This window comes from Melozone crissalis, unplaced genomic scaffold (assembly GCF_028551555.1).
Source record: "Melozone crissalis strain CALT ecotype California unplaced genomic scaffold, PUWL_Pcris_2 ptg000002l_1, whole genome shotgun sequence".
NCBI classification, from domain to species: Eukaryota; Metazoa; Chordata; class Aves; order Passeriformes; family Passerellidae; genus Melozone; species Melozone crissalis.
Genome location: NW_026535780.1, coordinates 54,835 through 111,762, shown reverse-complemented (window position 1 = coordinate 111,762; position 56,928 = coordinate 54,835). Strand labels below are relative to the sequence as shown.

The window sequence follows — 56,928 nt, the reverse complement described above, 5'->3', positions numbered from 1 at the left end:
TACATCTATCTTAAAACAATTAATAACAACTTAGTTATAACTAATAGGCAAAGGAAGCACAGGAAGGGACATCTTACAGAAGATGCCACATGTGCTGCAGCTTCTACACCAGTCTTTGACACACCAATTCTCTCCTTGGCACAAGAATGGAAAAGTTTCTACCTGCCCATGCACACTTGACAAATTCTTCTTGGGCACAACCATGAAGCCTACCAGCCAAGAGAGAAAAAACATCAACTCCTTGGGCAGGAGCTCTGGAGTGCAAGTGGTACAACTGCCCTGCTCAAGCAAGACCAACGGGAGAACATTTCCACAACCATGGACAGGTCTGATTCGGATCTCCCAAGACCGCAAGTCCACTGCCTCTTCCAATCTCTGATCATTCTCATAATGAAAGATTCTTGACATCTTTGCTCATGGAATTCCATTTTTTTTCACCTGTGCCCTTGCTCTCTTGCCCTGCATGTGTGCACTGCTGAGAACAGCCAGGCTCCCCTATATCTTCATCCCCCACCATCAGGGATTTGCACACACTGATGGCACATCCTGTCAATTCTTGTCCCCTGGAAGTCTCAGCTCTCTCAGCCTCTGCTCCAGGAAATTTCCCCCTGCCCCTTTAGAGATTGCTGGCCCTGAAATGATTTAGGTTCATTAAATGTATTTCATTTTCCCACTTTAGAACATTGCTGACCCTGAAATTGTTTAGGTTCATTAAATATATTTCATTTTCACACTGGAGAGCCCAGGACTGCTCATAACATCTCACATGGGATGCCACCAGCTTTCAGGAGACAGCAAGAGCCACCTCCCCCTGCCTCATTACAACACCTTTTCCACTTCTTCCCTTGAATCTTGGGGTCCCTTTTCCCACCCAGGGACACCCCGTGATCCATTTCTTCTCAACCACAACCACAAGAGAAGAAAACCATTGTTCTAAGTGACTCAGAGACTTCCTACATGGAATGACTCCTACCAACAAACAGCCCTGGGCACCTGCCCCTGCTGAACTCCAGCAGATGCCCAGGACCACTCAGGTTTTCAGTGTTGGCCAAAAAGATCCAACTCCCGAGCTACAGCACCGTGGATTTGCTGCCATCTGGACTTTTGGACACTGACCACAAGCCTCTGGACCCAGCCCTTCAGAGCCTTCTCAGGCCACCATTGACACAATCTGGACGTGCCTGGGGTATTGTCAAGGATTATGCAATGCTTCCCTCCAATAAGCCAGGGCAACTATCCAATCCTCTCTCTGACAACCAGACATTGCCCAGAGAAGTGACCTCTTGGGGCTTTTGCAAGTGAGAGTGATCCCGAGATGTGTTAGAAAGTCTCTTTTCCCAGCCCTGCAGTTGAAGAAGGAGTCAGAACCCTTCAGTTCTTGGTCTCAAGGCTGTTTATTGTTTCTTATCTATAAAATTCTTTCTCCTGGCCTGCCAAGGTCTGCTCAGCAGGACAGACAGACGCACTGGCCACCGTCCGGGGCGGTGTTATCTTTTTATATGAAAAATTACCTGTACATTTTTACCATAACTTTCCAATATTTATCACCTATGTTAGACAGTGAGCTTCTACTCTAAACTAATCTAAAATTGCCAACATCACAGCAGAAGATGGAGGCCAAGAAGAAGAAAGGCTGGACACACCCAGATTCCTCCATCTTGTCCCCTGAACCCTTATTTTAAAAACTCAAAAAAATCCATTTTTCACCTGACTAATTATTATTCTACTTAGACTTTTGTGGCTTGAAGATCTTCATATAAGGTTGGTAACTTTTTCCATGGGTCATTATCAGTCACAGGTGTCTTGGGCTCTGTGCCAGGACTCTGAGCCCCTTGGCAGGGGTTCTGGCAATCCAGGAGAGCCAGAGGGATGCCCTGAATTCCCACAGTGACCTCAGTCCTTAGCCCAAGGAATGACCCAAAAGACCCTGGATATCAAAACTGTACAAGCAAGAGGGGCACTGAGACACACACAAAGCACAGGAAAAAGGTGGTTCAATGTCAGCAATTGCCAGCTGGGAGAAAAGCATGGAGGGAGGGTATGTGATTGATGCAACATCTCCTTCTTAGAAAAGCTGCAAAATGCAGACCAGCCTGACAGCGCTGCCAGAGAGTGCGGGCAACTCCTTCCCACACATACACAAACCACAGAAATACCATGGGACGACCAACTTATACCCCACTTCTCAAAAGCTTTGCTCACTTCTCAAGCCCACCCTGACACAAGCCATAAATACCAAAATATGTTTTCTAAAACTTGCACGTAAAAGCAGCAGCCAAGCTCAGATGGACGTAACTCCAAGAGAAGGACATGACACTATGGATGTGGGGAAAGGCAAGGAATCCTCAGCTCATGATTTGCCAGGAAGGGCCATCCAGCCATGAGAAGGAAGAAAAGGACCTGCTGAAACAGATCTGTAGATGAGCCTTGGAGATGATGAGGCACTGCAATTAAAAGTGAACAGAGACCATGAGGGGTTTGTGTCAGAGGTTTGTGTCAGGCAAAGACCTGTGCTAGAGCATCCAGGCCTGATCTCACGCAAGTGAGGAATTTGTGTGGTGCAATGGGAGACCAAAGTGTGCTGGGCCTAGTGGAACTGGAGTAATATTTCCTAAGACAGGCCTTGGTGCACTTTTTCACCCACGCCAATTCCCTGCACAAACTTGCCTTAGCACTGAGTGAGACAGGAGGAATCCTGGGAGAAAAAAGAAAGAGCCATGTGAGGTTGTGATGCAACAAAACTTTATTGAGGACAAAGAGTAAAAACTCAGAAGCAGCCAGTACAATGGAGCTGGGCTCGGTTGTCACCAGGGTGACCATCAGCAAAGCAGCTTTGCTTGGACATTTGGCCACAGCAACAAGGCCCTGCTGCGCTCCATTGGGAGCAGGACACCAGAGGTGCCCGATGGTCTCTGGCTTGGGAGAAGTGGATTGTAGCAGAAGTCACAGGACAGAGGTGAAGGGACAATGCAGAGCAGAGAGCAGGAGAAGAGCAGGAGGCAGATGGGCCATGTTTGCAGGCAGCCCAGTCTGGCCCCTTGGCTACAGGCTTGCTTGGTGACCTGAAGGCAGGTGATACCTTAAGGCATCACAGGAACTGGAATCACTGAGCCCATTTGAAAGCCTTGGCACAGAGAGGACTTCTTAACGCCTGAGTGGGTGTTTGGTGTCAGGGGTGGTGCTGAGGGCCCTTAGCAGATGGAGCCATAGCCCCTTGTGCCATAGCAGCCCAGGCCTCCCAGGCCGTAGCCAAGGCCAAAGCCAAATCCGCCAGAGATGGGCTGTCCCTGGGCATTGAGCTCAGTGCCCAGAGCAGCGGAGGAGGTGGATCCGACGGCGGTGTTCTGGGGGAAGGAGGTCATGATGGGTCCTGGCAGGGTGACCAGCACAGGGGAAGGGTCGATGATGACACGGGAATCCTGGCATTGCAGGGCACAGGGCTCGTTGCAGCTGTTGGCCAGCGGGGTGGGTCCGCAGGGACTGCAGCGGTTGTAGCAGGCCATGGGTGTGGTGTGGAGGGTGCCTGGAAGAGAGAGGGGGTGAGGCAGGGATGAGGGGATGTGAGAAGCATTGATTCTGAGGGTGATGGAGTGTGGAGGCTGTTGTGGGTCTGTGGGGAGGCGTGAGGGCTGCTGAGGCCGAAGAGAGGGGTGAGAGGTGCAGGAGCAGGAGGGTCAGGGGCTTGAGGCTCACCTGGTTTTCAGCAGAAGCAGGAGGAGAAGATGTGAGGGGACGTGTGTGAGGGAGAGAGGCTCTGGACTGGCTTATATGCTGGTCCTGGGCGGGCGGGACAGCCTTGTCCCATGGCCTTGGGGCATTTTGAGGCAGCAGCCTTGCCTGGCCCAGCCTGGTGAGTCATGAGGTGGGGAGTGTTTTCTTTCCTGCAACTCTTCAACTCCATGCCCTCCATTGGGGCAGTTTCCATTTGACCTTGTCGGCAACTCTCCATGGAGGGAATTAGTGACCATTATCGCATTGGTGACACAGTGTATCATGACATGTAAAAGATTCAGCCAAATCTTTGCAGAACTGGGAATTCATCACTGAAGTAATTTCATGGCTTGTTGACAATATGTCCCATGTGCATCCTTGTCTCCTGCCTGAAAGAACTCCCAGCTCTCTCAGTTTCTCATTTTAATGGTGCTCCAGTTCCATCATTGTCATGATCTCCCTGCACTGTTCTTGGACAGGCACATTGAGATCCCTGATCCACTGTGGAGCCCCAGCAATGGTGGGTGAAAGGATGGGCACAGCCCTCAACCTGCTTCTTTTTCTTTTCCTAATCCTTTCCTGGAAACTGCTGGAGATTTTTGCAGCAAAGTGTACATGGCCAAAAGGATGGATTAATCAATGGATGAGGAATTGTTCTCCTCATGTGTCTTGTTCTCCTTATCCTTCTCAACATTTCCTTAACAGGAAGAAGGACCAGAACCCAGCACTGTGACCTCACAGTGTGACCTTGCTGGGCCCAGGTGAGACAAGCTTTACAGATGAATAAACACGAAAGTTTGAGCAGCATGAGATGCCTCCCTATACCCCAGGGATTGCTTTCCCATATCCAGCAGGAAATACCAGTTGTGTAGAAAGGCATGGAGAGATGGCAACATGGTGAGGAGGGAGACAATGTGGTGGAAGGAGCAGCCCTGCAAAAGCAGTGCTCCTGCAAACCCAAAATCAACCTGACCATGTGGTGTTAGAAGGTCTGGGCTCCTCTTCAAAGCACCACAAAAAACCACAGCATGCAATGACATGCAGTGACTTAACTGATGATACTCCACCTCTCCAAAGCACTGGTCATGATTTCAGCCCTCCCTGGCTCACATCATTAACACCACCTTAACATCTAATATTTGCATTTAATTGTTCCTCCAAGGTCAAATAGACAAGGTCTCAAGAGGATGACATGGAATAGCAAAACTCCAAAACTACGCACCCCCTCCATAACATAGGAGAGAAGAGGACCTTGCTGATCCTCCTCTAGTATTTACTGCCTTTTGCTAACAGAAACACAAAATTAATATTACAGGTTCAAAGTAAGGAAATCTGACAGCTTCAATGCACAATGTGGAAATTGACCTCACAGACCTGCTGCGCCAAGAAACTGATTGGACCAAGTTTGTTCCTCAACACGGGATTTCTGAATGAGGTGTAGAAATGCACTTTATAAAATAGTGTTTGCTGTTGTACATATTTAAGAAATCCAAACAAACCAGAACGCTGAAACAAATTCAGTCTAAACAGACTCTCGTTTTCCAGATCCTCTGTGTTGATCCCATTCAAAACAAAAGGCCATGAGATTTCTTTCACCCAAGCACTGAGACCTTTAAAAGTTATTGCAGAGTGACCTTCCCAAAACATCAGCAGCTCCCTCAGCATTCCTGTGTGACACGACTGATGGACATCCAGTGGCACAGAACAGAGTCCCAGTCTTCACAAGGCACCCACAAACCACAGCACATGAGCACTACAAAATTACACGACTGATGAAATTGCACCTTGCCTGGGCTCTGGTTGTTTATTCACCCTTCCCTGACTCACATGGAAAAATCAAATCTGCCCAAACACCAAGTCATGAAAACGGCCGCCAAGGTCAGATGGACACAGACTCAAGAGCATGACATGGAATTGCAGAATGACATGAATGAAACCATTCCCCACCTCATGACCTCATGCTGAGCTGGGCAAGGCCAAGAGCTGCAGCCTCAAAAATGCCCCAAGGCCATGGGACACGGCTGTCCCGCCCATCCAGAACCAGCATAAAAGCCAGCCCAGAGCCTCTCTCCCTCACACACTTCTCCTCACGCCTTCTCCTCCTGCTCCTGCTGAAAACCAGGTGAGCCTCAAGCCCCTGACCCTCCTGCTCCTGCACCTCTCACCCCTCCCTTCAGCCTCAGCAGCCCTCACGCCTCCCTACAGTCCCACAACAGCCTCCACACTCCATCACCCTCAGAATCAATGCTTCTCACACCCCCTCACACCTGCCCTGCCTCACCCTCTCTCTTACAGGCACTCTCCACACCACACCCATGGCCTGCTACAGCCTCTGCCGTCCCTGTGGACCCACCCCGCTGGCCAACAGCTGCAACGAGCCCTGTGCCCTGCAATGCCAGGATTCCCGTGTCATCATCGACCCTTCCCCTGTGCTGGTCACCCTGCCAGGACCCATCATGACCTCCTTCCCCCAGAACACCGCCGTCGGATCCACCTCCTCGGCTGCCGTGGGCACTGAGCTCAATGCCCAGGGACAGCCCATCTCTGGGGGATTTGGTGGCTTTGGTGGTTTTGGCCTTGGCTATGGCCGTGGATTTGGCTACGGGCTGGGAGGCCTGGGCTGCTATGGCAGAAGGGGTGGCTACATCTGCTAAGGACCACCAGCTCTTGGTTCTGGCAACAGCTCCTGCAAGCAAAGCAAATCAGCTGATGGTCACCGTACTCTCACCTCGCAACAGATTATTTCCACTTCTCTCTCCTACCTCTTCATTCTTTCACATCAATAAAGTTTTCCTGCTTTAAACCTGGCACGCCTCCTAATTTTTTTATTCCAATGGTCTTATATTCTCACCCAACACATTCTGGAGCTGAACAAGCCACTGGGAGAGTGTGGATCAAGGCAACAACACTTTTGTTTACATATATCTCAAAACAAATGCTAAAAAATTAGTTATCAAAATAACTAATAGGGATAGGAACCCCAGGAGGGCACAGCTTCCAGAACACGTCACGCACCCTGTAAACTGCTACACCAAAGTCTTGGACACACCAATTCTCTCCTCGGTACAAAAATGGAAAAGTCTCTCCATGCCAGCGCACACTTGACAAACTATTTTCCTGGCACTGACCCTGAAGCCTTCCAGCAAAGAGAGAAAAAACACCAACCACTTGGGCAGGAGCTCTGGAGTGCAAATGTTTCAACTGCCCTGCTAAAGCAAGACCAAGAGGAGAACCATGTCCAGAACCATGGACAGTTCAAATTTGGATCTCCAATGATTGAGACTCCATCGCCTCTTCCAATCTTTGATTATCCTCATAATGAAAGATTCTTCTCTTCTTTGTTCATGGAATTCAATCTCTTTTCCCTTGTGCCCTTGGTCTCTTGCCCCGCATGCGTGCACTGCTGAGAACAGCTGGGCTCCCTTGCCTTCATCCCACACCATCAGGGATTTGCGCACACTGATGGCATACCCCTGTCCATCCTTGTCCCCTGGCAGTCCTGGCTCTCTCCGTTCCTTTTCTAGGAATCATCTTTCAGGCCCATTTGGATCTGGGTGGCCCTGAGCTCGTCTCACTGGGGAGCCCAGAACTGCCCCCAACACCTCACACGGGATCTCACCAGTGCTGAGCAAACACCAACAGCCCCCTCCCGCTGCCTCATCCCAACACTTTTCCATAGCATTCCTGGAATCTTGGTGTCCCTCTTCCCACAGGGGCACAGGGACAACTCCAGCTCCATTTCTTCTCACCCACAACCCCCAAGGCTTTTTGGAAAAGAAGGCCATTGTCCCAACTGATACCCACATATTCCTTCCTACCTGGGATGACATCCTCATTCGTGCCAAGAAACAGCCCTGGGCAGATGCTCTTGCTGAGCTCCAGCAGATGCCCAGGACCACTCAGGTTTTCAGTGTTGGCCAAAAGGATCCAATGCCTGGGCCTTGATGCTATCTGGATTTCAGGACAGGCCTCTGGTCCCAGTTCTTCAGATCGTTCTCAGGCTACCATGCTGGACACTGACACAACCTGGCCTTGCACGGTTTTCAAAGATCAGGCAATGCTCTCCTCCAACAACCCTGGGCCACCTCCAAATCTTCTTTCCGACAATCACCAGAAACTTCACCATTTGCACTCAGGCCCAGCAAAGACCGCAAAGGCCCTGGATGCCAAAACCTCAAAGGCAAGAGGGGCACCAAGACACCCACAGAGCACAGACATCAGGAAAGGTCAGGCCTGGTGTCAGGCTTAGCTAGGTGGGATCAAGGTGGGAAGGGATGGAATGTGAGGGAAGGGGCAGCACTTCCAGCACAGCTACCAATCCCAGAGCAGCCTGAAGGGCTGGGAGGGAATGGGGCTCCTCTTCACAACACACCCACAAACCCCAGCACGCCCGTGCCACAGGGTGACCTTGCCAATGACAACTGCACCTGCTGTAAGTTCTGGTTGTTTATTCAGCCCTCCCTGACGCTCAGCTGCAGAGCAAACCCTCCCAAATGCCACCAACCCTCACACACGAAACATTCACACTAAAAAGCTGCCCTGAAGGTCAGAAGGACAGGGCCTCAAAGAAGGATGTGGAATGGTGGAATTCCATGAAGGCACACCCAGATCATGACAGAGAGGGAAAGGGGAGCACATTGACCATCAGGTGGCAATTACTGGGGTTTGCTCACAGGAAGACAATATTGTGATTTACAGGATATAAATCATTATGAAACCTGAAGGTCTGAATGTGGAATGAGGGAACTGACACCACAGAGCAGCCTGGGAAAAAAGGGATCGTACCTTGTTTGTTGTTTGTTATTGGATTTCTGAATGAGGTCAAGGAATCCACTTCACATGTAAATAAGAGTGTGTTGGAAATAGAATTTGAGGAATCCAAGTGGAGCATAAAAATGGAACAGGTTCAGCCTGAACAGTTTCACATTTACCTGATCTGGTGATCCCATTCAAGATACAAGCCCAGGAGCTCTCTGTCATCCATCAGGAACAGAACTCAGTCACTGGGATCTTTCCAAGCTGTTCCAGAGTGACATTCCCAGGACACCAGCAGCTCCCTCAGCATTTCTGGGTGGAACACAGTGACTGATGGACATCCAGCGGCACAGAACAGAGTACCAGTATTCACAAGGCACCCACAAACCACAGCACCCAAGGGCCAAAAGTGACCTCACTTGATGACATTGCAAATCACCAGGGCTCTGGTTGTTTATTCATTCCTCCCTGACACACATCTGTGAGTGAAATCCTGCCAAATACCAACCCATGAAAATTGCCACCAAGATCAGATGGACACAGACTCAAGAGCAGGACATGGAATTGCAGAACATCACAAAGGAAAACGCTCCCCTCCCCATGATCTCATGCTAGGCAAGGCCAGGCAAGGACTCCTGCCTCCAAAATGCCCCAAGGCCATGGGACAAGGCTGTCCTGCCCATCCAGAACCTGCATAAAAGCCAGCCCAGAGCCTCTCTCCCTCACACACTTCTCCTGATATCTTCTCCTCCTGCTCCTGCAGACAACAAGGTGAGCCTCAATCCCCTGACCCTCCTGCTTCTGCACCCCTGGTCCCTCTCTTCCAGCACACTCAGCCCCAGCTTCAGCAGCCCTCACACCTCCCCACAGCCCCACAACAGCCTCCACACTCCCTCATCCTCCTGCATCACAGCCCCTCACACCCCCATCCCTCTACCTTTCCTCACCCTTCTCTCTTCCAGGCACCCTCCACACCACACCCATGGCCTGCTACAGCCTCTGCCGTCCCTGCGGACCCACCCCACTGGCCAACAGCTGCAACGAGCCCTGTGCCCTGCAATGCCAGGATTCCCGCGTCATCATCAACTCTTCCCCTGTGCTGGTCACCCTGCCAGGACCCATCATGACCTCCTTCCCCCAGAGCACCGCCGTTGGATCCACCTCCTCCGCTGCTCTGGGCACTGAGCTCAGTGTGCAGGGACAGCCCATCTCTGGCGCATTTGGTGGCTTTGGTGGCTACGGCCATGGCTATGGGCTGGGAGGCCTGGGCTGCTATGGCAGAAGGGGCTATGGCAACATCTGCTAAGGGGCCTCAGCACCACCCCTGATACCAACCACCCACTCCTTGGAGCTCATCTCAGGCATTGAGGACAAATCTCTGGGACAAGACTCCCAAACGGGCTCAGCCATTCTGGTTCCTTTGATGCCTTAAGGCATCACCTGCTGTGAGGGCAAGGCAGCAGCCAAGGGGCCAGTCCAGGATATCTGCAAACATGGCCCATCTGCCTCTTGCTCATCTCCCACTCCCTTTCAGCTCTATCCTGTCACTTCTTCTGCCAATCCCTTCTCCCAAGCCAGAGACCACTGGGAACCTTCACCATCCAGCTGCTGCTTCTAAGGAGCAGGAAGGCCTTGATGCTCTGGCCAAACCTCCTGTAATCAGAGGACCTCGACTGATGGACGCCCTACTTGCCTCTCAGACTGGCTCCCTTCTACTGGCTGCTCATGTCATCTCACTGTTCTTTTGCCTCAATAAAATTCTCTTGCCTTGCAAACTGAGACGTCTCCTCCAACTTCTTTCTGGCAAAGGTGTGACAACAACACTTGGCACAAATCCATGTCTCCACCAGTCATTTGTGGAGGGTGAAAATCGCACCAACACCTATAGTGGAATTGGTTCTGCACTTCCAGGACCCACTGGGACACACTGACACACTTTGTGTCCATCACAGAGAAGAACCTCACATCCTTAATCCCAGGCCTGGATACACCAATGCAGCTCTATCCTTGATTCGGGCACAAGCCCCTCATGGGCGCTGAGTTCTGTTTGGCTGGACATCAGTTGCTCCTGAACCTCATCACCGTCCAGCCCCATTTATGGATCTGCTCAAGCTGCTTCATCTCTCCCTTATTTTCAGGTCCCAGACCTGGACACAAATTTCCAATCCACCGCAACCAGAGCAGAGGGACAGAATTCCCCATCTCAACTTTTGCCAATGCCATGGACATGAGCCCAGGACAAGGGGAGTTTCTGGTCAGCTCACTCACATGGTGGGGCACGTCCAGTTCTTCATCCACCACCACCCCAAGGCTTTCCCTCGGAGTTGCATTCATTCCACTCCTCGTCCAGCCTACAGCCATGTATGGAATTGCTACAAACCAGATGGAGATCCTTGCACTTGGTCTTGTTCAGCTTCTTGAAACTGACAATATCCCACATTCCCAACCTGTTCCAGTCCCTCTGAATGCCATCCCTTCCCTCCAGACAACCAACCCCACTACTCAGCTTCGAGTGGTCCCTGCTTTTCCTGATTATCCCCCTAAATCCCAACACCAGAATTTGTGACAGATTCAAAAGATTCAAAAGTATACAATCCCAACATGAGTCTCTGTGGGTCACCACTAATCCCTGTTCCTCACGTACGGACGTGGAGCTGTTGGCCACAACTCTCCGAGTGAGATCATCCCGCCCATTCCTTCTCCACCAAATGGTCCAACCAACATCCACATCTCTCCAGCACAGAGACAAGGATGTTGTCTGGCACAGGAACAAAGGACTTGAACAAGTCCAGATGCAGGATACTGGCACCTCTTCCCTCATCCACCAATTTTGGGGTGAATACCAAATCATCAAAGCTGCTGACAACGCCAGATGGGCACGACCTCGGGAGCAGGACATGGAATTGCAGAGCTGTGGGAATCAAAGCGTTCCCAACCTCAGGACTCACCAGGCTGTGCCAGGCAAGAGCAGCTGGCCTCAAAAATGCCCCAATGGGCAATGGCTGTCCCAAACCTCCAGCCATGGATTATCCTTGAGGCCATGCCCTGGGTATCCCTCACCTCAGTCTTGTCTTCCTTGTTCCCAGTACCCCAGAGATTTACAGAGTTCTCCAAAATCATCAGAGTAGAGCAGGGGCAGAATCTACTGCACCTGGACTTGAGCAATCCCAACCATGCAGGATAAAGGCTGCGTGATGAGGGGATTGAGCCCAAGGAGGAGCATTTGGGGTGCTGGTGGATGAAGTATTGCACATGCCCTGCCATGTGAATGCACCAAACAGAAACCCCTCTGTGTCCTGGGCTCATCCCCAGAGCGTGGGCAGCAGGTGAGGGGGGGATTCTGCTCCTCTGCTCCACTCTGGTGAGACTGGAAGATGGGAGTTCAGATCTGGAAATGAGGAAGGCATGGACCTGCTCAGACAGAGCTGGAGATCGCCCTGGATGACAATGACAGGCAGGAGCAACTGGTGTCTAGAAAAATTGCACACAGCACCCACGAGGGGCTTGTGCCAGAGCCAGCAATAGACCTGCAGTGGTGTGTCCAGGCTTGTGTTTCAATAGTTGAAGGTTTCAGGAGATAATGCAAGAGAAGAGCAAAATGTGGCAGTGAGCAATGGAAATGCAGAAATAATACCTAAGAGTGATCTTGGTGCACTTTTTCACCCACCCCAGGGGCCGCTACAAGCCTGGCTCAGTGCTGAGTGAGACTGGAAGAAACTTGGGAGAAGAATGAAGGAGTCATCTGAGGTAGTGATGCAAGAAATCTTTATTGAGGTAGCAGAGTGAAAACTCAGGAGCAGCCAGTGGAAGGGAACTGGTCTGAGGTGCAAGCAGGCCGAGCATCAGCCAAGGCCCCTTCCTTTGGCAAGGTTTGGCCAGAGCACCGAGGCCTTCCTGCCCTGCCACGGCAGCAGCCCAGCAGAGCTGCCCGAGGGTCTCTGGCTTGGGAGAAGGGGTTTGTCCAGAGGGAAATGGACAGAGCAGAAGGGACCATGGAGAGCAGGAAGCAGGAGAAGAGCAGGAGGCAGATGGGCCATGTTTGGGGACAGCCCGGGCTGGGCCCTTGGCTGCTGCCTTGCTTGGAGCCCTGAGAGCAGGAGCTGGAATTGCTGAGCCCATTTCAGAATCTTGTCCCAGAGATGTGTCCTCAGAGCCTGAGATGAGTTCCATGGAGTGGGTGGTTGGTGTCAGGGGTGGTGCTGAGGGCCCTTAGCAGATGTTTCCATAGCCCCTCCTGCCATAGCAGGCCAGGCCTCCCAGCCCATAGCCAAGGCCGTAGCCACCAAAGCCACCAAATGCGCCAGAGATGGGCTGTCCCTGCACACTGAGCTCAGTGCCCACGGCAGCGGAGGAGGTGGATCCGACAGCGGTGCTCTGGGGGAAGGAGGTCATGATGGGTCCTGGCAGGGTGACCAGCACGGGAGAAGGCTGGATAACAACTCGGGAATCCTGGCATTGCAGGGCACAGGGCTCGTTGCAGCTGTTGGCCAGCGGGGTGGGTCCGCAGGGAGTGCAGCGGTTGGAGCAGGCCATGGGTGTGGTGTGGAGGGTGCCTGGAAGAGAGAGCAGGGTGAGGAAGGGCAGGAGTGAGGGATGCAAGGGGCAGTGAGGGAGTTTGGAGGCTGTTGTGGGGCTGTGGGGAGGCCTGAGGGGTGCTGGGGGTGGTGCTCAGCGTGCTGGATGAGAGGAGTCGGGTGCAGAGGCAGGAGGGTCAAGGGATTGAGGCTCACCTGGTTCTTGGAAGAAGCAGGAGCGGATGGAGTCTGGAGAAGTGTGTGAGGGACAGAGGCTCGTGGATGGCTTTTATGCTGGTCCTGGAGGGGTGGGACAGCCGTGTCCCATGGCCTTGGGGCAATTTTGAGACAGCAGCACTTGCCTGGCCCAACCTGGTGAGTGAGGAGGTGGGGAATGTTCAGGCTGGATTGGTCACAGTGTTATGGTCCATTTGGATTTCTGAAATTTCAACAACAACCTAATCTGTCATTTAAAATGTATTTCTTGACCTCTGTCAGAAATTTAAGAAATGAACAAAAAACAGGGCCCATCCCTTTGTTCCCAGGCAGCTCGGTCACGTCAATTCATTTATTCCGCATTCAAGCCGTAAGGTTTCACAATTTATATCCTCTGAGTCTTGGCATTATGTTCCTCTTAGCAAATAACCATTAGTTACCAACAGATGATCAACAACCTCCTCTTTCCTACTCTGCCATTACTTGGGCATTTCTTTGTGGAATTCTCAGATTCCACGTCCTTCTCTTGAGGCCGTGTCTATCTCACCTTGGCAGCAGCCTTTCAGTGTGCCTTTTGGAGATGAAATTTGAGTGTTGTGGGTGCAGGATGAAGACGTGACCAGAGCTTTGGAGAGCTGAGGCCACCCTGCAGCTCGGGCTTGCCGTGGTCTGTGGGTGTGTTGTGGGAAGTTCCCCCAGCCTCTCTCAGCCCTGACAAGCTGCTCTGGGCTTTGCTGCTCTCCAAGTACCCGGTGTTGCCCCTTCCACCCCTTGCCCTCTCTCCACGCAATGTCCCCAGCTGTCAAAGCCTGACTGGAGACATCACCTTTACCATCAGCCGTGCTCTGAGGGTGTCTTGCTGTCCCTCTTCTCTGGGAGTTTTACAGGGATGGAAGGATTTGATATTCAGGGGTTTTGGGACCTTTCCTTGGGCTGAGTGTGGAGGAGCAAGATCAATTCTCTGGGCAATGTTTGATTGTCAGAAATATGGTTTCGTAATTGTGCATCATTTTTGGAGGAGAGTATTGCGCGATCCTCAACAACCCAGGCAAGTCCAGGTGTCCAGTGTGGTGGCCTGAGAAGGATCTGAATGGCAGGACCCAGAAGGTTGAGGTCTGGGATGTCCTCAAAACAGGCAGAAGCTGAGAGAGCTGGGAGTTCTTTCAGGCAGGACCCAGAATACAAATGGGAAATGTTCCCAATGTGCCATGGAATTACCTCAGATGACACCCGAGTTCTCCTCAGCTTTGGCGGAACCTTCTACGTGCCCTGACACGCGGCACCAACAGCCACACACTGCTCTCTAATTGTGGCAGTTCAGAGGAGCCGCCAAGGTCAGATGGACACAGCCCCAAGGGAAGGGCGTGAAACTGCAGGACTCCAGGAAGGAGAACACTCCCCACCTCAGGACTCACCAGGCTGGGCCAGGCAAGAGCTGCTGCCTCAAAAATGCCCCAAGGCCATGGGACAAGGCTGTCCCACCCCTGCAGGAGCAGCATAAAAGCCGGCCCAGAGCCTCTCTCCCTCACACACTTCTCTGGACTCCATCCGCTCCTGCTTCTTCCAAGAACCAGGTGAGCCTCAAACCCCTGACCCTCCTGCTCCTGCACCTCTCGGCCCTCTCTTCCAGCACGCTCAGCCCCAGCCTCAACATCCCTCATGACTCCCCACAGCCCCACAACAGCCTCCACACTCCCTCACTGCCCCTTGAAACTCTCACCCCCACCCTGCATTACCTCCTTCTTTTCCAGACACCCTCCACACCACACCCATGGCCTGCTACAACCGCTGCACTCCCTGCGGACCCACCCCGCTGGCCAACAGCTGCAACGAGCCCTGTGCCCTGCAATGCCAGGATTCCCGAGTTGTTATCCAGCCTTCTCCTGTGCTGGTCACCCTGCCAGGACCCATCATGACCTCCTTCCCCCAGAGCACCGCCGTCGGATCCACCTCCTCGGCTGCCGTGGGCACTGAGCTCAGTGTGCAGGGACAGCCCATCTCTGGCGGATTTGGCTTTGGCCTTGGCTATGGGCTGGGAGGCCTGGGCTGCTATGGCAGAAGGGGCTATGGCAACATCTGCTAAGGGCCCTCAGCACCACCCCTGACACCAACCACCCACTCCTTGGAGCTCATCTCAGGCATTGAGGACAAATCTCTGCTCAAGGCTCTCAAATGGGTTCAGCAATTCGGGTTCCTTTGATGCCTTAAGGCATCTCCTGCTCTGTGGGCAAGGCAGCAGCCAAGGGGCCAGCCCGGCCTGTCTGCAAACATGGCCCATCTGCGTCCTGCTCATCTCCCACTCCCTTTCAGATCTGTCCAGTCCCCTCTTCTGCAAATCTCTTCTCCCAGGCTGAAGACCATTGGGAACCTTCACCATCTGGCTTCTTTTTCTGCGGAGCAGAAAGGCCTCCACGCACTAGCCAATGCTACTGCAACCAAAGGACCTCGGCTGATGGTAGCCCTACTCGCCCCTCAGAGCAGCTCCCTTCTACTGGCTGCTCATGTCGTCTCACTGTTCTTTTGCCTCAATAAAATTCTCTTGCCTTGCAACCTGAGACATCTCCTTCAACATTTTTCTGGCAAAGGTGTGCTAATCACACTTGGCAAAAATCTGGGTCACTACACGCCATTTGTTGAGGGTGAAAATTGCACCAACATCTCTCTTCGATTTGGTTTCTGCTGTTCCACTACCCACTGGGAAACCTTGACACACTTTATGTCCATCACAGAGAAGAACTTCTCTTGCTTAATCCCAGGTCTCGATACACCAATGCAGGTCTGGCCTTGATTCTGGCACAAGCCCCTCATTGCTGCCGTGTTATTTTGGCTGGACATCAGTTGCTCCTGACCCTCACCATCTTCCAGCCCCATTTACAGATCCGCTCAGGCTGCTTATTGTCATCATCATTTTCACATCTCAGAGCTGAACACACAACTCCAGTCTACACCAACCAGGGCAGAGAGGCAGAATTCTCCCCCTCACCTTCTGCCCATGCTGCGGGCATGACCACAGGACACGGGGAGTTTCTGGTCAGCTCATTCACATGGTAGGGCTGGTACTGCTCTTTATCCACCAACACCCCAAGGCTTTCTCCTCTGGGCTGCTCCCAATCCACACATCAACCAGTCTACAGCCTTGTTTAGAATTGCTCCAAACCAGATTCTGGACCTAACACTTGGCTTTGTCAGTTTCATGAAACTGACAATATCCCACATTCCCAACCTGTTCTAATCCCTCTGAATGCCATCCCTTCCCTCCAGACAACCAACCCCACTACTCAGCTTCGAGTGGTCCCTGCTTTTGCTGACCACCCCACAAAATCCCAGCACCCTGATTTCTGACAATGATTCCAAATTGTAACAATCTTAGTGTGAGTCTCTGTGGGTCACCACTCACCCCTGCTCCCCTCACAGGGACATGCAGCCACTGACCACAACTCTTTGAGTGAGATCATCCCACCCATTCCTTCACCACCAAATGGTCCAACCAACATCCACATCTCTCCAGCACAGAGACAAGGATGTTGTCTGGCACAGGAACAAAGGATTGGAACAAGTCCAGGTGCAGGATACTGGCACCTCTTCCCTCATCCACCAGTTTTAGGGGAAATACCAAATCATCAAAGCTGCTGACAAGCTCAGTTGGGCATGGCCTCGGGAGCAGGATATGGAATTGCAGAGGTCTGGGAAGCAAAGCATTCCCAATCTCATGACTCACCCGGCTGGGCCAGGCAAGAGCAGCTGGCCTGGAAAATGCCCCAATGTCATGGGCAATGGCTGTCCCAAACCTTCAGCCATGGATCATCCTTGAGGCCATGCCCTGGGTATCCCTCACCTCAGTCTTGTCTTCCTTGTTCCCAGTACCCCAGAGATTTACAGAGTTCTCCAAAATCATCAGAGTAGAGCAGGGGCAGAATCTGCTGCACCTGGACTAGAGCAATCCCAACCATGCAGGATAAAGGCTGCGTGATGAGGGGATTGAGCCCAAGGAGGAGCACTTGGGGTGCTGGTGGATGAAGTATTGGACACACCCCGCCATGTGAATGCACCAAACAGAAACCCCTCTGTGTCCTGGGCTCATCCCCAGAGCGTGGGCAGCAGGTGAGGGGGGGATTCTGCTGCTCTGCTCCACTCTGGTGAGACTGGAGAGGGGAGTTCAGATCTGGAAATGAGGAAGGCATGGACCTGCTCAGACAGAGCTGGAGATCGCCCTGGATGACAATGACAGGCAGGAGCAACTGGTGTCTAGAAAAATTGCACACAGCACCCACGAGGGGCTTGTGCCAGAGCCAGCGATAGACCTGCAGTGGTGTGTCCAGGCTTGTGTTTCAATAGCTGAAGGATTCGTGTGATAATGCACTGGAAGAGCAATGTATGTCAGTGAGTAATGGTAATGCATAAATAATACCTAAGAGTGATCTTGTTGCATTTTTTCACCCACCCCAGGGGCCGCTACAAGCCTGGCCCAGTGCTGAGTGAGAGTGGAAGAAGCTTGGGAGAAGAATGAAGGAGTCATCTGAGGTAGTGATGCAAGAAATCTTTATTGAGGTAGCAGAGTGAAAACTCAGGAGCAGCCAGTGGAAGGGAACTGGTCTGAGGTGCAAGCAGGCCGAGCATTAGCCAAGGCCCCTTCCCTTGGCAAGGTTTGGCCAGAGCACCGAGGCCTTCCTGCCCTGCCACGGGAGCAGCCCAGCAAAGCTGCCCGAGGGTCTCTGGCTTGGGAGAAGGGGTTTGTCCAGAGGGAAATGGACAGAGCAGAAGGGACCATGGAGAGCAGGGAGCAAGAGAAGAGCAGGAGGCAGATGGGCCATGTTTGGGGACAGCCCGGGCTGTGCCCTTGGCTGCTGCCTTGCTTGGAGCCCTGAGAGCAGGAGCTGGAAGTGCTGAGCCCGTTTCAGAATCTTGTCCCAGAGATGTGTCCTCAGAGCCTGGGATGAGTTCCATGGAGTGGGTGGTTGGTGTCAGGGGTGGTGCTGAGGGCCCTTAGCAGATGTTGCCATAGCCCCTCCTGCCATAGCAGGTCAGGCCTCCCAGACCATAGCCATGGCCGTAGCCACCAAAGCCACCAAATCCACCAGAGATGGGCTGTCCCTGCACACTGAGCTCAGTGCCCACGGCAGCCGAGGAGGTGGATCCGACGGCGGTGCTCTGGGGGAAGGAGGTCATGATGGGTCCTGGCAGGGTGACCAGCACAGGAGAAGGCTGAATAACAACTCGGGAATCCTGGCATTGCAGGGCACAGGGCTCGTTGCAGCTGTTGGCCAGCGGGGTGGGTCCGCAGGGAGTGCAGCGGTTGTAGCAGGCCATGGGTGTGGTGTGGAGGGTGCCTGGAAGAGAGAGCAGGGTGAGGAAGGGCAGGAGTGAGGGATGCAAGGGACGGTGATAGAGTTTGGAGGCTGTTGTGGGGCTGTGGGGAGGCGTGAGGGGTGCTGGGGGTGGTGCTCAGCGTGCTGGATGAGAGGAGTCGGGTGCAGAGGCAGGAGGGTCAAGGGATTGAGGCTCACCTGGTTCTTGGAAGAAGCAGGAGCGGATGGAGTCTGGAGAATTGTGTGAGGTACAGAGGGCTCTTGGATGGCTTTTATGTGGCTCCTGGAGGGGCGGGACAGCCGTGTCCCATGGCCTTGGGGCAATTTTGAGACAGCAGCACTTGCCTGGCCCAACCTTGTGAGTCATGAGGTGGGGCGTGTTTTCCTTCATGCAATACTGCAATTCCATGTCCTGCTCTTGAGGCCGTGTCTATCTGACCTTGGAGGCAGCTTTCTGTCAGGACTTGGTGTTTGGGATGATTTGGTTGTTCAGTGTTTATCAAGGAAGGCTGAATAAACAACCAAAACTCTGGATATTTGCAATGCTATCAGTGAGGTCATTTTCTGGTGTAACTCATGTGCTGTGGTTTGTGGGTGCCTTGTGAAGACTGGGACTCTGTTCTGTGCCACTGGATGTCCATCAGTCATTGTGTTGCACCCAGGAATGCTGAGGGAGCTGCTGATATCCTGGGAAGGTCACTCTACAAAATCCAGGAAAATTCTGGAGCCTGGGAGTGTTTTCTGATGGATGACAGCGAGCTCCTGGCCTTGTGTCTTGAATGGGGTCTATGGACTAGATCTGGTAAAAGTGAGGCTGTTCAGGCTGGATTTGTTACAGTGTTATGGTCCATTTGGATTTCCGGGATTTCAACAACAACCTAATCTGTCATTTAAAATGTATTTCTTGACCTCTGTCAGAAATTTAAGAAATGAACAAAAAACAGGACCCGTCCCTTTGTTCCCAGGCTTCTCTGTGACGTCAATACATTTATTCCGCATTCAAGCCGTAAGGTTTCACAATTTATATCCTCTGAGTCTTGGCATTATGTTCCTCTTAGCAAATAACCATTAGTTACCAACGGATGGTCAACAACCTCCTCTTTCCTTCTCTGCCATTACTTGGGCATTTCTTTGTGGAATTCTCAGATTCCATGTCCTTCTCTTGAGGCCGTGTCTATCTCACCTTGGCAGCAGCCTTTCAGTGTGCCTTTCGGAAATGAAATTTGAGTGTTGTGGGTGCAGGATGAAGACGTGACCAGAGCTTTGGAGAGCTGAGGCCACCCTGCAGCTCGGGCTTGCCGTGGTCTGTGGGTGTGTTGTGGGAAGTTCCCCCAGCCTCTCTCAGCCCTGACAAGCTGCTCTGGGCTTTGCTGCTCTTCCAAGTACCCGGTGTTGCCCCTTCCACCCCTTGCCCTCTCTCCACGCAATGTCCCCAGCTGTCAAAGCCTGACTGGAGACATCACCTTTACCATCAGCCGTGCTCTGAGGGTGTCTTGCTGTCCCTCTTCTCTGGGAGTTTTACAGGGATGGAAGGATTTGATATTCAGGGGTTTTGGGACCTTTCCTTGGGCTGAGTGTGGAGGAGCAAGATCAATTCTCTGGGCAATGTTTGATTGTCAGAAATATGGTTTCGTAATTGTGCATCATTTTTGGAGGAGAGTATTGCGCGATCCTCAACAACCCAGGCAAGTCCAGGTGTCCAGTGTGGTGGCCTGAGAAGGATCTGAATGGCAGGACCCAGAAGGTTGAGGTCTGGGATGTCCTCAAAACAGGCAGAAGTTGAGAGAGCTGGGAGTTCTTTCAGGCAGGACCCAGAATACAAATGGGACATGTTCCCAATGTGCCATGGAATGACCTCAGATGACCCCTGAGTTCTCCTCAGCTTTGGCTGAACCTTCTACGTGCCCTGACATGCGGCACCAACAGCCACACACTGCTCTCTAATTGTGGCAGTTCAGAGGAGCCGCCAAGGTCAGATGGACACAGCCCCAAGGGAAGGGCGTGAAACTGCAGGACTCCAGGAAGGAGAACACTCCCCACCTCAGGACTCACCAGGCTGGGCAAGGCAAGAGCTGCTGCCTCAAAAATGCCCCAAGGCCATGGGACAAGGCTGTCCCGCCCCTGCAGGAGCAGCATAAAAGCCGGCCCAGAGCCTCTCTCCCTCACACACTTCTCCGGACTCCATCCGCTCCTGCTTCTTCCAAGAACCAGGTGAGCCTCAAACCCCTGACCCTCCTGCTCCTGCACCTCTCGGCCCTCTCTTCCAGCACGCTCAGCCCCAGCCTCAACATCCCTCATGACTCCCCACAGCCCCACAACAGCCTCCACACTCCCTCACTGCCCCTTGAAACTCTCACCCCCACCCTGCATTACCTCCTTCTCTTCCAGACACCCTCCACACCACACCCATGGCCTGCTACAACTGCTGCACTCCCTGCGGACCCACCCCGCTGGCCAACAGCTGCAACGAGCCCTGTGCCCTGCAATGCCAGGATTCCCGAGTTGTTATTCAGCCTTCTCCTGTGCTGGTCACTCTGCCAGGACCCATCATGACCTCCTTCCCCCAGAACACCGCCGTCGGATCCACCTCCTCGGCTGCCGTGGGCACTGAGCTCAGTGTGCAGGGACAGCCCATCTCTGGCGGATTTGGCTTTGGCCTTGGCTATGGCCTGGGAGGCCTGGGCTGCTATGGCAGAAGGGGCTATGGCAACATCTGCTAAGGGCCCTCAGCACCACCCCTGACACCAACCACCCACTCCTTGGAGCTCATCTCAGGCATTGAGGACAAATCTCTGCTCAAGGCTCTCAAATGGGTTCAGCAATTCTGGTTCCTTTGATGCCTTAAGGCATCTCCTGCTCTGAGGGCAAGGCAGCAGCCAAGGGGCCAGCCCGGCCTGTCTGCAAACATGGCCCATCTGCCTCCTGCTCATCTCCCACTCCCTTTCAGATCTGTCCATTCCCCTCTTCTGCAAATCCCTTCTCCCAGGCTGAAGACCATTGGGAACCTTCACCATCTGGCTTCTTTTTCTGCGGAGCAGAAAGGCCTCCACGCTCTAGCCAATGCTACTGCAACCAAAAGACCTCGGCTGATGGTAGCCCTACTCGCCCCTCAGAGCAGCTCCCTTCTACTGGCTGCTCATGACCTCTCAATGTTCTTTTGCCTCAATAAAATTCTCTTGCCTTGCAACCTGAGACGTCTCCTTCAACATTTTTCTGGCAAAGGTGTGCTAATCACACTTGGCAAAAATCTGGGTCACTATACGCCATTTGTTGAGGGTGAAAATTGCACCAACATCTCTCTTGGATTTGGTTCTGCTGTTCCACTACCCACTGGGAAACACTGACACACTTTATGTCCATCACAGAGAAGATCTCTTGCTTAATCCCAGGTCTTGATACACCAATGCAGGTCTGGCCTTGATTCTGGCACAAACCCCTCATTGCTGCCATGTTATTTTGGCTGGACATCAGTTGCTCCTGACCCTCACCATCTTCCAGCCCCATTTACAGATCCGCTCAGGCTGCTTATTGTCATCATCATTTTCACATCTCAGAGCTGAACAAACAACTCCAGTCTACACCAACCAGGGCAGAGAGGCAGAATTCTCCCCCTCACCTTCTGCCCATGCTGCGGGCATGACCACAGGACATGGGGAGTTTCTGGTAAGCTCATTCACGTGGTAGGGCTGGTACTGTTCTTTATCCACCAACACCCCAAGGCTTTCTCCTCTGGGCTGCTCTCAATCCACACATCAACCAGTCTACAGCCTTGTTTGGAATTGCTCCAAACCAGATTCTGGACCTAACACTTGGCTTTGTCAGCTTCATGAAACTGACAATATCCCACATTCCCAACCTGTTCTAATCCCTCTGAATGCCATCCCTTCCCTCCAGACAACCAACCTCACTACTCAGCTTCGAGTGGTCCCTGCTTTTGCTGACCACCCCACAAAATCCCAGGACCCCGACTTCTGACAATGATTCAAAATTATAACAATCTCAGCGTGAGTCTCTGTGGGTCACCACTCACCCCGGCTCCCCTCACAGGGACATGCAGCCACTGACCACAACTCTTTGAGTGAGACCATCCCACCCATTCCTTCACCACCAAATGGTCCAACCAACACCCAGATCTCTGCAGCTTAGAGACAAGGATGTTGTCTGGCACAGGAACAAAGGACTTGCACAAGTCCAGGTGCAGGATACTGGCACCTCTTCCCTCATCCACCAATTTTGGGGTGAATACCAAATCATCAAAGCTGCTGACAAGCTCAGATGGGCACGGCCTTCAGAGCGGGACATGGAATTGCAGAGTTGTGCGAATCAAAGTGTTCCCAACCTCGTAATTCACCCGGCTGGGCCAGGCAAGAACACTGGGCTCAAAAATGCCCCAATGTCATGGGCAATGGCTGTCCCAAACCTTCAGCCATGGATTATCCTTGAGGCCATGCCCTGGGTATCCCTCACCTCAGTCTTGTCTTCCTTGTTCCCAGTACCCCAGAGATTTACAGAGTTCTCCAAAATCATCAGAGCAGAGCAGGGGCAGAATCTGCTGCACCTGGACTTAAACAATCCCAACCATGCAGAATAAAGGCTGGGTGATGAGGGGATTGAGCCCAAGGAGGAGCACTTGGGGGGCTGGTGGATGAAGTATTGGACATGCCCTGCCATGTGAATGCACCAAACAGAAACTCCTCTGTGTCCTGGGCTCATCCCCAGAGCGTGGGCAGCAGGTGAGGGGGGGATTCTGCTCCTCTGCTCCACTCTGGTGAGACTGGAGATGGGAGTTCAGATCTGGAAATGAGGAAGACATGGACCTGCTCAGACAGAGCTGGAGATCGCCCTGGATGACAATGACAGGCAGGAGCAACTGGTGTCTAGAAAAATTGCACACAGCAACCACGAGGGGCTTGTGCCAGAGCCAGCGATAGACCTGCAGTGGTGTGTCCAGGTTTGTCTTTCAATAGCTGAAGGTTTCAGGAGATAATGCAACGGAAGAGCAAAATATGTCAGTGAGCAAAGGAAATGCAGAAATAACACCTAAGAGTGATCTTGTTGCATTTTTTCACCCACCCCAGGGGCCGCTACAAGCCTGGCCCAGTGCTGAGTGAGACTGGAAGAAGCTTGGGAGAAGAATGAAGGAGTCATCTGAGGTAGTGATGCAAGAAATCTTTATTGAGGTAGCAGAGTGAAAACTCAGGAGCAGCCAGGGGAAGGGAACTGGTCTGAGGTGCAAGCAGGCCGAGCATTAGCCAAGGCCCCTTCCTTTGGCAAGGTTTGGCCAGAGCACCGAGGCCTTCCTGCCCTGCCACGGCAGCAGCCCAGCAAAGCTGCCCGAGGGTCTCTGGCTTGGGAGAAGGGGTTTGTCCAGAGGGAAATGGACAGAGCAGAAGGGACCATGCAGAGCAGGGAGCAAGAGAAGAGCAGGAGGCAGATGGGCCATGTTTGGGGACAGCCCAGGCTGGCCCCTCAGCTACTGCCTTGCTTGGAGCCCTGAGAGCAGGAGCTGGAAGTGCTGAGCCCGTTTCAGAATCTTGTCCCAGAGATGTGTCCTGGGAGATGAGTTCCAGGGAGTGGGTGGTTGGTGTCAGGGGTGGTGCTGAGGGCCCTTAGCAGATGTTGCCATAGCCCCTCCTGCCATAGCAGGCCAGGCCTCCCAGCCCATTGCCGAGGCCGTAGCCACCAAAGCCACCAAATCCGCCAGAGATGGGCTGTCCCTGCACACTGAGCTCAGTGCCCACGGCAGCGGAGGAGGTGGATCCGACGGCGGTGCTCTGGGGGAAGGAGGTCATGATGGGTCCTGGCAGGGTGACCAGCACAGGAGAAGGCTGAATAACAACTCGGGAATCCTGGCATTGCAGGGCACAGGGCTCGTTGCAGCTGTTGGCCAGCGGGGTGGGTCCACAGGGAGTGCAGCGGTTGTAGCAGGCCATGGGTGTGGTGTGGAAGGTGCCTGGAAGAGAGAGCGGGGTGAGGAAGGGCAGGAGTGAGGGATGCAAGGGGCAGTGAGGGAGTTTGGAGGCTGTTGTGGGGCTGTGGGGAGGCCTGAGGGGTGCTGGGGGTGGTGCTCAGCGTGCTGGATGAGAGGAGTCGGGTGCAGGAGCAGGAGGGTCAAGGGATTGAGGCTCACCTGGTTCTTGGAAGAAGCAGGAGCGGATGGAGTCTGGAGAATTGTGTGAGGTACAGAGGGCTCTTGGATGGCTTTTATGTGGCTCCTGGAGGGGCGGGACAGCCGTGTCCCATGGCCTTGGGGCAATTTTGAGACAGCAGCACTTGCCTGGCCCAACCTGGTGAGTGAGGAGGTGGGGAATGTTTTCCTTCATGCAATACTGCAATTCCATGTCCTGCTCTTGAGGCCATGTCTATCTGACCTTGGAGGCAGCTTTCTGTCAGGAGTTGGTATTTGGGATGATTTGGTTGTTCAGTGTTTATCAAGGAAGGCTGAATAAACAACCAAAACTCTGGATATTTGCAATGCTATCAGTGAGGTCATTTTCTGGTGTAACTCATGTGCTGTGGTTTGTGGGTGCCTTGTGAAGACTGGGACTCTGTTCTGTGCCACTGGATGTCCATCAGTCATTGTGTTGCACCCAGGAATGCTGAGGGAGCTGCTGATATCCTGGGAAGGTCACTCTACAAAATCCAGGAAAATTCTGGAGCCTGGGAGTGTTTTCTGATGGATGACAGAGAGCTCCTGGCCTTGTGTCTTGAATGGGGTCTATGGACTAGATCTGGTAAAAGTGAGGCTGTTCAGGCTGGATTTGTTACAGTGTTATGGTCCATTTGGATTTCCGGGATTTCAACAACAACCTAATCTGTCATTTAAAATGTATTTCTTGACCTCTGTCAGAAATTTAAGAAATGAACAAAAAACAGGACCCGTCCCTTTGTTCCCAGGCTTCTCTGTGACGTCAATACATTTATTCCGCATTCAAGCCGTAAGGTTTCACAATTTATATCCTCTGAGTCTTGGCATTATGTTCCTCTTAGCAAATAACCATTAGTTACCAACGGATGGTCAACAACCTCCTCTTTCCTTCTCTGCCATTACTTGGGCATTTCTTTGTGGAATTCTCAGATTCCACGTCCTTCTCTTGAGGCCGTGTCTATCTCACCTTGGCAGCAGCCTTTCAGTGTGCCTTTTGGAGATGAAATTTGAGTGTTGTGGGTGCAGGATGAAGACGTGACCAGAGCTTTGGAGAGCTGAGGCCACCCTGCAGCTCGGGCTTGCCGTGGTCTGTGGGTGTGTTGTGGGAAGTTCCCCCAGCCTCACTCAGCCCTGACAAGCTGCTCTGGGCTTTGCTGCTCTTCCAAGTACCCGGTGTTGCCCCTTCCACCCCTTGCCCTCTCTCCACGCAATGTCCCCAGCTGTCAAAGCCTGACTGGAGACATCACCTTTACCATCAGTCATGCTCTGAGGGTGTCTTGCTGTCCCTCTTCTCTGGGAGTTTTACAGGGATGGAAGGATTTGATATTCAGGAGTTTTGGGACCTTTCCTTGGGCTGAGTGTGGAGGAGCAAGATCAATTCTCTGGGCAATGTTTGATTGTCAGAAATATGGTTTCGTAATTGTGCATCATTTTTGGAGGAGAGTATTGCGCGATCCTCAACAACCCAGGCAAGTCCAGGTGTCCAGTGTGGTGGCCTGAGAAGGATCTGAATGGCAGGACCCAGAAGGTTGAGGTCTGGGATGTCCGCAAAACAGGCAGAAGCTGAGAGAGCTGGGAGTTCTTTCAGGCAGGACCCAGAATACAAATGGGACATGTTCCCAATGTGCCATGGAATGACCTCAGATGACCCCTGAGTTCTCCTCAGCTTTGGCGGAACCTTCTACGTGCCCTGACACGCGGCACCAACAGCCACACACTGCTCTCTAATTGTGGCAGTTCAGAGGAGCCGCCAAGGTCAGATGGACACAGCCCCAAGGGAAGGGCGTGAAACTGCAGAACTCCAGGAAGGAGAACACTCCCCACCTCAGGACTCACCAGGCTGGGCCAGGCAAGAGCTGCTGCCTCAAAAATGCCCCAAGGCCATGGGACAAGGCTGTCCCGCCCCTGCAGGAGCAGCATAAAAGCCGGCCCAGGGCCTCTCTCCCCCACACACTTCTCCAGACTCCATCCGCTCCTGCTTCTTCCAAGAACCAGGTGAGCCTCAAACCCCTGACCCTCCTGCTCCTGCACCTCTTGGGTCCTCTCTTCCAGAACCCTCAGCCCCAGCCTTGGCAGGCCTCACGCCTCCCCACAGCCCCACAACAACCTCCACACTCCATCACTGCCCCTTGCACCCCTCACTCCTGCCCTTCCTCACCCTGCTCTCTCTTCCAGGCACCCTCCACACCACACCCATGGCCTGCTACAACCGCTGCACTCCCTGCGGACCCACCCCGCTGGCCAACAGCTGCAACGAGCCCTGTGCCCTGCAATGCCAGGATTCCCGAGTTGTTATTCAGCCTTCTCCCGTGCTGGTCACCCTGCCAGGACCCATCATGAGCTCCTTCCCCCAGAACACCGCCGTCGGATCCACCTCCTCGGCTGCCGTGGGCACTGAGCTCAGTGTGCAGGGACAGCCCATCTCTGGCGGATTTGGTGGCTTTGGTGGCTACGGCCATGGCTATGGGCTGGGAGGCCTGGCCTGCTATGGCAGGAGGGGCTATGGAAACATCTGCTAAGGGCCCTCAGCACCACCCCTGACACCAACCACCCACTCCCTGGAACTCATCTCAGGCTCTGAGGACACATCTCTGGGACAAGATTCTGAAACGGGCTCAGCACTTCCAGGTCCTGCTCTCAGGGCTCCAAGCAAGGCAGCAGCCAAGGGACCAGCCTGGGCTGTCCCCAAACATGGCCCATCTGCCTCCTGCTCTTCTCCTGCTTCCTGCTATCCATGGTCCCTTCTGCTCTGTCCATTCCCCTCTGGACAAACCCCTTCTCCCAAGCCAGAGACCCTCGGGCAGCTCTGCTGGGCTGCTGCCGTGGCAGGGCAGGAAGGCCTCGGTGCTCTGGCTAAACCTTGCCAAAGGAAGGGGCCTTGGCTAATGCTCGGCCTGCTTGCACCTCAGACCAGTTCCCTTCCCCTGGCTGCTCCTGAGTTTTCACTCTGCTACCTCAATAAAGATTTCTTGCATCACTACCTCAGATGACTCCTTCATTCTTCTCCCAAGCTTCTTCCAGTCTCACTCAGCACTGAGCCAGGCTTGTAGAGGCCCCTGGGGTGGGTGAAAAAATGCAACAAGATCACTCTTAGGTATTATTTCTGCATTTCCTTTGCTCACTGACATATTTTGCTCTTCCGTTGCATTATCTCCTGAAGCCTTCAGCTATTGAAAGACAAACCTGGACACACCACTGCAGGTCTATCGCTGGCTCTGGCACAAGCCCCTCGTGGGTGCTGTGTGCAATTTTTCTAGACACCAGTTGCTCCTGCCTGTCATTGTCATCCAGGGCGATCTCCAGCTCTGTCTGAGCAGGTCCATGCCTTCCTCATTTCCAGATCTGAACTCCCCTCTCCAGTCTCACCAGAGTGGAGCAGAGCAGCAGAATCCCCCCTCACCTGCTGCCCACGCTCTGGGGATGAGCCCAGGACACAGAGGGGTGTCTCTTTGGTGCATTCACATGGCGGGGCATGTCCAATACTTCATCCACCAGCACCCCAAGTGCTCCTCCTTGGGCTCAATCCCCTCATCACCCAGCCTTTATCCTGCATGGTTGGGATTGCTCAAGTCCAGGTGCAGTAGATTCTGCCCCTGCTCTGCTCTGATGATTTTTGGAGAACTCTGTAAATCTCTGGGGTACTGGGAACAAGGAAGACAAGACTGAGGTGAGGGATACCCAGGGCATGGCCTCAAGGATAATCCATGGCTGAAGGTTTGGGACAGCCATTGCCCATGACATTGGGGCATTTTCCAGGCCAGCTGCTCTTGCCTGGCCCAGCTGGGTGAGTCACGAGGTTGGGATTGCTTTGCTTCCCAGACCTCTGCAATTCCATATCCTGCTCCCGAGGCCATGCCCATCTGAGCTTGGCAGCAGCTTTGTTGATTTGGTATTCACCCCAAAATTGGTGGATGAGGGAAGAGGTGCCAGTATCCTGCACCTGGACTTGTGCAAGTCCTTTGTTCCTGTGCCAGAACACATCCTTGTCTCTGTGCTGGAGAGATGTGGATGTTGGTTGGAGCATTTGGTGGAGAAGGAATGGGCAGCATGATCTCACTCAGAGAGCAGTGGTCAATGGCTCCACATCCCCGTGTGGAGAACGGGGATGAGTGGCGACCCACAGAGACTCATGTTGGGATTATTTTAATTTTGAATCATTGTCAGAAATCCGGGTCCTGGGATTTAGGGGGAAGGAAAATCAGGGACCACTCCATGCTGAGTAGTGGGGTTGGTTGTCTGGAGGGAAGTGGTGGCATTCAGAGGGGCTGGAACAGGTTGGAAATGTGGGATATTGTCAGTTTCATGAAGCTGAACAAGACAAATTGCAAGATCCAGGATCTCTTTTGGAGCAATTCCAAACATGGCTATAGGCTGGATGATGAGTGGATTGAGGGCAGCCCAGAGGAGATAGCCTTGGGGTACTGGTGGATGAAGAACTGGAGCTGCCCCACCATGTGAATGAGCTGACCAGAAACTCCCTTGGTACTGGGCTCATGTCCATGGCATGGGCAGAAGGTGAAGGGGGGGAACTCTGCCCCTCTGCTCTGGCTGGGGTGGATTGGAAATTTGTGTTCAACTCTGGGACCTGAAAATAAGAGAGAGATGAAGCAGCTTGTGCAGATCTGTAAATGGGGCTGGAAGATGATGATGGTATGGAGCAACTGATGTCCAGCCAAAATGAACTCAGCGCCCATGAGGGGCTTGTGCCCGAATCAAGGATAGAGCTGCATTGGTGTATCCAGGCCTGGGATTAAGGATGTGAGGTTCTTCTCTGTGATGGACACAAAGTGTGTCAGTGTGTCCCAGTGGGTCGTGGAACTACAGAACCAATTCCACTATAGGTGTTGGTGCGATTTTCATCCTCCACAAATGACTTGTGGAGACATGGATTTGTGCCAAGTGTTGTTGGCACTCCTTTGCCAGAAAGAAGTTGGAGGAGACGTCTCAGTTTGCAAGGCAAGAGAATTTTATTGAGGCAAAAGAACAGTGAGACGACATGAGCAGCCAGTAGAAGGGAGCTGGTCTGAGAGGCAAGTAGGGCGTCCATCAGTCGAGGTCCTCTGATTACAGGAGGTTTGGCCAGAGCATCAAGGCCTTCCTGCTCCTTAGAAGCAGCAGCTGGATGGTGAAGGTTCCCAGTGGTCTCTGGCTTGGGAGAAGGGATTGGCAGAAGAAGGGACGGGATAGAGCTGAAAGGGAGTGGGAGATGAGCAGGAGGCAGATGGGCCATGTTTGCAGATATCCTGGACTGGCCCCTTGGCTGCTGCCTTGCCCTGGGACAAGATGATACCTAAAGGCATCCCTGGAATTGAAATTGTTGAGCCTGTTTAAGAGCTCTGGCACAGAAATGCATCCTCAATGCCTGAGATGAGCTCCAGGGAGTGGGTGGTTGGTGTCAGGGCTGGTGCTGAGGCCCTTAGCAGATGTTGCCATAGCCCCTTCTGCCATAGCAGCCCAGGCCTCCCAGCCCATAGCCAAATCCACGGCCATAGCCAAGGCCAAAGCCACCAAAGCCACCAAATCCACCAGAGATGGGCTGTCCCTGCACACTGAGCTCAGTGCCCACGGCAGCCGAGGAGGTGGATCCGACGGCGGTGTTCTGGGGGAAGGAGGTCATGATGGGTCCTGGCAGGGTGACCAGCACAGGAGAAGGCTGAATAACAACTCGGGAATCCTGGCATTGCAGGGCACAGGGCTCGTTGCAGCTGTTGGCCAGCGGGGTGGGTCCGCAGGGACGGCAGAGGCTGTTGCAGGCCATGGGTGTGGTGTGGAGGGTGCCTGGAAGAGAGGGAGGTGAGGTTAGAGAGGAGTGTGGGGGTGAGAGGTGCCGTGATGCAGCAGGTTGAGGGAGTGTGGAGGCTGTTGTGGGGCTGTGGGGAGGAGAGACGGAGGCTCAGGCTCAGGCTGAGGGTGCTGCAAGAGAGGGGCCAGGGGAGAAGGTGGAGGAGGGCCAGGGGATTGAGGCTTACCTGGTTCTTGGAAGAAGCAGGAGCGGATGGAGTCTGGAGAAGTGTGTGGGGGAGAGAGGCCCTGGGCCGGCTTTTATGCTGCTCCTGCAGGGGCGGGACAGCCTTGTCCCATGGCCTTGGGGCATTTTTGAGGCAGCAGCTCTTGCCTGGCCCAGCCTGGTGAGTCCTGAGGTGGGGAGTGTTCTCCTTCCTGGAGTCCTGCAGTTTCACGTCCTTCCCTTGGGGCTGTGTCCATCTGACCTTGGCGGCTCCTCTGAACTGCCACAATTAGAGAGCAGTGTGTGGCTGTTGGTGCCGCGTGTCAGGGCACGTAGAAGGTTCAGCCAAAGCTGAGGAGAACTCAGGTGTCATCCGAGGTCATTCCATGGCATATTGGTAACATGTCCCATTTGTATTCTTGCCTTCTGCCTGAAAGAACTCCCAGCTCTCTCAGCTTCTGCCCGTTTTAAAGGAAATCCCAGGCCTCAACCCCCTGTGGCCTGCCATTCCGATCCTTCTCAGGCCCCCACACCTGACCCCTGGACTTGCCTGGGTTGTTGAGGTCTGTGCAGTACTCTGTTCCAAAAAACCTAGTACAATTTCCAAACCCTCTTTCTGTCAAGCAGACATTGTTCAGAGACTGATCTTGCTCCTCCACAATCAGTCAGGTAAAGGTCACAAAACTCCTAAATATCAAATCCTTCCATTCCTGTAAAACTCCCAGAGAAGAGGGACAGCAAGACACCCTCAGAGCACGACTGATGGTAAAGGTGATGTCTCCAGTCAGGCTTTGACAGCTGGGGACATTGCGTGGAGAGAGGGCAAGGGGTGGAAGGGGCAACACCGGGTACTTGGAAGAGCAGCAAAGCCCAGAGCAGCTTGTCAGGGCTGAGAGAGGCTGGGGGAACTTCCCACAACACACCCACAGACCACGGCAAGCCCGAGCTGCAGGGTGGCCTCAGCTCTCCAAAGCTCTGGTCACGTCTTCATCCTGCACCCACCACACTCAAATTTCATTTCCGAAAGGCACACTGAAAGGCTGCTGCCAAGGTGAGATAGACACGGCCTCAAGAGAAGGACGTGGAATCTGAGAATTCCACAAAGAAATGCCCAAGTAATGGCAGAGAAGGAAAGAGGAGGTTGTTGACCATCCGTTGGCAACTAATGGTTATTTGCTAAGAGGAACATAATGCCAAGACTCAGAGGATATAAATTGTGAAACCTTACGGCTTGAATGCGGAATAAATGAATTGACGTCACAGAGCTGCCTGGGAACAAAGGGATGGGCCCCGTTTGTTGTTTATTTCTTAAATTTCTGACAGATGTCAAGAAATACATTTTAAATGACAGATTAGGTTGTTGTTTGAAATTAGGAAATCCAAATGGACCATAACACTGTAACAAATCCAGCCTGAACAGCCTCACGTTTCCCAGATCTGCTCCCTTGACTCCATTCGAGACACAAGGCCAGGAGCTCTCTATTATCAATCAGGAAACACTCCCAGGCTCCAGAATCTTCCAGCATTTTGCAGAGTGACCTCCCCAGGAGTTCCTTAGCAGCTCCCTCAGCATTCCTGGCTGCAACACAATGACTGATGGACATCCAGTGGCACAGAACAGAGTCCCAGTCTTCACAAGGCACCCACAAACCACAGCAAAAGAGTTACACCACAAAATGGCCTCAGTGATGACATTGCAAGTCTCCAGGGCTGTGGTTGTTTATTCAGCCTTCCTTGATAAACACTGAACAATCAAATCCTCCCAAATACCAACTCCTTAAAAAAAGTTGCCTCCAAGGTCAGATAGACATGGCCTCAAGAGCCAGACATGGAATTGCAGAATTGCATGAAGGAAAACACTCCCCACCTCATGACTCACAAGGTTGGGCCAGGCAAGTGCTGCAGCCTCAAAAATGCCCCAAGGCCATGGGACAACGCTGTCCGCCCCTCCAGGACCAGCATAAAAGCCGGCCCAGAGCCCTCTGTCCCTCACACACTTCTCCAGACTCCATCCGCTCCTGCTTCTTCCAAGAACCAGGTGAGCCTCAATCCCCTGACCCTCCTGCCTCTGCACCCGACTCCTCTCATCCAGCACGCTCAGCCCCAGCTTCTGCAACCTTCATGCCTCCCCACAGCCCCACAACAGCCTCCAAACTCTGTCACTGCCCCTTGCAACTCTCACCCCCACCCTGCATTATCTCCTTCTCTTCCAGACACCCTCCACACCACACCCATGGCCTGCTCCAACCGCTGCACTCCCTGCGGACCCACCCCGCTGGCCAACAGCTGCAACGAGCCCTGTGCCCTGCAATGCCAGGATTCCCGAGTTGTTGTCCAGCCTTCTCCCGTGCAGGTCACCCTGCCAGGACCCATCATGACCTCCTTCCCCCAGAACACCACCGTCGGATCCACCTCCTCGGCTGCCGTGGGCACTGAGCTCAGTGTGCAGGGACAGCCCATCTCTGGCGGATTTGGTGGCTTTGGTGGCTTTGGCTATGGCGGTGGATTTGGCTATGGCCTGGGAGGCCTGGGCTGCTATGGCAGAAGGGGCTATGGCTCCATCTGCTAAGGGCCCTCAGCACCACCCCTGACACCACCAGCTCTGGGCTCTGGCCACAGCTCCTGCAAGCAAAGCACCTCGGCTGATGGTTGCCCTGCTTAAAGCTCACTCTGGATCCCTTCCATTTCATTTTCCTGTCTCCTTGTTCTTTTGCGTCAATAAAGTTTTTCTGCATCAAAGCCTGAGATGCCTCGTCTTCCTTTTTGAGTCCCATTGGTTTCACATCCTCACCCAGCACAGTGCCAGGGCTCAGCAGGACTTTGGTGAAAGGAAAAGGGGCCCCAGACTTTTCTCTTGGAAATATGTCAGCAATATTTGACAGAACCGCCACCACTATTAATAAACAAGACCTGCACATGAAGCAAAGGACGGGGAGAACCTTCCAAAATATTTTACAATCCAAACACCTTCTATACCAAAGGCTTTGACAAATTAATGCTCTTCTGCTCAAATTTTCTCTCTGCCAGCACACAAAATCTCTTCCCAGCAGGACCCCCAAGCCCTCTGAACAAACACTCAGAGAATTTTCCACTTGGGCAGGAGCTCTGGAGTGCAAGCGCTTCATTCCCTGCAGCTCACGCAGGCCCAGAGAGAGCAGAGTTTCCCAGCACCATGGACAGTTCATGTTTTGATTTCCCAGCAGCCTCCACCTCCTCTTCCCCTCCGTGACCAACCTCACACTGAAAAATCCGTGCTTTCTTTTCCCACAGAATTCCATGTTTGTGACAGTGTTCACAGGGGTCCGAGGATGAGGGAAGAGACAAGGATCTGACTCCATGTTTCAGAAGGCTTGATTTATTATTTTATTATATGTATTATATTATAACTATACGAAAAGAATAGAAGAAAGGATTTCATCAGAAGGCTAGCTAAGGATAGAAAAAGAAACAATAATAACAAAGGTTTGTGTCTCGGACTTTCTGTCTAAGCCAGCTGACTGTGATTGGCCATTAATTAGAAACATCCAACATGGACCAATCACAGATCCACCTGCTGCATTCCACAGCAGCAGATAACCATCGTTTACATTTTGTTCCTGAGGCCTCTCAGCTTCTCATGAGGAAAAATTCTCAGGAAAGGATTTTTCATAAAAGATGTCTGTGACACATGTTTTCTCTTTTCCCGTTTCCCTCTTGTCCTCCACGTGTGCCCTGCAGAGAACAGCAGAGCTCCCTTGGCTTCATCCTCTGCCCTCAGAGATGCACACACAGATGGCTGGGAGGTCTCTCAGCCTCTCCTCTAGGAAAGATCCTCCTTTAGAGCATTTCTGGCTCTGAAATGGTCTTGATTCACTAAATCAATTTCATTTTCACACTGGGGTGGCCAGGACTGCCCACGACCCTTCACATGTGACCCCACCAGTGCTAAACAGACAGCAAAAGTCACCTCTCCCTGCTTGCTCAGTATTCCAGATCCTGGATGCTTGAGGTGCCTGCTCCCAAAATGCTACAGGGACATCTCCTGGTCCATTTCTCCTCCACCACAACCACAAAGGCTTTTCTGGAGAAGAAAACAATTGTTCCAACTGAGACTCAGACATTTTATCTCATCTGGGATGACTGACTCCCCTCATCAAGAATCAGGGCTTGGCTCCTGTCCTTGCTGAGCTCCAGCAGATGCCCAGGACCACTCAGGTTTTCAGTGTTGGCCAAAAAGATCCAATTTTTGGATCCTGGGGATTTGCTGCCATCTGGACTTTTGGACACTGACCACAAGCCTCTGGGCCCAGCCCTTCTGAGCCTTCTCAGACCACTGACACAACCTGGACTTGCCTGGTTGTTGAGGATCATGCAATGCTCGCCTCCAACAACCCTGGGCAACCTCCAAATCCTCATTCTGACCATCAAATACTGCCCAGAGAAGTGTCCTCACTCAGCCCAAATTGGGACCTAAAATACCCTGGACATCAAAACTGTAAAATCAACATAGAAGAGCACAACTAATATAAAAGTCAAGGTTTAATGTCAGGGTTTGCCAGACTGGGGAAATGCGGAGAAAGAGGGAATGTGATGGAAGGGGCATCATTGTGGGAACCCAGAACATCCCTCTGGCAGTCCAGGATGGCCAGGACCCCTGCCAGGGAGCTCAGAGGCCCTGGAACGGAGCCCAAAACACCTTTGGTTTTGATTATCATCTGTGGACCAAATTACCAACCTTATATGAAGACCAGCGAGCCACAACAGTTTAAGTAGAATAATAATGAAGTTATCATGAGGTGAAAAAGTAGATTTTGGGGTTTCTGGTATGGGGGTTCAGGAGGCAGGATGGAGGGAACTGGGCATGTCCAGCCTTTCTCCTTCTTCTTCTTGGCCTCCATCCTCTGCTGTGATGGTGGCACTTTTGGATTGGTTTAGAGTAGGAGCTCACTGTCTAACATAGGTGATAGGTATTGGAAAGTAATTGTAAATATTGTACATGTAGTTTTTAGTATAAAGACATAACATAAAGACATAACACCACCTCAGGGGCAGGCAGTGTGCCTGGAACTGTCCTGCTGGGCAGACCTCGGCAGGGCAGGAGAAAATTTTTTATAGATAAGATACAATAAACAGCCTTGAGACCGAGAACCGAAGAGCCCTGACTCCTTCTTCAAGCGCCAAGCTGGGAAAAGAGACTTTCTAACTTTTCTCGGGGTCACTCTGATAAACTAGAGATCCCGACACAGCACCAGGTACTTGGAACAGCTGCAAAGCTCAGCCCGGCCTGACAAGGCTGAGAGAAACTGGGGACAACTCTTTACAACACACCCAGAAAGCCACAGCACACCAGGGCCACGGGATGACCTAAATGATGACACTCCAGCTCTCCAAAATCCTGGTCACGTCTTCGGCCTGCCCAGACAAGAACCATCAGCAGCAGGATTTGGTTGCTGTAATTTGCAATTAATTAAAAGCTGCCACCAAGGTCAGGTGGGCATGGCCTCAAGAGAGGGACGTGGAATCACAGAATTTACTAAGACACGCTGGAACCATGAGAGGGGAGGGGAGAGGACCACGCTGGTTGTCTGTTAGTAATTATTGCGTTTTGCTCAGAGGGACACAATGTTAACATTTATAGAACAAAAGTTATGAAACCTCGTGGCTTGAATGCGGAATGAGAGAATCGAGGTCACAGCCCCGGCAAAAAGGGATCAGGTTTGTTGTTTGTTCACTGGATTTCTAAACCAGGTCAAGGAATGCACTTTAAATGACAGCGAATGCTGTCTTGTAAATTTGAAAAATACAAATGGAAGCAAACATTGGAACAAGCTCAGCCCGACTGTGCTCTCGTTTTCCAGATTGTCTCTCGATCCCACTCAAGACACAAGGCCAAGAGATCTCTTTCATCCATCACAAGGAACTTCCAGGCACCAGGACCTTGCCAAGCTGTTCCAGAGTGACCAGCCCAGGAGCTCCTCAAAGCTCCCTCAGCATTTCTGGATGGACACAATGACAGATGGACATCCAGCAGCACAAAACAGAGCCCCAGTCTTCACAAGGAACCCACAAACCACAGCGCTCGAGTGCCACAAAATGATCTCACTGATGACATTGCAAATCTTCAGGGCCCTGGTTGCTTATTAAGCCCTCGCTGAAACACATTGAACAATCACATCCACCCAAACACCAAATTATTAATGTTCCTGACAAGGTCAAATGGACACAGCAACAAGAGCTGGACACGAAACTGCAAAATTGTGGGAGGGAAAACATTCCCCACTTCATGACACACCAGTAACAAAAGAGCTGCTGCCTAAAAAATACCTCAAGGCCATGGGACAAGGCTGTCCCACCCATCCAGAACCTGCATAAAAGCCAGCCCAGAGCCTCTCTCCCTCACACACTTCTCCTCAAGCCTTCTCCTCCTGCTCCTGCACACAACCAGGTGAGCCTCAATCCTCTGACCCTCCTGCTCCTGCAACCCCGGCCCCTCTCCTCCAGCACACTCAGCCCCAGCCTCAGCAGCCCTCACACCTCCCCATAGCCCCACAACAGCCTCCACACTCCATCAGCATTCTGCATCACTGCCCTGCCTCACCCCTCTCTCTTCCAGGCACCCTCCACACCACACCCATGGCCTGCTACAACATCTGCCAACCCTGCGGACCCACCCCGCTGGCCAACAGCTGCAACGAGCCCTGTGCCCTGCAATGCCAGGATTCCCGAGTTGTTATCCAGCCTTCTCCCGTGCTGGTCACCCTGCCAGGACCCATCATGACCTCCTTCCCCCAGAGCACCGCCGTCGGATCCACCTCCTCGGCTGCCGTGGGCACTGAGCTCAGTGTGCAGGGACAGCCCATCTCTGGCGGATTTGGTGGCTTTGGTGGCTTTGGCTATGGCGGTGGATTTGGCTATGGGCTGGGAGGCCTGGGCTGCTATGGCAGAAGGGGCTATGGCAACATCTGCTAAGGGCCCTCAGCATCACCCCAGACACCAACCACCCACTCCTTGGAATTCATCTCAGGCTCTGAGGACACATCTCTGGGACCAGATTCTCAAATGGACTCACCACTTCCAGCTCCTGCTCTCAGGGCACCAAGCAAGGCAGCAGCCACACTGTCCCCAAACATGGCCCATCTGCCTCCTGCTCTTCTCCTGCTCCCTGCTCTCCATGGACCCTTTGTCTCTGTCCATTCCCCTCTGGACAAACCCCTTCTCCCAAGCCAGAGACCCTCAGACACCTCTGCCTGGCTGCTCCCACTGTGGGGCAGGAAATCCCCGATGCTCCGGCCAGGCCTGCTGCAATCAAAGGATCTGTGCTGATGTTTGTCCTGCTCCACCTCAGACCAGCTCCGTTTTATTTATTTCTCCTGCTTTTTACTTGTTTTTTTGCCTCAATAAAGTTTTCTTGCATCATAGGCTCACTTGACTCCTTTTCCTTTCTTCTCCCAAGAGTGTTCCAACCTCTCAGAGCCTGAATCCAGGTTTCCATTTTCCATCAGCTCCAACAGGCCTTGGGTTTGGTGTTCACTCTTTTTCCACTCATCCCAGCAGAGATGACCCTCCAAGGTGCCAAAATTTATTCAGGGAAAAATTTCAGCCCAATATTTCAGCCTGGTTTAATTTTTCCTCCCTTTTTGACCAACCTCCTTCCCTAACACCACTCACAATCCATAACAAGAAATAGAAAGGAATTCTGGAGGCAGAGTGGAAAGGAAGAGGAGAAAAAAGAAGTGGGAAAAATGTATTATTCCTTTCCATGGGTTCAGCACTGACTTCAGTGTCCCCATTTGTTGCAGTAAGGTAGAAAAATTATTTTAAAAATAATTAGAAAAAAATTGTAATAAAAATTATGAAGAAAGGGCCTCACAAAATCAAGCCTGCTCTCCTAAAATCAGTGTCTGGCCTTGCCAAGCTGGCACTTTGCAATTCCCCATGTGGGAGCAATCCCAGTATGAACAGTTTATTAACAAAACAATCCATTCCTGAGTTAAAAAAAAATCTAGCCACCTGTATAAATTTTTTTTGCACCGTTAGATAGAAAAATGAGAATTATCTCTCACAAACAACTTTTCCTGCATGTACACACTGGAGGTTTGAATGACCAATCAATGCATAATAACAATTTATTACTAACCAATATAGTAATTGGCAAGAAATTACCAATCATTTTGAGTCTGTAAAACTGTATACAAACAATTTATGTGGATAAAGAATGGGTTTTTGGAGTTATAAAATGGAATTATAAAAAAGTGTTATATTTCAATACCCATTCCATAACCTGTAAGGAACAGACCAAACAGGCTCTGGTCCCTTTTCCACAGGGAAAAATTCCCTCATTGTCCGAGGCATCTCCTGTGTCCTGCGTCAAAGCCAAGGCCAAGGAACGTTCACCAAAACCATCCCGTGCCTCACTTCAATCCCTGGAAGCGTTCAAGGCCAGGATGGGTTGGTTTAAAAACAATTCCCACGGAATTGGAAATATTTGCTTTGGAAAGCAAATATTGAAAAATTCCTTCCTGGAATCCCCCATCCCTGAGAGGGACCAACATCCCTGTGGGAATGGCACTTGGGGACATGGCTGGGAGTGGTTTTTGCAGTGCTGGGGGAAGAAGAGCTGGACTCACTCCCAGAGGGCTTTTCCAATCTCAAAAATTCCATGATTCTATGCCCCTTTGGAAGCTGATTCCAAGATTTCAATTCCTTACAATAAAAAAACAAAACAAAAAAACAAACAAAAAAAACCACCCTGAAACTAAAACTAAATATTAAAAAAAGAAAAATAAAATAAAAATAAAATTAAATTAAATGTATAAATATAAATATAAATATAAATATAAATATAAGTATAAATATAATCCTTACAATAAATTTAACTGTATTTATATATTTATACAAATATAAATATCGAATTTTGCCATCTGCAACCTATGGCTCAGTCCCTCTTCTAATTGTGGCCAATCCTAATGAGTCACTTCATTGATAAGAACAATAAACCAGTGATAAGACAATGATGACCCCCTGATAAAATCCCACCATTTTGTTATCCACATAAATAATTATAAATTAATTCTAATTTTATGTTCCCTTTTACGTCTCACCTAAGTTGACAACCTTGGAGGTTTTTCCCAATCACAAAATTTTAGGATATGATTTTAATTAGTAGAGTGGACCTTCCCATCAAACCCTATTTTAACAAAATATAATAAAATGTAATTTATTTTAATCCAGGTGTTTTTGGTGCCTTTCACAGTGAGAGTTTATTCAACCTGAACAATTAATTTTACGACAGTTTGGTGCGGAGGTGAAAGTGCTGTTCACATTTTCCATGTCCTGTGGAATCAGGACCCCTGATTTTCCACTTTTTACTACTACTACTACTACTACTACCACTACTACTACTACTAATAATAATAATAATAAACAAACCCTCAAAACCAGCTGCAATTGATAAATCCATCAACAGACTCTTGCAAGCAGATGGGGAAGGAAAAATAACCCCATAAATGTAAAAAAAAAACCAAAAACCTCCTATTTTAAGTAAATCCATAAAGCCCCATCAGGATAAATCAGAATAAATGCCAAAACCAAAGCACGAGGCAAAGGCCTTCTGGGGGAGAAAGGCATCCAAAAAAATAGAAAACACCTGGTTAGAAAACTCCAGCTAAAGAAATTATTGAGATTGATAAATAGGCCCACAAAAATAGAGGGAGAAAGGGAAAAGAATAAATTCTAACAAAAAGAGGGGAAAAATGGCAGAAAAACAAAAAATGTAAATGGTGGGGAAGGGGGAAGGGCAATGATCCAAAGGCAAAAAGTTCCTAAAAATGTTGATAAAAAGAACAAATTCTGAACTTTCCCAAAGCAAATCTACCACAAAATGTAAATTGTGAGAAAGAGGGAAGGACATTGATCCAAAGTCAAAATGCTGCCAAAAATGTTGATAAAAAACAAATTCTGAAATTTCCCAAATCAAATCTACCACAAAATGTAAACTATGAGAAAGGGGGAAGGACAATGATCCAAAGGAAAAACACTGCTAGAAATGTTGAAAAAAGGAACAAATTCTGAAATTTCCCAAAGCAAATCTCAGACCCCTCAGTTCTGCACCAATTCTGTGTCAGAATTCACCATTCTCAAGATCCTTGGACCACCAATTTTGGGTGTTGTCACCTCCTGCCCTCCCTGTCCCCACCCGGATGGAAAGTTTGGGACAATCCAGAGGTCATGGAATTGTGGAAGGGTTTGGATGGGAAGGGACCGTCAAGATCTTTAATTCCAACATTTTTGCCTGGGCAGGGACAGCTCCCACCATCCCAGGTGGATGCTCCAAGTATCATTCCATCATTCCATCATTCCATGATTCCATCATTCCACGATTCCATGACTTGCCCCAAGCCTGCCATCCTGGTTGCTCGTTAGCTGCTCCCGAGTTAACGAAGCTCAATCAAGACTCATCATGTGCAAAACCCACCAGGCACGGAGAGAAATTCCCGATCCATCGGGAGCCGGCCAGGAGCCCTCGCTCCACCAGAATTTTAGGACGCAGCTAAAAACGCCTTTGGGATGTCCTGAAACCACGAGGGATGATCCGAGCTGCTGCAGAGTGATTTTAATGATCTCCCAGGAATCCCTTAAAGCACCACATCGGGACAGATCCGTCCTTCCGGGGCCGCCTGGAATCCTGCAGGATCGGGAAAAGGATTCTTGCCCTGGGTTTCCAACCAAATCTCTTCTGTTTGTTTGTTTACTCGCCTTAAATATCACCTAAAAACCTGCGCTGACCTTTCCAGCTGAAAGGGCGGCTCTGTGCTGTTAACGGCTGGGATTTGTGACCTTGGAAGTCTTTTCCAACCAAAACAATTCCGTTATTATTCCAACCGAAACAATTCCATTCATTATTCCACAATTCCAGCAAGAACAGCGGCAATATTTTGGTTAAGAGGAAGTTTGGCATTGTTATTCCTCAACAGCAGATGTCACTCAGATTCTCCTCCCTCTATTAATTGAAATTCCCATAAATCAGAATTAAATTAAATTCCTTCAAGAAGGTGCCAGGCTCAACAGGAGCCCTCGGAGAAACGCTGCTGTCACAATTTGAAATGGAATCATGGAATGCTTTGGGTTGGAAAAGACCTCCAAGGTCATCTCCTTCCGACCTCGCTCCACCATCCCAGGTTGCTCCAACCTGGCCTTGGACACTTCCAGGGATCCAGGGGCAGCCACAGCTTCTCTGGGAATTCCATCCCAGCCCCTCACCACCCTCACAGGGAGGAATTCCTTCCCAATATCCCAAATTCCCTCTGTCAGTCCAAGCCATTCCCCTCGTCCTGTCCCAAAGATTTCAGCCAAATCAAACTTTCCATGGGAAACAAAGGAAGCAAATCCATCGGCCCCATCCCTTCCCTGCAGGATCCCGCTGCCAGCATCCCGTTATTCCTGACCCCGGGAAGGGAGCCCAAGTCCCTCCAGCCTGGAAAGGCCTCTGGAGCGACGGCTCTGCCCAAAGCAAACCCCGCGGCCTTGGAATTCACCGCTCTGGGGAAAAGCCGCCCGGACAAAGGGATTGGGAGAATCAGGGCACGGAACCAGCTGGATTTCAGGGTCCTTCCCAACCCAAACCATTCCGTGAGGATTTAGGAGCCCAACCCGTTCACCTCAACAGGGCCAAACTTTAAAGGGAATTTTTGGGGTTTCTCCCTGGGCCTCCGTGGGCCCGTGCGCACCAGGCCGGGCTCCGAGCCTTCCTCCCCTCCCGGGTTTTGTTATTCCCTGGCAGGATTGCTCGGGAACCAGGAGAGGGCTCAGGTGCAGGCTGAAATTATATTTTTAATATAATATTATTAATTTCTCCAGGGCTGAAATTATATTTTCCACTCCCAAAATCCACTGTTACTCAAGAGGATTTTGTGAATTCCTGCGGCTCCCAGATGGGACAAAAACAACGTTTCCCAATTTCCCAAAGAAAAGGGAAGGACAAGGACAAGGACACCTTTCGGAGAAGCCAAGCAAACAGATATGAAGATTTTTATGAATGAATATTTTAAAATGTATAATTTATTTTATATAATATATCAAATAAAATATAAATTTGTATTATATATAATATAATAAATATTTAAAATATTATATTATATTATATTATATTATATTATATTATATTATATTACAATAATGATAATATAATATATTGTATATAATATATTTTATATAATATAGTATATATAATATATAATTTTTAATATTTTTATATTTATTAATGAATTCATTTTTTATTAATTTAGAAACTATCTACGCGTGTGTGAATACTTTCTAAATTCATTTAAAAATGAATTCATTCATAAAGATAAAAATATTTATTTCCTGGAGAGCCAGGAAAGCAAAATCACCGACATGGGGGGAAAAAAATCATCCCAAAAAAAATGCTCTCCATCCTGAAGAAGTCCTGTTCTCCAGCTTCATTCCCTAAGGCTGGAATTGCAACAGGCTGGGGGGAATTGAGAGGGAGCAGCATGTTAAAAAATGGGATTAAAACATCAGCACTCCAAGGTTTGGGCTGTGGAATAAATGGGAGCGGAATAAATGGGATTGGATTTTATTTATGGAATTTTATTTCAGGAATTTTAATTTATTGGGTTTTATTTACGGAATGGTTCAGACTGGTTCAAGACCATCCATTCCCATCGTTTCCTTGGTGGAAAAGTGGATGTAATTTTTCCACTGTTCCTCTTGTTTAATCACTGGGGGGGGGGGGGGGGCGGTTTCAGAGTTGTTCCAAACCTTTATATAACTTAAAAATATGAAAAGACAACAGCCTCACGTCTCCATGGTGACGGAGACAGCGGGAATTCACAGGCATCTCGTTTTTAATCAAGGTTTAAAAGTCATGGAAATTCACTTGGAGCCTCCCTGGAAAGCTCCAGGCAGAACAAAGAGAGGCCGAGCCCAGGAATAAAATCATGGAATGGTTTTGGGTGGGAAGGGAGCTCGGCCACGTCCCCAAGTGCCACATCCCACCCCTCAGAGATGTCCTGATTTTCCTCTGGAAGTGTCCAGGGCCAGGTTGGACAGGGCTTGGGGCACCCTGGGATGGTGGGAGATGTTCCTGGCCATGGCAGGGGGATGGGATTTGGTGAAATTCCCTTCCAACCCAAACCATTCCATGATTTGGTGATGGAATGGATTTTCTCGGATCAGGATCCTTAGAGAAAAGGGCAAAGCTGCTCTGTTCTTCTGTAAAAATCAGGTTAAATTGAAAAAAAAAAAACCCAAAACCCATAAAAACAGCCTACCCAAAACAAAACATTTCCAAAACTAAACCTAAAAAGCGACAGGAAAAGGAGAAAAAACCCAAAATTTTACTGACTCACCCTTTCCCAGCCTCCACGCACGTCCCAAAGGAGAAAACCTGGTGGGTTTTGGGTCCTTCTGCTCCCAAAAAAACCACGGCTGGACGTGAGGGAGCCGTGGAGAGAGGAGAGAACATGTGAGCAGCACCCCGGGCACTGCTGAGCCAGCCGGCCAAATTCCTGGAAAAACTGCAAGTCAGGGATTGTGCTGGGGCTGGAAAGGGAATAAAAGGGTTTTTTTGTGGTTGGTTCCTCACCGTGACCCAACTTGTCCCCTCCTGAGAAATTTGAATTTCCCCGAGTTTTGGCCACGGGGCGAAAGCTGCTCCAAAAGTCTCGTGGTGTCCTCAGCTCTGTTGTCACCCTGGCCAGGTGCCCTTTATCCTTCTAAAAATATATTTTGGGTTAAAAATATATTTTGGGCTTTTTTCTCGGGGTTTTTGGGGGTTTTGGGGTGTGCTGATCCCAGTGAGGGAATTTCTGATGGAGGGAAAAATTTGGGGTGAACAAATTTCAGTGGGACCCCAAGAGTGAAGAGTGGGCAGAGCTGGGAGGGCATGGAGGGGTTGGAGCCTCCTAATTTGGGGTCTCCATCCCCCTGGAAAAACTGCAAAAAACTCTGGAAAAACTGCAAAAACCTCAGGGATTGTGCTGAGGCTGGAAAGGGAATAAAAGGGTTTTGGGGTTGGTTTCTCACCATGACCCAACTTGTCCCCTCCTAAGAAATTTTAATTTCCCCGAGTTTTGGCCACGGGGTGAAAGCTGCTGCAAAAGTTTTGTGGTGTCCTCAGCTCTGCTGTCACCCTGGCCAGGTGGCATTTGTGCTCCCAAAATTATATTTTGGGCTTTTTTTCTTGGGGTTTTTGGGGTTTTGGGATGTGCTGATCCCAGTGAGGGAATTTCTGATGGAGGGAAAAATTTGGGATGAACAAATTTCAGGGGGGACCCCAAGAGTGAAGAGTGGGCAGAGCTGGGAGGGCATGGAGGGGTTGGAGCCTCCTAATTTGGGGTCTCCATCCCCCTGGAAAAACTGCAGAAAACTCTGGAAAAACTGCAAAAACCTCAGGGATTGTGCTGGGGCTGGAAAGGGAATAAAAGGGTTTTTTGTGGGTGGTTTCTCACCGTGATCCAACTTGTCCCCTCCTGAGAAATTTGAATTTCCCCGAGTTTTGGCCAGGGGGCGAAAGCTGCTCCAAAAGTTTTGTGGTGTCCTCAGGTCTATTGTCACCCTGTCCAGGTGTCCTTTATCCTTCTAAGAATATATTTTGGGTTAAAAATATATTTTCGTTTTTTTTCTCGTGGTTTTTGGGGGTTTTGGGGTGTGCTGATCCCAGTGAGGGAATTTCTGATGGAGGGAAAAATTTGGGGTGAACAAATTTCAGTGGGACCCCAAGAGTGACGAGTGGGCAGCGCTGGGAGAGCATGGAGGGGTTGGAACCTCCCAGTTTGGGGTCTCCATCCCCATCCCAAAAACACCAGGCAGGGAACGGGAATGCGGGTGTGCATGGGGCAGCTCCCACGCGTGTTTCCTTCCCCTACGCAAAACTTCGGGAAATACGGTATTACCGTATTTACAAATGTCCGTGCGCGCCGCGGGTACCGTAATTTTTCTACTGCGCATCACGCCGGTACCTTAATTTCCAGCGCGCATGCGCATTCCCGCCGCCGTTATTTCAAATGCGCATGTGCAAAAGAAATACCGGAGTTTTTTGTTTTTTGTTTTTTTTTTTTTTTTGACGTGGGCGTCGCGCTACCGTAATTTCCCCGTGCGCATGCGCACTGAAAGGAACGTATTCTAAATGCGCATCACACGGTTACCGTAATTCCAGATGCGCACGCGCAATCACATCTAAAACAATTCTGGTTGCGCATCACAAAATTACCGTACCTGGACATGCTCATGCGCACCTTAAATACCGTAATGTCCTATATGCACCGTGTGTTCAAAAGCGCATGCGCATACCAAGTATCGCAGTTCCACATGAGGATCGCGCGAGTACCGTATTTACAATTGCGCATGCGCGCCTCAGCCGCCATAGATCCAAAGCGCGGCACCGCGCTACCGTAATTACAAATGCGCGCCCGCACCGCCGCGTTTCCAGATACGCATGCGCACCACAACCGCCCTAATTCCAAATGCTCATCCAAGCACGGCTACCGTAATTACAAATGCGCATCGCGTCTCAAGTGCCGTAATTCCAAAGGCGCCGTAATTCCAGAGGTACCGTCTTTCTGAATGCGCATGCGCGGCATAAATACCACTTCCAAACGAGCATGCGCGCCATCACTACCGTATTTCCGAGTGTGTATCGCACCCTACCATGTCGCCCAGAGCGCATGCGCACCACAACTACCGTAATTGCAACCACATATACTAGAAATGCGATGCTCCTAAACGCGCATGCGCACAAGTACCGTTCTTCCCAAAGAGCAGCGCAATCCTCTCACCACAAATGCGCTTGCGCGCCGCGGCTGCCGTAATTCGGAGTGCGCATTCACAAAACAACTACCGTAATTCCCAATGCGCATTCACAGAACAACTACCGTATTTCCTAATGCGCATCAGAATATAATTACCGTATTTCCTCATGGGCATCATAACACAGGTACCGTATTTCTTCATGCGCATCAGAACACAGCTACCGTAATTCCATGTGCGCATCACAAAACTACGGTATTTCCAAGCACGCATGCGCACCACACGCGCCGCATCTCTCTGGTTACCGTAATTCCCATAGCGCGCGCGCACTCCACCCCCTCCCCCAAAACCCCCCCATCCTCCTACCCCTCCCATCATCCCCCGCGGGGAGGAGCTTATCCCCGCCCCCCTCATTTGAATAAAGGGCGTGTCCCACGCCTGTCCCCGCCCCTCGGCTCTGCCCCCATTGGCCGCGCCGCCGTTGTCGCTGGTGACGGGGACGCGGCGGGGTCGGAGCGCGCCGGGAGCGGCCGCGGAGCGAGGAGGGGCCGGGGGGGGCTCGGGGTCGGTCACGGGGGGGGCCATGGGAGCCCGAACCGGGGCCGGGGCCGGCGGCGGCGAGCGGTAGAGCCGCCGGGGATCATGGCGGAGAGGTGAGCGGCGGCATCGCGGAGGGGGAATTGGGGACGGGGGGAGGGTGGGCTGGGTGGGGGGGGCTGCGCCGCATGGTCCAAACCCCCCCTAAACCCCCTTTGGGGACCCCTTATTGCATCCCCGTCCTCCTTATGTGGCGCTTATCGGGGTGCCCCCCCCTCTCCGAGGTGCCCTTGGGGGGTCTTTGCCCTCCTCCGTCAGCACTTTGGGGGTCTCAGCCCCTTTTTGGGTGCTCCGTCCTCCTCCGGTTCCGTTTTTGGGTTTTTGGGGTGCTGGGTGTGGGCATCGCCACCTGCGCTGCATCCAGGTGTGTTGGTGGGGCTGGAGAATTCCAAACCCCCCGTCCCGGATTTTGGTGCATGGAGGGGGGGCTGGATGCGCCCACCTGGATCCCCGTGGCTGCGGGAAGGGGACGGGGAAAAACGGGGGGGATGGAGCCGAACCCCACCCTGGATTTCGGGGAGAATTGGAAAGGACTGGGGGGGGGGAGGATTGGATCCCATCCTGCTCCCGGTGGAGGGGTTAAATCCCACCCTGCTTCCCTTTTTTGGGGGGGTTGGAAGTGCTGGATCCCATCCTGCTCCTTATGGAGGGGTTAAATCCCACCCGGCTTCTGTTTTTGGGGGGTTTGGAGGGGCTGGATCCCACCCTGCTCCCTTTGGAAGGGGTTGTGGAAGGGGCTGGATCCCACCTGGAGCTGCTGGATCCCACCCTGCTCCTCTCAGGGCGTTTTATGGAGGGGCTGGATCCCGTCCTGCTCCTCGTGGCTGGGGCTGGATCCCGGTTCCCTGGTTTATGGAGGGGCTGGATCCCACCCTGACGTTCTTGAGAAGGATTTGGAAGGGCTGGATCCCATCCTGATCCATATGGAGGGGTTGGATCCCACCCTGCTTCTATTTTTGGGAGGACTGGATCCCATCCTGCTCCTTATGGAAGGGTTAAATCCCACCCTGCTTCTATTTTCGGGGGGTTTGGAGGGGCTGGATCCCATCCTGCTCCTTATGGGAGGGTTAAATCCCACCCTGCCCTTCCTGAGAGGGATTTGGAAGGGCTGGATCCCATCCTGCTCCTTATGGGAGGGTTAAATTCCACCTTGCTTCTGTCTTTAGAAGGGTTTGGAGAGGCTGGATCCCACCCTGTTCTCCTTGAGGGGTTTCATGGAAGTGCTGGATCCCATCCTGCTCCTTATGGAGGGGTTAAATCCTATCCTACTTCCATTTTTGGGGGCTGGATCCCATCCTGTTCCCTCTGGAAGGGTTAAATCCCACCCTGCTCCCCTTTTTGGGGGGGCGTTTGGAAGGGCTGGATCCCACCCTGCTCCCTCCAGAGGGATAAAATCCCATCCTCCTTCCCTTTTTGGGGGGTTTGGGGATGCTGGATCCCACCCTGCTTCCGTTTTTAGAGAGGTTTGGAGGGGCTGGATCCCATCCTGCTCCTTATGGAAGGGTTAAATCCCACCCTGCTTCCGTTTTTAGAGGGGTGTGGAGGGGCTGGATCCCACCCTGTTCTCCTTGAGGGGTTTCATGGAGGGGCTGGATCCCATCCTGATCCATATGGAGGTGCTGGATCCCACCCTGCTTCCCTTTTTGGGGGGTTTGGAAGGGCTGGATCCCACCCTGCTCCTTATGGAAGGGTTAAATCCCACCCCGCTTCCGTTTTTAGAGGGGTTTGGAGGGGCTGGATCCCACCCTGCTCCCTATGGAAGGGTTAAATCCTATCCTGCTCCTCACAGGGGATTTTATGGAGGGGCTGGATCCCATCGTGCTTCCCTTTTTGGGGGGTTTGGAGGTGCTGGATCCCATCCTGCTCCTTATGGAGGGGTCGAATCCCACCCTGCTTCCCTTTTTGGGGGGTTTGGAGGTGCTCGATCCCATCCTGCTCCTTATGGAGGGGTCGAATCCCACCCTGCTTCCCTTTTTGGGGGGTTTGGAGGTGCTGGATCCCATCCTGCTCCTTATGGAGGGGTCGAATCCCACCCTGCTTCCCTTTTTGGGGGGTTTGGAGGTGCTGGATCCCATCCTGCTCCCTATGGAGGGGTTAAATCCCATTCTGCTCCCTATGGAGGCGCTGAATCCCACCCTGCTCCCTCCGGGAGGGCTCGAATCCCACCCCGCTCCCCTTTTCGGGGACATTTGGAGCTGCCGGATCCCATGGAAGGGGTTTGGATCCCACCCTCCGCAGGATGATGATGATGATGATGATGATGATGGGGTGGGGGATTAAATCCCACCCTCCTCGCTGGGAAAGGTGATGATGGAAGGGGCCGCATCCGTCCCCATCCCGCTCCCCGCCCGGCATCGGGCCGGGGGAAGGTTCCCGCTGCCCGGCATGGATCCCGCGGGGTGCGGGCGGTGTTTTCACGGAGGTGGAAGGTGTGGCAGCGATGGGTGTGGATGGATGCGCCGGGAGCGGGGAGCGGGCAGCGATGGAGCCGGCTGGGATGGAGGGGATGGCAGGGATGGAGCGGGGGCTGCAGCGGGATGCGCAGCGCCGGAATTTGGGGCGGGGATGCGCGGGGCCGAACCCGCTGGTTTTGGGAAGGTGGAGGGGCAGAGTTGTTCGGGATTTATTTTATTTCGCGAGGGCGACGGAGCCGCCGGTCCGGGATTTTTAAAAATTATTTTATTTTCATTTTCTTTCCCTTCTTTTTCCTGCGCCGTTTCCCCCATTCCTTGCATTTCCCTCCGGCAGCGAAAACTGCAGGGTGGGAGTGGAGTTATTTATTTATTTCCTTATTTATTTATTTCCTCATTTATTTATTTCCTCATTCATTTATTTCCTCATTTGTTTATTTCCTTATGTATTTATTTCCTCGTTCATTTATTTCCTCATTTATTTCCTCATTCATTCATTTCCTCCTTTATTTCCTCTTTATTTCCTCTTTATTTCCTCATTTATTTCCTCCCTCATTTATCTATCTGCCCCCCACACACACACACTTATTTATATTTTTTTCCCTCGTTCATTTGTTCGGTCCTTCATTTATTTCATTATCCACAGAGTCATTTATTTATCCTCTTATTTGTTCCCACTTTAATCAACCCCCGGAGTGACCTCTGCGGAGAAATCCGCAGCTGCTCCGGAGCCTCACCTGGCACACGCAGCTGGCCGGGATTAAGGGGAAAAAAATCATAAAAAAAAAAACAAAACCAAAAAACCCACATTTTCCGTAGAAAACGGGCGGATTTGGGATGTTTGGAGGGAGCTGCCAGCAGCAGGTGGCTCGGGCAGGGCTGGAATTGGGATAATTGGGATGGGATGATTCCATCCAGGGGTTGGTTGGGCTCCTTCCCCCACATGGAATGGCTTTTCCCAGATGGAAGTGCGTGGATCCCAAAATCAGCGGGATTGGGAAGTGTGGGGAGCTGGGATTTGGTGCTGCCGATGGTTTTGGGGAAGGGGGATTTGGTTGTGGATGTGGATCAGTCCGGAATTGTGGGATCTCGGGTTATTTGTGTGGATTTGTGCTGGATTTTGGAGTTCTCCGAGTGTTTTTCCATGTGGATTTTGGGGGGGATCGAGGGTTTTATTCCTTCCCTCGGGATGAGCATCCAGCGGCCTCCAAAGGGAATTGGAATATCCTGGGATTGGAATATCCATTTTCTTGGAATATCCTGGAATTGGGATATCCATTTTCTTGGAATGTCCTGAATTGCAAAATCCTGGAGTGGTTTGGGTAGGAAGAGGCCTTAAACCCCACGCAATCCCACAGGAGGGGACACTTTCCACGATCCCAGATTTCTCCAATCCCAATCCAGCCTGGCCTGGATTGGAGTGTGGGATCTTGGGGTGGCTGGCAGGGAGCAATTCCAGGCGTAAAAAAGCCTGAATTTGGGTGAATTTAACTCCAAAAATTGGAGTTTTGCGTCACTGATGATGGCACAACTCATTCCCTCAGAACCAGGGATGGATTTTTCAGGATAATCCCATTAATCCCATTGGGATGGAGCATTTCCATGCTTTCTTTGGGAAAAAAGTCCTGTGGGGATGCCCTCATTTTCCAGGGAAATCTTTGCTTTTCCCGCCCAAATCCTGGATTTTTCCAGCTGCAAATCCACCAAATCCAAGGTCTGGGCTGTCTGTGAGCCAGATGTCCTCGGGCTGCTCTTTTCCAGAGGCGCTGGAGATGGGTTCAAAGGGATTTTTGGGAATGTCCCACTGTGCCGTGCTGGTAGCAACGAGGGGTCAGGGATTTGTGGAATTGTTTAGGCTGGAAAAAGACCCTTAAAATCGTGGAGTTCAACCCTAAAAATGTTGGAAGGAAAGGGAATGGTTTTCCAAATCCTGACTCAGGTTGTGTTTCCCGGTGGGTTTTTCCTGATATCCGCGAAAATTGATCAGTTCAGTTCAGTATCCCAATTTGTTTTTTGGGAATTTATTCATTGTCGCCGCTGTTTTTTGGGACAAGGAGCTGCTTTTTTACCCCAGATGCAACCCCATCCATGGTTTTTTATGGATTTTCCAACCTTTGTAGGATTTCCAGGCCTTTATATCCCAAATGATCCACAATCATTTTTAAAAAAAGGTGTTTTGCGGAATTCCAGGCTTCTGGAAAAATGTTGTGTGTGTGTGTGGTTGGTTGGACATCACAATTCCTGGGAATGTGGGGAATCCACGCCATGAAAATCTCATCCCACCAAATCCCTTCTTTAGGGATGGAGAATTCCTGATGCATCCCATAGGTCCTCCCTATGGATAATCCTGATGTTCTCAGGTAGAGCTCCAGGGAAGGAATTCCCTCAACTTTCTGCTCCTTTAAAGGTTTTTTTCCCCCTCCATTTCCCAGAAAATTGGGATGACTCCACAGTTCTTTACCTGGATTTGATGGTGACCCACTTAGGCCTTGATCCCGAAATTCCAGGTTTTTTGGAACTCCTTAAACCATTCCCAGGAAATCAAAGCTTTGCCATCCTGAGAAATGATGGATTTTGGAGTTCCCGCCTCTGGGAATTTGGGAACAGCCACCACAAAAAAACCCCCAACCAAATCATGACCCGAAAACCTTGGGAGAAAAAATCCCGAATCCAAACCACAGAACGCAGCTGGGAATTCAGGCAGATTCCAGAGTCAAACTGATGTCAAATCCCGTAAAACCACACGTTTCCACGATGGTGGAATTAAGAATTTAGCCACGGAGGGGCCTGGATTTGGGGGAGGGATCCCAAATCATAAAATCTGGGATTTTTGGGGCCTTTTTATGGAGTTTTCACTCGGGAATGTTCACTCCAGATGAAAAATATCGGTGGGAATTTTGTTTAGATTATTAAGATTTGGTTAAGAGTTTTCATTCAGGAAATTTCGCTCCAGATGAAAGATATCGGCGGCAATTCTGTTTAGATTATTAAGGTTTGGTTAAGGTGATTCCAAAGTTGTTCCAGTGATCTCTTCCTTCCAAAAAAAAAAAAAAAAACCAAAAAATTCCTTTAAATCCCCGCTCCTTGCTCTCCCTCCCGCGTTTTTGCTCCAGTGATTATTTCCTTACATGCTCCAAATAACGCACTGAACCCCGACCTTTTCCTCTTCCTCCTCTGGCTCTTCCCAAAAATAAACATTCCGGCTGGAATTTGTTCTCTCCAGCTCATCCCGGCCGGCTATTTTTAATTCCAGAAGTGTTTGAGGGATGAATGTGCTCCAGGTGCCGAGGGGGAGAAGCGGAGCGCTCCAGACCTCCCCGTGCCCTTGGGAATTCGGTGTTATCCCTGAAATTGCTACCAGGGATCCCCAAATCCCGGGATTTTTTTTGACTTTTCCAGCTCCTGAAAGGATGACATTGTGCTGCTCCAATGGGAGGTGCCTCCCATTTCCCAAATTTTTCATCCCTCGCTCTTTCCTTGACCTTCATGGATCCAGGGATTTGATTTATTTCCTTCCTCCCGCTCCTGCCCTTTAAACATTCCCACATCCGTCCTGATTTTTAGGGAATAAACCCACCGATCCCAGGTTTTTTTTAGGGAGCTGAAAGCATCGCTCTGACTTTTGGGAAGCTGGATATCCCCACCTCCACATTCCCGAGAGGAAAATAAATCTTTTTTCCTTTTTTTTTTCAAGTCTTTCCCAAAAATAAACGGGAAGAGGCAGCGGGATGACCCAGGGGTGTCATTCCAAGACCAGGAACCGCCGTTCCCGCAGGGAAAATTCCTGATTGTTGAGGAAGGTCTCGTAAGGCTTGGAGCAAATGAGAGGCCTGGAATGGACTCTCAGAGGGAGAAGGTTTTGTTTGTTGGATTTTCCCGGTTTTTGTTTGTTGGATTTTCCCGGTTTTTGCTTGTTGGATTTTCCCGGTTTTTGTTTGTTGGATTTTCCCGGTTTTTTGTTTGTTGGATTTTCCTGGTTTTTGTTTGTTGGATTTTCCTGACTCTGGGATCCTGGCAGGTTTCATTCCTGGCTGGAATTGGGTTTGGAATTCTGGTGTTCGGGGTTGGAGCAAAATTCCGGAATGGTTTGGGTGGGAAGGGACCTTCAGGATCACCCATGGGCTTCCAAAATCCCAGGTTGCTCCAAGCCATGTCCAAACCTGGCCTTGGACAATTCCAGGGGTGGGGCAGCCACAAATTCTCTGGGAATTCCATCCCAGCCCCTCACCACCCTCCCAGGGCAGAATTCCTCCCAAAATCCCATCCATCCCTGCCCTCTGGCAGTGGGAAGCCATTCCCAGTGTCCTGTCCCTCCATCCCTCATCCCAAATCCCTCTCCAGCTCTCCTGGATCCCTTTCAGGCGCTGGAAGCGTCTCCCAAATTTTCTTCCCTTTTCCAGGTGAGCACTCCCAACCCTTTTCCCATTTTCCTGGGATTTCACCTCCTGGGCCACGACTGCCTTCACCCACTCTGTCCCTTTTTCCTTCACCACCAAAAAATGTGGAAAAATCCCTGGATTGAGGCACGGCTCCTTCCTTACGGTCTTTTCCCTACGGAATTGCGCCGGGGCCGGATTCCGGTGGATTCTGGGCCTCCTCTTCCCAAGGTTCTGGCATTTCCCTGTTGGCTTCGTTGTATTTTTGTGGATCTTCCCTCTCTGCTCCGTTCCCCTTGGAATGGAAACGGCTTCCAGCGGATCCGCGTGTCCGGGAAAGCCGTTGGAAAATGTTACTTTGGGAAGCGCCGCCGCGGAATTATGGGATTTTTTAAAAATTGGTCTTCCTCGGTTGGGAGAGGTCATGGAAAAGTCTGGGAAAGTGCAATTATGGGATGGGAATGGGGTGGTTTTCTGTCTGGAAGAGAGGATGGGCAATAAGGAGCCTGGGAATAACGTGGGGAATGGAAACGGCTTCCAGCGGATCCATGTGTCTGAGAAAGCCATTGGAAAATGTTAATTTGGGAATCATTACCGCGGAATTGCGTTTTTTTTAAAAATTGATCTTCCTCGCCTGGGAGAGGTCATGGAAAAGTCTGGAAAAGTGCAATTATGAGATGGGAATGAGGTGATTTTCTGTCTGGAAGAGGAGGGTGGGCAGTGAGGAGCCTGGGAATAATGTTGGGAATGGAAACGGCTTCCAGCGGATCCGCATGTTCGGGAAAGCCGTTGGAAAATGTTGCTTTGGGAAGCGCCGCCGTGGAATTATGGGATTTTTTAAAAATTAATCTTCCTCAGCTGGGAGAGGTCATGGAAAAACCTGGAAAAGTGCAATTATGGGATGGGGATGGGGTGGTTTTCTGTCTGGAAGAGGAGGATGGGCAGTGAGGAGCCTGGGAATAACGTGGGGATTTCTGTTGCTTTGGAATTCCAACCCGCCGTCGGTCCAGGGAATCATGGAATTGGGTGGGATGAGGATGTGGAGATCACCCAATTCCACCCCTTTGCCATGGGAAGGGATAATTTCCACGATCCCAGGTTCTTCCAACCTGGCCTTGGACAATTCCAGGGATCCAGGGGCAGCCACAGCTCCTCTGGGAATTCCATCCCAGCCCCTCACCACCCTCCCAGAGAGGAATTTAATCCCAGCGTCCCACCCATCCCTGCCCTCTTGCCCCCATTCCCCGTTATCCCGTCATTCCATGCCTTTTCCCAAAACCCTTTCCCAGCTTTTTTTTGGGATGTTTTTGGACTCTAAATCCCTTCAGAGGCTCCAAGTGAAGCCATCCCTGGATTCTGAGTTCCAGGTGGGCTCAGAAGGGAAAGTGCTGCTCCTTGAAGATCCCATCTTCCTTATTTTCCACATTCCAGGGTTATTTTCCATCTTTTTGGTGTCTGTTTTTAAATTCCTGATTTTCAGGGACGCATCCCGAGCTGCCCCGAGCACGGACACAGGGATTTGGTGGATCTGTGGATGCATCCTGAATTTTATTGGGAATTAAGCTGCTTCTTGGGGGTTTTCTGGATCCATTTTTTGGAGCTGGGCTTGGATTTCTGGATGCTTCCTGAGGTTCTTTGCTCCCTTTAATCCTAAGGGTGCATCCATGGATCCATGACAGGGAAAGGAGGAATTCCATGGAGCCCTTTCCCAGTTGGACTGCTTGAAAAAAAAAATAAATAACAGAACAAAAATCCTCAGCGAGATTTGACGTAGTCGGGAATATTTGGGAATAATTAGGGAAAACAGGGAGAAAAATAATTGGGAAAAGAGGAGAAATTCCTTTTGGAAGAAGAGGAATTGAGGGATTCGTGCTCGCGGATCTCTGACGGCTTCAGCGGGCTCTGGGTGAGGTGGGAGGGGATTTTTCTTCCACTTCCCGGAAAAAATGGTGGGATTTGGGTCGGAGGTTGTTGGTGGAGGCTCCTGGACTTGGGATTGTCCACAGGGATGGAATTCTTATTTACGGAATCATGGAACGGGTTGGATTAAAAACCATCCAATTCCAACTCCTGCCATGGGCAGGGACGCCTTCTCCCATTCCAGGTCGTTCCAAGCCCTTCCCAACCTGGCTTTGGACACTTCCAGGGATGGGACAGCCATGGAATTCCCTGGGAATTCCATTCCAGCCCCTCACCACCCTCGCTGTAATAAATTCCTTCCTTAAATCCGCCCTGAATGGATCAGGAATCCATTGCTGGGTTGGAAGTCTGGGATTGCTGATTCCTGTGGGGACGGGAGCGGCTTCCCTCGGGATTGGTGCGTCCCTAATTAAGTGTGTCTGGATTTAACGGAGCAGTCGGGCAACAAAAACGTGGAAAAGCCTCTTTTTGAGAAAAAAATTAATTTATTTCCCATTAATTCCACGTCGAATTGATTTTCATTGCAGCCTCTGCCTCTCCCGAGGAGCAGGGGCCGTTCCCTTCCCTATTCCCACATTTCCGGGAGGCGCCGTCGGATCTGCCAGGGAGGAGAAAATTCCAAACCAATCCAACCTTTTGGGAGCCTTTTTCTTTTCCCCCTTCTTCTCCTGAAAGTCACCTCGAGGGATCCACATCGGAGCGTGGCGGTTCCATTCCAGGGATTTTCTTTTTGGAAGTGGGTGTTGCTCCCAAAACAAAAAAAAAAAAATCCCAAAAAATTCCACAGTGATCCAGAGAACGTATTTTCCGTCTGGGAATTTTCTGTTTTGGCAGGAATTTCCTGAGTGTTTTGTTGTTTTTTTTTTAATTGTGGAAATTGCTGTGCTCAGGACTCTCCGAACGCCGATAAATGAGTCTGGAATTGTTCCTGTCCCGTCACGCTCCGGCTCACCTGAACAATTCCCACTTTTTTTCCCTCTGCTGGGAGGGGCACGGAAAAAGGGATTTTTATCGGGATGGAAGTGGGAATAAGATCAAAGAATGGGTTGGAAAGGGATCTTAAAAAGAATTCCCAACCCCCCTTCCATGGGCAGGGAACATCCCAGGTTGCTCCAATCCCATCCAACCTGGCCTTGGACAATTCCCAGCTTCTCTGGGAATTCCCTCCCATTCCTGCCCCTCATCCCAATGCTCAGAGCACAGAACGAAGTTGGGAAGGATTTTTTTTGTGGGAAAATCCATGGGAATAACACAGGGACGAAAAAAGATCTTAATTTATC

The 56,928-nt window shown here is 51.1% G+C and overlaps 9 protein-coding genes and 1 pseudogene across 9 annotated transcripts; 5 read left to right on the top strand and 5 right to left on the bottom strand.

Moving 5' to 3' along the window:
• Window positions 1-3,191: 3,191 nt before the first annotated feature.
• LOC128951055 (feather beta keratin-like) lies at window positions 3,192-3,530 on the bottom strand. The gene has a single exon (XM_054296214.1). The coding sequence runs from the start codon at window positions 3,501-3,503 to the stop codon at window positions 3,192-3,194; it is 312 nt and encodes a 103-aa protein (XP_054152189.1). The 5' UTR covers window positions 3,504-3,530.
• Window positions 3,531-6,026: 2,496 nt separating this feature from the next.
• On the top strand, window positions 6,027-9,772 carry LOC128951014 (feather beta keratin-like). The gene is made up of 2 exons (XM_054296154.1): window positions 6,027-6,265; window positions 9,700-9,772. The coding sequence occupies exons 1-2, from the start codon at window positions 6,027-6,029 to the stop codon at window positions 9,770-9,772; spliced, it is 312 nt and encodes a 103-aa protein (XP_054152129.1).
• A 2,903-nt stretch (window positions 9,773-12,675) lies between these two features.
• LOC128933288 (feather keratin 1-like) lies at window positions 12,676-14,850 on the bottom strand. The gene is made up of 3 exons (XM_054270219.1): window positions 14,807-14,850; window positions 13,198-13,352; window positions 12,676-13,022 (listed from the first exon to the last, which is right to left on the bottom strand). Exons 1-3 carry the CDS (start codon window positions 14,848-14,850, stop codon window positions 12,676-12,678), a joined length of 546 nt encoding a protein of 181 aa, XP_054126194.1.
• A 117-nt stretch (window positions 14,851-14,967) lies between these two features.
• Window positions 14,968-21,222, top strand: LOC128950999 (feather beta keratin-like). The gene is made up of 2 exons (XM_054296128.1): window positions 14,968-15,230; window positions 21,144-21,222. The coding sequence occupies exons 1-2, from the start codon at window positions 14,968-14,970 to the stop codon at window positions 21,220-21,222; spliced, it is 342 nt and encodes a 113-aa protein (XP_054152103.1).
• On the bottom strand, window positions 18,180-18,524 carry LOC128951035 (feather keratin B-4-like). Its single transcript, XM_054296193.1, has one exon. It carries the CDS (start codon window positions 18,501-18,503, stop codon window positions 18,180-18,182), a length of 324 nt encoding a protein of 107 aa, XP_054152168.1. The 5' UTR covers window positions 18,504-18,524.
• Window positions 21,223-24,111: 2,889 nt separating the features above from the next.
• LOC128950988 (feather keratin 2-like) lies at window positions 24,112-24,435 on the bottom strand. Its single transcript, XM_054296117.1, has one exon. It carries the CDS (start codon window positions 24,433-24,435, stop codon window positions 24,112-24,114), a length of 324 nt encoding a protein of 107 aa, XP_054152092.1.
• Window positions 24,436-26,824: 2,389 nt separating this feature from the next.
• Window positions 26,825-27,169, top strand: LOC128951045 (feather keratin B-4-like). The gene has a single exon (XM_054296203.1). The coding sequence runs from the start codon at window positions 26,846-26,848 to the stop codon at window positions 27,167-27,169; it is 324 nt and encodes a 107-aa protein (XP_054152178.1). The 5' UTR covers window positions 26,825-26,845.
• A 2,897-nt stretch (window positions 27,170-30,066) lies between these two features.
• On the bottom strand, window positions 30,067-30,408 carry LOC128950971 (feather keratin B-4-like). Its single transcript, XM_054296097.1, has one exon. The coding sequence runs from the start codon at window positions 30,406-30,408 to the stop codon at window positions 30,067-30,069; it is 342 nt and encodes a 113-aa protein (XP_054152072.1).
• A 2,174-nt stretch (window positions 30,409-32,582) lies between these two features.
• Window positions 32,583-33,166, top strand: LOC128951027 (feather keratin B-4-like). Its single transcript, XM_054296181.1, has 2 exons — window positions 32,583-32,620; window positions 32,800-33,166. Exon 2 carries the CDS (start codon window positions 32,831-32,833, stop codon window positions 33,164-33,166), a length of 336 nt encoding a protein of 111 aa, XP_054152156.1. The 5' UTR covers window positions 32,583-32,620; window positions 32,800-32,830.
• A 3,733-nt stretch (window positions 33,167-36,899) lies between these two features.
• On the top strand, window positions 36,900-37,545 carry LOC128933283 (feather keratin B-4-like; annotated as a pseudogene).
• The last annotated feature ends 19,383 nt before the right edge of the window (window positions 37,546-56,928 follow it).

Excerpts from the sequence above, each read along its gene's own strand:
- LOC128933288 (XM_054270219.1), bottom strand. The coding sequence starts at position 14,850 with ATGTTGAGGCTGGGGCTGAGCGTGCTGGAAGAGAGGGCCGAGAG. Across the intron at positions 13,353-14,806 it reads CTGGAAGAGAGGGCCGAGAG|GTTGGGCCAGGCAAGTGCTG; the intron begins GTGCAGGAGCAG and ends CTCACTCACCAG. Across the intron at positions 13,023-13,197 it reads CCTGCTTCTTCCAAGAACCA|CAGGCACCCTCCACACCACA; the intron begins GGTGAGCCTCAA and ends TGCTCTCTCTTC.
- LOC128951014 (XM_054296154.1), top strand. The coding sequence starts at position 6,027 with ATGGCCTGCTACAGCCTCTGCCGTCCCTGTGGACCCACCCCGCTGGCC. Across the intron at positions 6,266-9,699 it reads CAGCCCATCTCTGGGGGATT|TGGCTACGGCCATGGCTATG; the intron begins TGGTGGCTTTGG and ends TGGTGGCTTTGG.
- LOC128950971 (XM_054296097.1), bottom strand. The coding sequence starts at position 30,408 with ATGGCCTGCAACAGCCTCTGCCGTCCCTGCGGACCCACCCCGCTGGCC.
- LOC128950988 (XM_054296117.1), bottom strand. The coding sequence starts at position 24,435 with ATGGCCTGCTACAACCGCTGCACTCCCTGTGGACCCACCCCGCTGGCC.
- LOC128951055 (XM_054296214.1), bottom strand. The coding sequence starts at position 3,503 with ATGGCCTGCTACAACCGCTGCAGTCCCTGCGGACCCACCCCGCTGGCC.
- LOC128951045 (XM_054296203.1), top strand. The coding sequence starts at position 26,846 with ATGGCCTGCTACAACCGCTGCACTCCCTGCGGACCCACCCCGCTGGCC.
- LOC128950999 (XM_054296128.1), top strand. The coding sequence starts at position 14,968 with ATGGCCTGCTACAACCGCTGCACTCCCTGCGGACCCACCCCGCTGGCC. Across the intron at positions 15,231-21,143 it reads TTTGGCCTTGGCTATGGGCT|CGGATTTGGCTTTGGCCTTG; the intron begins GGGAGGCCTGGG and ends GCCCATCTCTGG.
- LOC128951035 (XM_054296193.1), bottom strand. The coding sequence starts at position 18,503 with ATGGCCTGCTACAACCGCTGCACTCCCTGCGGACCCACCCCGCTGGCC.
- LOC128951027 (XM_054296181.1), top strand. The coding sequence starts at position 32,831 with ATGGCCTGCTCCAACCGCTGCACTCCCTGCGGACCCACCCCGCTGGCC.